Below are 72,089 nucleotides of genomic sequence, written 5' to 3' on the forward strand. Positions count from 1 at the left end.
GAAAGTTACATTTCAACTTCAGAACTAACTTCAGAGGTTGTGCAAAATCCTAGTGGTAAGTTTCCTCACTTGCAACGGGATGTCTAAAGATAATAAAACTAGAATTCACAATAGTGAGGTGCGAGTTAGTAATAAATTAGTGGTGGTGATCTTTGCGCTATTGAGTACATTGAGGGTATGACTTCTCCACAGCTGAGTGAAGTACCAACACTCATAACTGTACAGTATATAATAAGACTGTGACTTGGTTCTCTGCTACATTGTCTGCCCTGTGCAGGTGTTATAAGTGAGAAAATGGGCCTCCGTTGATCAGAATAAAGTATGTAATACTTGGCTTTCAGTGCTTTTCATGTTTCCAACACTGTCACTCACATTTTGACCCTTGTATCAGTTTTGTCATACACAGTCAACATTGCCAACATAGCCAAAGAGATCAGTTTTGCATCACAACAGTTAGAAAAGTCAACAAACAAACACATCACCATCTAACCAATCAACCAACCCTCTGGACTACGCAATTTACAGGAGTCGCTACTCAACGAGATCGCCAAAATCTTTTTGTCCAAAGCATACATTTAATTCTGGTGTATTATAATTTATCAATACATTTCAAATATATTCTTTACCGTTTTTTTTTCTCCACAAAACTTTATATTATTTGCTAAGTAGACACAACTCAAATATACATTACATATAAAATATTATACTCTCATGATTTATGTATATTGTGAGTATTGATATGAGGTGATTAGCCCTGTGTCACCCAGTCTGTTATAGGGTTCTTATTCCATTGTGCAATAGTTTGGTGTATCTTTATATTTCCATACAAGATCCACAAGGCTACCTCAGGGCCTGTAAACATGGGATGGAACAGTTGCATTGCAGTTTTTACTGAGGATGAGTCATTGCACATTTTGTAAAAATTGTAAACAATAAATAAATAATGGATTTAGATAGAGCGGCCATCCACCTTTTGAACGGTTGTGATTACTTTCCTGCCCGATTTATTCTTACTGGGCAGGCAGAGTTTTGATGGGTCGAGTGAGTGAACTCATGTTATTGGTGTTGGAGGAAACTTGAGGACTCACTGTCTTTGTCGGCAAGCTGCTTGAGTGTCCCATTGACTCCTCTGCTGCACGCAAAAGCAAAGTGTAGTTAATAGCCACTTCCTCTACTTTTCTCAGCAGCTGCAACCTTTGGGCTTCTGACCGCACCCCTCGGACCAGTTTGATGAAGGTCTGGGTCAGTTCACATAATACTTGAAAGCTCGCTGATACAACAGCAAGCATGCGTGTTGGACTTTTTTCAACACTTGCCACTCTCCGACATGATGCTCTGAATTCTTTAAAGCGCACTGCCAGCTCCTGCTTGTACTCTGCAATCCGTGAAGGCTGAAGACGGGCCTCGCCCTCCGCTTGTGGGCTGTTAGCACACTGACGCAGGATAACCAGCAACTCGTTAGCGTCCAACTGTGCATTTAGGAAACCATCAGGCAAGCTGAAAGTTTTCCCTTGTAGAGCCTGTACCCGCGCTAGACTTCCCTCCAGTGTACCGCAGGCTCTTAGGTCAATCTCCTGTGTCTGTGGCTCCTCCTCCTCTTCCTCCTCCTCTTCCTCCCCACTGCAATCCTCTGCATTGAGAACCTGGAGGGTTTTGCTCATGACTGGAAAGGAACGCGAGTCCAACTCCATGCCTGGAAGGACCTGAAGTGGTATGGAGTATGAAAGTTCATCTTTCTCACTGCTTTCATCTGCAGCCTCACATTTCCTGTAGCAGAAACAGAACGAGCAGCATTTATCCTTGTCGTCGCTGTCTTCACTCGGCAGGGTTAGTAACACCTCCCCCGTCCCCTCTTTGCTTTCTCGCAGTAGTTCCTCTCCCTGAATGAAGAAGACTCCCTTCTTCCCTTTTCCTTCCACCTGGTGAGACTGGGTATGAACTGGCTCTACTGGGGTAGGGAGCCTCAATCCAGTGGCCCTCACTCTCTCCATCTCCTTCTCTAGACTTTTGGCCTTGGGCTTCACCTCAGCATACACAGGCATGCTAGTGCTGTTATCCAGCTCACCGATACTGTATCGTCGCTGGAGCTTTTTATATTGTGGAGCTCCCATGCAATCCGTTTGAGAAGATGTGCAAGTGGGCAGGCAGGAGCCATGTTCTCCCCTTGGCTCTCTCGACTCAAGGCTCGTAGATCGTATTCGTGTGGTCTTGATCTCTAATGTCTGGGGTCTCCGTGTGGCACCTTGGGTGTGAGGGGTTTTTGTGACTGCTGGAGGAGTCTTTGCGACAGTTCTCTCTCTGCCTCTGTTTTGTGTCTCCGTTGTGGAGCCAACTGGAGTGTCAGGTAGTCGCATTCCCCTGCACATCCTTTTACAGTCACAGCTACGTCGTTGCTCCCTGGAGATCCCCGGGGCTTTTAGGACAGGACTGGTACGGAGCTGGCATGCACAAGGAGCGCCTGAGGGCACAGGTGAAGATCCTTGGGGCAAAAATTCACCCTGTGATGACTTGGGTTTCAGCAGCTCCTCTAAAAACTCTAATTCGTACTGGCGGACTTTCTGCAACTGAGCTCGTCGCTCATCTGTTTCTCTTCTCATCCTTGCTGGAAATGTAGCTGAAAGAAGGTTTCTAAAACTCAAGAATGGAGCACTGCGCTGAGATTTGCCCTTGACACTGCCTTGCTTCTTTGACTCTCTGGCAGGTAGAGTAGAAACCTTATCTACAGGGTGACTAGGAGTTGTTGGGTCATCTAAAATGGGTAATGCTTTCACGCATTTCTGTGATTCAGTATGAGGTTTGCCCTGGACACCCTCACTCTTGCTTTCAGCTGCTTCTTTTCTCTCAGCTTTCACAGGTAAATGAGGGGAGTACTTGGTTTGTAATTGTGGGCCGGGTTTCACTAAGTTAGAATCAGTTGCTATCCTGACTGCATTTTCTTTGCTGTTCGCCAGCTGAAGGCCTTTTGCCCGAAGGCGCTCATCGTCTGTGGGAGAAGAGGATTGAAACACCACTATCTTTTGAACCTGTGGGTCTTTTAGTCGGAGTTGAGGTGCAGGCTCCAGTTGCACTGGACATGTGCAGAAAAGATCATCAACTGGCAAAAGTTCTGTAGAGCTGGAAGGCTTCATGGTCTCGCTGGAGGCAGTCTCGGCATCATGGCACATATTAGCGGGGGATGTCTTGGAAGAGGCAGTTCTGTCCACAGGTGAAAGAACAGGTAAGGCTTTGCTTGTTGTGTCTGTTTTAAGAGGTGCTGTTTTTTTCCCCTTTAAACCATCAGAGAAAGTCTGGTTCACTGCCTCCCCAGAAGGATTTGATAACTTCTGATCTTTACTAACTTGAGCTGTTACTAAAGGATCAGACACTTGAAATCCTTCAAGTGTCTTAGAGGGCGTATCAGGGGTGTTTACTTTGGTGGGCTCAGAATTTGCTTTTAATTCAGTTTTGTGATCAGCCTGAGCTGTGCCTTGATTTCCCCCATGCTCGGTCACAACACTGAGTATTGCTGATTCGTGGCTGGGGTTGACTTTAAAGGGAACCGTCTTGCTTAGAATTACTTGCTTGGGTGGACAGCCAGCTCGGATTTGACCCACGGAAAAGGCTCCAGTCCCTATGGTCTTAGCAGTACAACCTGGGATGGCCAGGGGAAAGTCACGGCGACAGATGATACGGTCTTTGTTGATGTGGTGAGCTAGCAGGTAGGCTTGGTTCTGGTTCTGCTTCATGGCTGACACCATCTCAGAAACATCTGTCAATTCAGAAGAATTGGTCTCATGACCCGAGTCAAGAGACGACTCAGGTGTAATGGCAGCCAAGACAATCAGCCCTGAGAAGGAAAAATGACACAGATGACAAACATTAGCAAAGACATTGACTGGACAAAACCTGACAGGTTTGAATGGGATTCAAAAATAAAATATATATTCTTTGACAATTTGGAAATACTTTTCAAAAATCAGTTCATTTGGATCAAATTTCTCATAATCCTCTAGGCTTATTTACTGTATGCTCCACTGGGCTTTCCTCACCTGATTTAAAAAAAAAAGATGCACACATTTCCTACTACCATTACTGTGTAAAATGAACCTATATACTTAGGTCAACCCTTTTTATGCTTGTTTTAAAGTTAGCTGACATAGCAACATCAACTGATGCTCATATAATTCTGTCAAAACATGTCACAGCTTATATGTGACATTTTTAAACTTGAGCAATATTTTAATTGGGGACTTTAATCATTTCAGTTCTTAATGAAAATTAATACTGGTATAATGTATTTTGAAAATCTAGACTTTTTTTTTTACAGTGCTTCATCAGTACTGTGGCAGAGATAGTTCAATACACTTGTAACCGTTTTTACAGGAAAACTTCTGTGTTTCTGTGAGTGAGATGTGAGCTGTAGCATGACTAAGGTTGTTGACCTGCAGTCTGTGTTGGCTGTTGGGGGTGATGGGGGTAGTCCTCGGAGGCTGCCAAAGCCTCAAGTGCCTGTAAGGTGGACACCAACGCATCATCAAGCTCCTGGGCATGATCCCGGACTGTCCTTGTGGATACATTGTCAATCAGTGTCACCGGCACATCTTCCTTGGTTTGAGCCAGTTTTCCAGCAGGGAGCCCAGTGTTGGCACTTGTTCGAGCCTTTCTTGCTCTTTTTGAGTCGTCTTCATCAGAGCTGTTGTCCCTAAACCCAGGTGGTGGGGCAGCAATAGCAGTTGGTGGTGGCTGCAACTTCTCTCCCCCACTTCCTATTTCCTCTTCTTCCTCTTCGTTCCCGGGGGGTGGTAGGGCCATGAGGTCGACAGCACCCCCATCCCGGGAAGCACAAGCACTGGAACAATGTTTCCCCGAGCTCCCACTCGAGTTTGCCACTGATGAGAATCCCTCTGCCCTAAGTCTGGCTTTGCAGGAATCACAAAAGAATCGTGAAGATTTTTGGGACTGACCAGTTGTTTGAGCTCGGATTCTAAATGCCGTATTCTCTATTGGTGGGGTCTCTAAGACTCCAGCTATTTCCTCTGTACTCTGCTGTGTTGGATCTGACTTGGTGCGGGGCCGTCCAGGGGGGTCCTGAGCAATAAAGTTCTCGTTGATGTCAAGTTCAGCTTCAGCATGTGTTTGGAAATCCTGAAATTGTTGTTGTTCTCGTAGGTGGACATGACATAAGCCTAGATGCTGAGGTTCTGCGGGAACCAGAGCTCTTGAAGACCCCGACTCTCTGTGCGAGTTTTCCCTCTCCTCCCCTCGCCGCCCTCCACTTGGCAGGCTGGTAGCCCCAGAACGTGGATGAGCATGATGGGAGCTTCTGTAATCTGAGGACAGAATTGTCAAAGCAGTGAAGATTTTGAGGTGTTAGGAACTCGCTGCAATAGAGAAGGTCCAGACGGAAATGCAGAGGTGACAGCTGGTGGTCACGTGTGAGTTATTGATTTCAAAAATTGATGTTGAAAGTTGAGGTTTGCTCTGGGTCAGATGGTTTGATTCTGGTGGAATGTAATGATGTGATGATGCTATTCTTCTTTCATGCAGAAGACACGTTGGCACAGCAGATGGCAAAAGAGCTGCTCATGTTCAGAATGTGGATGTTAATGATCACAGCAAAAAGTACAAATCCATAGAGTTGTTCAGTCTTGCAAAAAGGATTATGAAGTATTACATTCCGATGACCCAAGATGAGAGATGAGACAGCAGAGGGCGCCATGGGATGGAGGCTCCAGGATAACCTGGTTGGTGATGACTTCAGTCAATGAAGAAGCAGTGTCCATAAATGTCCATGTTGATTGAGCACAATGAAATTTTTGGCAATAGTTTACTGACATGCACTGTTCAAAGCAACGCTGACAGAATGTCACTCTTGTAAAACTTGACATGTGTGATATGTGTTTTGTTTTGTTTTGTTACGCAACTTCAGTTTTCATTCATTCCTATTTGTGATATCTCCAACAGAATTCCTTTCAACGATACCTCAAACTATAAAATTCAGTAATCCATGACTTACCTGCCTTGGTCAGCTGAGACTGACCAGCGGTTCGAAAGTAAATGGTCCGTTTAGGGTCAACAAACAGCTTGTAGTAGCCAGAGATGAGGCACGCAAAGTTACTGGCATCAGGCCATTCCATGAGCAGGACCAGAGGCTGTAGTGGGTGGTAGGGAGGGGAATTAGGAGACTATTTAGGGGACAGGCAATGAGCATTGCCTGCTCATTTTGTCATGACCTGATGAAATAAAACTTGTAAAAGACTTTTCAGAAGGTGCATTTGAAACATTTCTTGACATAAGAAATGTTTGATCGTCAACATCTTGTAGTACCTTGGCCTCATGAATTGACACCTCCACACGTGCCACCCCCTGGCTTTCTCTGTAGAGCTGGATCTTGGAAACTCTGCTGAACTCAGCCAGAACTGTTGTGAGGTTGTTTTTTAGGTCAATCACGTGACTAATGCCATGGCGAGGGCCTACCAGTAGTGTTGTAGCAGACTGTTTCTCCTCCTGTTTAAAAAAAAAAAGAAAAAAAAAAGGAATTTTCAGGCAAATGCAACATATAGATTTCACATTTTAAATGTAAAAGTCTCTTTAAACAGCCAGTGTGTGAAACCGGGCAAACACATGTGCAGCCTAAAAATAGCAGAACATATGAATAATACATTGATGGTGCAAGGGTGTGCAAAGATTCCAAAATACATTACCAGTCCGACAGTGTGGAACAAAATTCCACCAAAAGGTGGGAGGTCATTGAGAACACGCATGTACTGCAGCTTTCCTTGGAGTGGAGGGACCTGCCATCAGAATGAGAGAGAGGAAGTGAGAGAGAAAATCCCACCCTCTGCTCATGCCTCCTCTTGGGGGCACTGTTGAGCCACAGATCTGCCGACTGAAGTCTTATGCAACAGCTAAATGTACATGGATGAAAGGCTTGTCTAAGGGACTGACTCTGCAGCTGATGTAACCATACATTACAGTAAAGTAAAATCTCCTCTAAGGTAGCAACAAAGCTTGGAGATTTAAATGTAAATTGTAATCAAGACTGCAGCAGGTTGGAGCTATCGATATTTGCAATTCCTCTGAAGGAAAGCTGTAAAATCAAAAGCAGTGAAATCACTCAGAGGCTTAATGCATCGATGGAAATTATCATAGTTTTGTTTTGAGAAACCTTGTTGCCTGATGGCGGTGGATGCTGGTAAGTCTTCAGCAACTGAGACAGGGTTTTGCACACATTCTTCTCCTTCACTGTTGGTAGTAGAGTGAGTGGAAGGAAAGGCTCTAGTCCCCACTCTTTCCTATGACAGAGAGCAAAGAGGAATATTGCAGAAGGGAACACAATATAAGAAAGATAAACAGTGGAGTGATTTATCGATTTCGAGGCAATCATCCAAAGGCCAACACTAAAGTAAGTCTTGTTTCCGTCCTCCTATACTTGACATGACCATCTTAAGTCTATTACAAGCACATTGACTCTGTTCTGGCTCCGTAGTTGTGATAGCTGCAGCTAATTACTTGCTCGGAAAGCGACAAAGGGAAAATGGTCTTAAGTTTATATTCCTTTTGGAATCATTTAGATTTTATGTAATGAACAAACTTCACCACAGGACTTGCTGGTACGCAGCACGTCTATTTTCATCTTTAGATTATTTCAGGGTCATTTGCAAATCATTTTGTTTGTCAACTTACTCGACGTGCTTAAGAGAGATCTTCTGATTGGGCCTTGCAGAGGACACAGTGATATAAATATGGAGTGCGGCCAGTCGCAACGTGATGTCAGATTTCCAGTCCATGCTAAAACGCTCTTTAATGACGTCATTGCGATTCTGTGGGGACGCAATGAAACATTGTTTTAAACACATTCCTGGAGAATAAATGTGATTATTACTGCCCGTGACATCATTTGAATTAATGAGGCCCTAAATCCATTACACTTGAAGCCAGACTCTGGGAAAGCATTGATTTTTTTTTTTACCCTTAAAATCGATCATAGGAAGCAAAGTTGAATATAATATGATAGAAACTATAAAACTGTCTATAAGAACTCAAATGCTTCGACACCTTTCCCCTCCCTCGTCATGAAGCCAGCTCTCTATAAGTACCACAAAACTGAACGACATTTGTTTAAATCCCCCCCCCCCCCGCTTTAATCCAGCACGTCACCTGTATATAGAGGTACTCAAATGCGGCAGGGTCCCTTCTTAGCAGGTCTGCGGGGTCCTTGGGGAAGAAGCAGATGCGGAACAGACACTTCATCCCTTGGAAATAGGTTCTGTGCACCACCTAGGAGAATACGACTGTGTCAGCAAGATAACAACTAAAGTCTTTGGATGTCATCACATATCACAGTGTCGTTCTCAACAAGTGAACAAAAAATGACTGAATTCGCAATCCCACAGTGACTGTTTATGAAATATCCACTCTCCCAATTGATAAAACAGTAAAAACAATCTCCCACTATTGGTGCTATATCATATAAAAGAATGAGATTCAGCTATCTTTTTTCCTGTGTGTGATTTTGATCTGTAGTGGTGTGACCGGGCCACCAACAAAATTGCTTACATTCTTTTTCTGACAGAGTATGATTGCCACTCAGAAGCTATGCTTTTTAACATCTGGAGAAAGAGGATCAAATCTGTCGCAATACACAGATGAAATCCTGAAATACAAGCAAAAGTGGCAATGATAAAACTGTGTCATATCTCAGCTTGTTTTATGTCGCCATTGGCAGCGGGGCATCTCTGTCATCACTTTCGTAGCGCTAATAACACATTTGAAACTAATTTGCCAGGTGCGAGCTTCTTACATGTGTCAGTGGCTGGTTGTCCTGTAAAAAATGCAACTTCTGATTCTGGTCCAGGCCGCCTGCCTCCAGCACCAGGGCAAAGTGTTCAATGTAGCGCAGTGAGAGGCGGTCCTGCAGGGAGGAGATCACATCCTGCACGGAGAAAGATGAAAGCAAGTGAGAGAGCGGAGTCTTCTACAGTGAGAATACATTACAAGTCCACAAATGGTTTCTTAAAGCGTGGAGCCCATTTCAGTTCGGATTCCGCTCTTGTGTTTTATCAGGACGATTGTCAAATAAATTTTGAACAATATAGGGCTTTTATAGTCGTTCTGCATCCAGCACAGTGTTTGCATCTAATTTAAGTGAGACAACAGCAGCGCGTTGAGGTAAGCGGGGCAACTTGCGCTTGTGCAGATGTTTATGAATGATGCAGAGCTTTTCTCATCCTCTTTCTGAAATGCACAGACAATGCTGTCTAAGTGGAACTTATGGCTTGTCAAATTTTACCATGGGCTATGCCTCAGGATAAAGTTTCATAATTTGTTTGCCTGCTGAGAATGTCAAAGAAGTGGACATCAAAACAATTATCTTATGTTTATATGTTACGCTGTCAAACAGTATTCTGCTTCTAAATATGAACGTCTTTGCTCATCAAAAGTTGTAAAATGAAGCTTTGGGTGACAAACAACATAAAGATATCAGCAGCCTCTCGCTTGATATATTCTGGGCGGCAGTTGTCCCTGAAAAACAAGGATGAGCAGTTTTAACAGCATCGACCTCTGTGGTTTACTTTAAATGACACCCTGGGAAGCCACACAATTGAGTGAAGGACCTACACAATGCCGTAGATTGTAGCCTGAAACACTGCAGGGAAGCTTCTTTAGTTGACAGACAGTCTAATCGGCATACAACTGGGTATCCCATTGTGCCATTGATTTAATCTGGGACATTGTATTATTGATCTGAGCGTTCTTATTATGCTGAAATTCCATTTAATTAGGCTGACAGGAGAGTGCTTCCTTCATCTCTCCTTTTAAGTGCTCGCGTGTTTCTCTTTTCCTGTCTCACCCTCCATGAGTCGAGGAGAGATTTGTGAAATCTAATGGAGTTTATTTAATGAGTCTGTTCAGAGATGTTGGACTCATCTTACAAGCTGACACGGTGACAGAACTGACCCCAGTCTAACTTGATTCATTTGTTGCCTTAAATAACCTTAATCACACTAATGTGATTTCACATTTTAGAAACTCACAGGATGATGCATCACAAGATGTAAGGATCTTTTTTTTTTTTTAGGTATTTTCTTAAACCAATTATGCGGTCGATATAAATTTAGAATTGACTCTTGGCCAAGTGGTGTAGATAGCACTCTCACTTGATAGCAAGAAGGGTCAGCTTCAACTTTGGGAGATATCCTCTCTTTGTGGAGTTTGCATGTTCTTACTGAGCAAGTGTGATGCTACCTGGAGAGCCGGGTACTACCACAGCCCACAGCCATATGTATGTCAGCTCAATGGGTGACTGTGTGTGTGGAAGTGTGCAATTTCTTGTCTCTCTGTGGTAAACAAGTGGAGGACAGGTAGTATGTGCAGGGTGTACACAGCCACAGTCCATTAAAGGAGATTTAAAAGGAAGATGAGTAGACCGATCAATTGATTGATGGAAGGACGGATTTGTGGTCGGAGGTTGATAGTGTGTGAGGGATTGTATTTGAGGAGGAGGGCATGGATAGACTGTATTCATAATCACTACACATGCAGCTCGAAAATATATTGTGATAAATTCTATTCTAGGATTCCATTGATGTGTTCATTTGAAAGCTGAATCTAGTCTGGCGCCCAGTCTATTTGGGTATAGCAGACACTCAGTCAATATAACTAGAAGGCTGACTTGATTAAAAAAAATAAAATATAAAATCCAGTGACAACATAACCTTTAGACAGGAAAAACAAATGGAAATTTCAATTTGAATAGAAATATAAAACCATAACAAACAAAACAATACAACAAACCGAGTGCACATGCCTCATCTACCCATGTTAAACACCTCACCTGACTTTCTAATCAAAGTTTTATTTGTATTTGAAGTGTTTTCAGCTGAATTATGTGGTTTCGGCCTTTGTGTTTAACTCTTTAGAAACTTGATGCTGAGCTGTGTTTGTTCACTCGATGTTAACTTTAAAGATACTATACCTCTGTGAGAGTAAAAAACCCTAAAACCTTTTTCTCGTAAGTCAAAAGTCAATCAATAGGCTCTTTTGTGTCCCATGTTAAGTATACCCGTATACTTGTGGTCCAATCAATCATTATACAGTCAATTCTGAGGAACGTAATGCAATCATGGCACCCAACAAAGCAAGAATATACCTACTGAACAAGTTAAAAACAAACAGTGGATATTAGGATTCAGGTTTGTGTCATAGAGTCATTCTTTACAAACTGGAGAGGTGAATTAGTTTCATGCATGATCTTTAAGCATTTATTAAAAATAACAAAAAAAAAAAACCAGCATAGATGCTGCACTGCTGGAAAACCTCTAACAACGTCAAATGAGATTCCTTGCCTGCATAAAGTTTTCTGAGGATTGTTAATTCAATTTAGTGGAGTCATTTATTCACTACACAGCTGCAAAGTCCCTCTGTACAAGCCACTGGGCTAGAAATAAAGGAAAGTGGACTCACATTTGTGTGAAATAATGATGAACTACAGATGAGGGTTTTTAATTATTTCGAGTTTTGCCATCCAAACAGGCTACAAAACTACACGTTGACGCGCTGCCGTGATGTCTCATAAAACAGGCAGCCATAAGAGAGGGCAAGTCAAGGAAAAATGAACAAGAAAGTACAACAGATCATATATCAGTAATACATCTGAGGACAGCGGCAGGTGGCTTCAAGACTGACTCTAAAGGAGTTATATGGTCTACTAGTGGTGCTTTCTCCTTGAAGCCCACAGAGAGATCGTATTGTGACTACGTCAGTAGTGAAACTGGAAGTAAAATAATTTCTTTTAAAAGTGTGAATAACAGTGAAGGGGGACCATCTCCTCAGATACACTGTGTAAAAATCAATGTTTTGAATGTAGTAATTATAATTATGTACAGCAGTGCAAAATTTTAAGCTTTATTATCATGTACAGTAAATAATCACTTCTTCCAATTTGTACTCAATTGAATAGATATTGACACTGAGATTATTATTTAATCATGCATGACTAAAACGTTGATACAATTGATGTATAATTAGGAAGTTATACTCTCTTAGTGCTGCATGTGTGATTGCTCGCAGACTTTTCCTTTGTGTTCATATTCTTCCTTCTGTAGACACTGCTGCTCCATGCCTTGCTGACTCCACCCACCCACCCATCCATCTTCTAAACAAGCTTTATATTGAATGAGCCCACCGAGGAATTAGTTTTTATAGTAATCTGATCATAAAAATCTATCCTTTTACGTTTACGTATTAGGATCTTTTTTTTTTCGGAGCATTTGCTGAGTGTTTTGTACAAGACGGGGTAAAATATACCCATCAAGTATGATATGAAGTGAATAATGCTAGTCCACTGTTAATGGGTAAAAATGTGTGGCAAATCAAACATGATGACAACACCGTGGCAACACCCGAACAGCCCCCTAATACCCATTTATGACAGGAGGCTTTTAATTATGAAGAATTTAATGGCATTTGTATCAGAATTGTCAAACTTTTAAAGAGCCATTTAGTTTGAATATTAAGTGTCAGGGTTGCTTTTTGGTTGGTTCCACACAGAAGAAGTCATTTAAGTAATAGAACAGGAATTATTATATCAACCATCAACTGAATGTCACAAAGCTGTTGAAATTTGGCGGCCTTCCAAATGTGCGTGTTCGATTGTGAATACGTACCCTAACAGTGGTACGGCTGTCAAACGTGAAGGACTTAATCTGTCCATTCTCCAGGAACACCTTCAACACATTTGGTATGAGTAGCAAGGAGTCGTCCTTGAGCATTGTCTGGAAGAGATTGAAAGACGAAACAAAAGTGAATACATTCGTGTCAAGAGGAATTACGGAATCTACTGTGATGGTGGCTGAGCTTTCCATTTTGAAATTAAAAGGAGAAACAAACTGAAAAAGAGGGATGATGAACGAAGATGCATCATGCAAACAATGGATGTTGCAAGTGAACTCTGCGCAGTTTGAAAAGAAGCAGGAGTCTGTCTCAAGATGCCCGCCCCTTGTATTGAATCATGATCAAAGGGGAGCTTATTCAATTTTTCTGGTCTATCCATTCAATATGCATGCCAAGAAAATTGGATGGCGGGATTGAAAGCATTCACCACAGAGTTGCGTGAGGAAAGGAAAGGGGGGTGGGGCTGATTCAAGGTTACTGCTTTTACTCAAAGCACTCGTTAGAAGAAAAGTTATGATATGCAGTGCAGTTCTCTCTAGCTTGAATATGATTTGACGGGCGATCTCCTCTCACGCTCTCCCTGTTTTCATCTTGCCGAGGGCTTTTTAAGAAAATGACTGAGTTCTCATTATGCAGTTTCAAAGAGCCACGCTTGTGATCACAGGGGAAAATAGGTGTCCTAATGTAACACGATAGGGCCTGTAGTTTCAATGTGACAAGCACCAGTGAAGCAGCAGGAAGCGCCGCTGCCGCCAAAATTGAAACTTTCCATAAATCAGAAACCAAAACAAACTAAGTTATCATTGTTTTCCTCCTGAGAGAATGCTGGCACACTTTGCACATTATGGCGACCGGATGTGAGTTTAGTGCAACAATATACTGTATCTCCCAAATTGCATGTAGTTGAAATGTTGAGCCGTATCCACAGCAGATGCTCGGCAGTCTGTTTTTTGGAGAACTTAAGTATGCAGAAGGCTCAACAAGCTGTCCTTCTGTGCAAATTGGAAACAACAAAAGTCTGAGTTACGAGTTAACAGATCTTCTTCCATACTGCGGTACTGAAGTGAGGTTGCACTGGTGAACAAACGGCACAAACAGGCCTATCGTTCTATGTTAAAAGCTGCTACTGCCGCTCTTTTTGTTAGGGATGGGTGAGTTTGCAACCCGTTCGTCTAATGCAGGCCAAGAGGGAAGTCATACCTTTTTTTGATCATTAAGAATCCGACTGCTTATAGTAGCCCTCAAACAATCAATACCAGCCTTCAGCTGCTGTACAGTGTAAACAAAAAGTAGCAAAAGGTCTTTTCTAATTTGTGCACCTTCATTTGACCTTGACGTTGATTCACTGCATTTGTTTTTCTCTACTGCTGCAAAGCAGGCTCGTGCCATAAAATCCTCTCACTTTCATATAACTTCTTAAAGACCACCTATTTTGAGTTGATTTTCGGTCTTTATACACACACATTTCAGAGTCATGGAGTACTAGATGGACAATATGTTGTGATTTTCTTATTTGGTCGATTGTAACGAACGGAATGAGCACAAGAAGCTCTACGTTGGAGTTGTACTGGACCTACAGAAATGGACAACAGGTAGGAAATGCGAGATTATCATTGCTGATTATTTCAGGGGTTATCAACATAATGTTAGTTTTGTAGAGGATGAAAGTTTTCAAACAAGGTATAATATAAGTGAAAACTATGAAAACCGCAAAATTGCTGGGTTAGCAAAAATAAAATACAAACCCTCCACGATCGGAGTGGACGGCCCTCAAGGAGTTAAAGATTTGTGACTTGATAGTTGACGTAGTAAGCAGAGCTGCCTTATGTTTTTCATTATGTTCAAATAAACAGTAAATCTTAAAATACTTATGATTAAATACTTATGTTCGATTGCCATGTTCATGGCTCTTATTCACAGTGTGAATTCTTCATGATCGTTTAATGGCGAGTGGTAAAACATTCTGGAGTTAATATTATATAGCTCGATTTGCTGCAGTTACAAATGACGGTGGTTGGCGTCATCGAGCAGAAACTCCTCTCCGTTGGCAGCTGTGTTTGTGGTGTTATGGTGACATGGACACTTGAGATTCGACTTGGCTCAGACGAGGCGAGAGTGCGGACGGATCAGGCAAATATGACTGCAGTTGACATCTGCCTCTGATGCCCCTTTCCACTGTTAGAAAAGCTGCACGCTTTATTCACAGCCCGTAGGTGACGATTATGGCCATTATTTGCCCCGTGTAACTAAGTAACACAGTGGTCTAAAAATCCAAGCATATATAAGACTTGATGTGAGGACTTTGAAATTGTTTAAATGGCCCTGGGTGCTCCTGTGAGACTCCAAATTAGTCGGAAAAGCAGTTTATTCAAGGTCAAACTATTTGAACAAAAACTGTGTCCTGTTTCGCCCTTAACCACACACACACACACACACATGCAATACTCAGAAGGGAGAAACACACTGACTGACATAAAAGGATGAAAGTATATGAAGGTTAAAGGATCACTAATCAAATCAACAAATGAAACAAATGCATAACGTGAAGGTCATGAGAGGATAACACGTGTCACATGCATGCGCATGTCACAGGGTGTCAACTTACTGAGTCTGGGTCGCTGATGGACACTTGCTCTGAAAAGCGCACTTTAGGCGGGTTAGTTCGCAGGCGGGCCTTTTTGGCTGCACTTATGAAGGCAGATTTAGGTGACTGAGAGTAAGGAGAGAGATAGGGGACGTTGAGTAGGAACTCGGCTTCAAAGATGAGACAGAAATGAAAGAAAAGCCCCTGTGACTGCCAGTGCTAAACAGACATGTGTTGCGGAGCTTGCCAATGCTGCTGCAATGCGACTGCAGCAAAACTGCAATCTTTGCAGTGAAGTTCACCCGTTGAAATGTTACTCTCTTGAAAAGTGTTAAACATGGTCGCGCCGAACAGTTGTTGATGCACAGTGCCTTGCCTTTTAATCTGCTGTCTAGTCCGCATGAATGAAATATTTCTTGTACTTCAGTTCTTTTGTCTTGTCAACAAGTGAGTCAGCCGAATAAGTAGTACATTTCTTTTTATGGCTTGATGCATGCATACACATGCTATAACGCTCACTATTCTATGGGGTTTATGTGCCTACTTGTTACTGAAAAAAAAAGAAATTAGTTCAATGGGTGAGGCATAGTCGTGAATACTAATTTATGCTTGCACTGTGTGAGTGTGTGCCGCCGAAAGTCAAATTTGGTTTCTATACAATTCAGGGTGAAAATAAAGGTGTCAGAACTGACGTGAACATGAAAGTGAGCGCTCCATTATACTACCTGATGGGGCTGCAGCACAGTGAGAACTATAGTGTCTTTGCAGCGTCTGTGTAGAAATAACAGAGAGTGGAGTAGGTTAGATAATGCAACGGACTGCAAGGTATTTGGAGAACATCTCCATTTTTTACTTTTTTTTTTTATTTGCCATGTTCTTGTCATTCTTCGGCTGCAAAAGAACCAGTTCATCCACAGGTTCATGTTGAGGCATGAGCAGAACCACTGTGTTCTTTTTGATCCACCCTCTTTACCCGTATCGTCTTTGCTTCCCTTAGCCTGTGCTGCTGGCCACTTGGTGTGGGAACCCCTCCTCCCCCCACCCTCCCTCCTGGGACAGTAAAGGATGTTACCTTACAAGGTCTATGACTCTCTCTCGGGGCGCGTCGCTCACCGTCTCCTCGTTAATGGCCAAGATCTGGTCTCCAGGGAGAAGCTTGCCAAAGGATGGGCCGTCTGCAGATGAAATACGAATTCACGCAGATGCAATAAAAGGGAAATTTTAATTTGACACTTCAAAGACACTATTTAAAGTGCCATCACTGTCCCTGTGTTCATTAAATCCCTTTCTCACATACATGCTCACTAACCGGCAGAGACGGAGCGTACGATAACAGGCCTCTGGCTGCCTGCAACGAAGCCAAAGCCTTGAGTCGGGTGGCGCTGGATGGTGACCTGTCGAGCTGAGGCAGGACTTAGGGTACCACTGTCCATACCATCCTGGCTCTCCTCTAACATTGCAATGCTGCACACGTGCGCACAACAAAAGGACAAATACAACCCTTGTTTTTAAAAGCAGAGCGTGAAGAATGTGCTGTTAGGCTGAGAAAAACCCGTGTTTAAGAAGCCCTTTGTACCTGTCACATGCGTTCGTGTGTCCATCCTGGACCTTGGCCATCCCCTGAGAGGAGGGAGCAGCATGGGACGGGGTTGCACTGCAAAGGCTGGTCTCTTTTTTGCAATCATTCACCTGCACAAGGGGAGGGAAGAGAGAGGGAATGCGGGAATAGAGATGAGACGCACAGCTTTATCAACAATCCTGTTTTAGAGGGTTGAGTTTATCTGAGGACACGTTGCCACGAGGATGAGGCTGAAAACACTTAAGATTACGATGGCGCACATCTTTTCGTATGACATTTGGCTTTCTATAAAGTACAAACTTCTTTTATGTTTAAAGAAATGCACAAGAAGAAAGCAAAGGAAAGTGTTTTGTGTTAAATGTGTAGGCCAAAAGTAAATGGCATGCCTTTAGAGAGGCTGAAACTATCAAGGACATATAACATAATGCACACAAAAGATGTAACACATTAATGTCTCTGTATATGCCAGTGTTTGCCGGTGTGGACTAAAACTATTGCTTTGAACCACACATGCTCTTTTACAGATGCCTGTGTGGGAGGCAGTGAAAGGAAGATTACGGAAAGACAAGAATGTGAGTGTGTACGTGGGTTTCTGTGTTTGTGGCAGGAAAAGAAAAAATGGAAATAGAAATTATTGTGTGAGGAAAAGTGAGACAGATATTTCTGCTCATATCTGTGATCTGGGACACTGGTGATTGCTGACTAAAGATAAGACACTGATTGTGATGGTAATGTTGCAGATGGGCTTGAAACTGAGAGAGACGATGAACGACAATAGCAGGAGTGCTCAGGTTTTTGTTATGCAGTGATACACTGTTGAGAATAAATACCTTTCAGAGTGCCAGAGGCAGAGAGCAAACTGTCAGCAACACGAAGCTGAGTCACATCAGTCAACAGTTCAGATTCATATTCTCGTCACTTGTTTCTGATAACACTGGCTTACAGAGGAGCATGGCTCATTTACAATTCCACTGATGCATTACTGAGCTCTACCTTGTGTCGCGGTATCAGATAACGACAGATGTATCATAGATAGTCTTCACATTGAGCTCAGTTCATGAGTAAAAATCCATTACGTGACACACGCTTTGAATTTCAATTACTCTCATAAATTAAAATGATTAGATGTGAATTCTCGTTTCTGTCTTCTGTATTCAGCCGACTCACAAAAGATCATCTGTTTGTATCAAAGGTGCAACGCAGAGACAAATGGTGCTGCAGCAGCTGGTTCTGCCTCTAAAAAAGGATTACATGTTTTTGATTGAGTATGATTATTTACTTCTGTGATTTTGCCAAGAGATCGTGACAGTGCACTTCTGTCCCCATTCATCTTGATTTTCTATGACCCTCTAATGTCTTATTTTTCCCACCATTTGTCTCCTTTTTCCAGTTGCTGGAAACGACACCCATTCAATTGCTTCTTATGGCAGTATGTATTGTTAATGTCAGAAACACTGAGGCGCCTCAGCACTTCTTCTCCTGTGTAGAGAAGGGAGGATTTCTGACAGCAGTGAGGAGACAGTTTGGGCATCCTGATAGTGAAGGAGCTGTGCTATCCTCTGGCTGTTTTTGTCCTTTGACTTTGTGGACACCAAACTGAATATATAGCAATAAAATCCTCTGAGGAATTAGAGATTTGTTTTGGATTATAAAATTAGTGTTGAGGAAGACCCAAGCAGAAGCTTTCATGTCTGCAAAGATAAACAGCTATTCAGCAGAGGGTCCAACCTTTAACTCAGAGAGGACATGGAGCAATTCTGTCAAGAAATGATCCCCAAGGGCATCGGCAAGCCTGCCGGTTACTATGACTACCACACTCTGTAGCTTGTTGAAGCCCGGGCGAATTGAGGGATAGTGGGTGGAAAAGAATAGTGATGTGGCCGCTACGAGGGAGAGCGGGGTGGTTCGAGGCTGTCTGAATGCCCTGCAGCCGAGACGGCCACATGCCAGCATTTCCTCAGGCACTAGAGGTCAGGGCAACACATACCTGCTTCGCCTCAGTGCTCCAGTCTGCTGCCACTCGTAAGGACTTAGGATGTGGAAAGACTGACCTTTTATATCTTATCCATGAAGTCTTGCATATAAAGCGTGAGAGAATCCAGTTTATAATGATATTGATTGTTCCTGCCACCCTCCTCTTCGACCTTCGATAACTGCTATTAAATTGGAGACTGAGACCCACACATTTAAACGGACAAAAACACATGCAAGCACGAGAAGAAGATGCAACTCCTCACAGAAAAAGCCCACTGAATGAACCCCTAGTCTGAGGGGAGTGCTGACCAGCACTGCACTGAATGACCACTTTTCATCTTCTGTCAGCTCTTATAAATAATCTGTACAGATGTCTACATCTGGTCCTGGTGAGGTAGATTCTGAGCACACTGAAGTGATAAACCATGGATGTATGTGGTGAGGCAAAATAAATACTATTATTAGAGGACATTTGTACTTTCTAATAGATGCACATCAAACGAAGCAGTAGACTCTTATGTATTGTTGTTCATTTATAAGGACTACTACTGCTGATATGGAAATTCCCTTATAGGGGAATCACAATCTATTGTGTTGTAAGTTTTGGGACTGAACAGCAGAACGGAGAGAAGAATGAGGGTGAAGCTACTTCAGACAGTACAAGGCAAATAATGCGTTCCAGAAGAAAGTTTATTCTTAGCCACTGTGAGAAGTAAAAGGCAGAGAGCAGCAGTCCTGCTTGGAATAATGAGACACGAAAGTCCTTGAGAAGGTAATGAGTTGCCTCTCCTGTAGTTAGTTCATACACTTCTGTATAAACTGTGTGAACTTACACTACAGGTGTCCAAATCATGGCCTGCAGGCCAGGTGAACCATTTTTTAATTGGCCTGCAGCAATTATCAAGCATAATTTGCCTCCAGAGAGATACAGCTTACTATAAAACACTAGAGGTAAAGTGAGACACCTCACTTCCAGCAAGGGGTCTTTAGGATTTTGTTCTTTGTGAGTCCCTCAGTGAATAATCTTTGCTCTTGCATTGATCAGTCATAAGATTCTGACCATTCACAAGCGTGTGATGAGACTTGTCACTGGGTGGGATATACTATAAGGTGGGCAGCACATCGCTCAGTGTTACTGCACCACTCTCATCTCAAAGCCCCAATATTTCCAGTCCAAGTTGGGGCTTGAGGGCCGTTCTGCGTGCTGTTCTCACTGTGCGAGCAGGACCTTTCCCCCCCCTGATGATCTGATTTCCAAAACAAGAGTTCTTGTGGGGTTTTTCTTGTCTGCAGTGGTCCTAGAGAGAGTAATCGGTCAAACCAGCAACAAAGCCGTTGGTGCCCGACACTTTCTGGTGCATATCAGGAGCAAAGACTGACCTGTGTTGTCCAAACCAACAAGAAATGTACTGGAGCTCACATTACCGCAGACGTTAATGCTGCTTCTGATGCAATTAGTCAAGTTTGGGAATTATAAGAATCAGCTGTGGCTGATCGGTGTGCACCTCCCTGCTGCTGGCCAGTGTTTACTTTACTGTGTTGTTTATTGCTTTTTTGTTTTTCTCCTTCATATTTCTTTTCTGAACTGCGCTGAAATCATTCAGAGGAGGTAGTCTGCTCTTGTTCAAACACTCTCAGTTACCCTGAGCAAATAGAGAGAGAGATGCAAGTGCTCCATAGCTTAATTAATTGCGTCTCAGATCTAATCAGCGTCGCAAAAACTAAATTCTGCTCGGCTATAAAAAAAAAATCACTGAAAGCAAAAAAATAAAACAAACTTAAAAAAAAAAACAATCCTCCCACAACTTGCTTAGACCTGAAAGTTAAAAACTCAAAGATGGTTGAGTTGCTTGATTGTTAATGTTGTGTCATATTTTGCGAACGCAAAACATTTAATCAGTGACTTTTTGAGTTGGATGTTGAAATGATCGCTTATACGTCATTAACTTGTTTACCACTAATAATGTGTTTTATGCTTGAGAAAAAATGTGTTTTCTGCTGGCTGCTTGATGAGATAGCCAACTTGTTAACAAATTCCATGGTGCTTGATAACACTGATTAATGTATTTACAATAAATCAATGCAGCATTATTCATGCTTATGCAACATTATTTAGACTTAATTAGTTTAGGCTATTCCCATGTGCAGCAACTGAGGCTTAGTCTTCGGAATGCCGCACCCCAAATGTTGATTCATAATCACAGTTTGATTATTGTGTTTAATCTGGAATTAAAGAGACCATTTTATTAACTGTGAGCATGAGCTTTCCCATTCAGTTGTGAATTATCTGGATGCTTACTGTTGATGCTTGAGGAATTTTACTGTTACACTAATTGTGAGTCTCTCTGATTAACTAGGGCTTGTAAATGTCTGAATCATAAATCATAATTTGAATCAGAGATGAACTTCAGGAACTTCGGCTCCAGTAGGAAAGTGAGCGGAGTCAAAAGTGGCCGTATGTTATCGGATCACTATCTTGGAAGTGAGACAATAGGTGAGCGTTTTCAGAGTAATTATTTATGACTGACGGAGTGGCCAAGCTCATATCCTTGGGGTGAGTCAATAATTTATGAACGGAAGAGTGCTGAGTCTCAGCGCTGGTGTTTTGTGAATTTTGTCCAATATTGGTTTGGTACTTCAACAAAGTCAAGGGTTTAGAAATGAAATACCCAGACTGCAGTGACTCTTGCAATCCAAGTGCTGCGGCAGGTAAATGTGTACATGTCTCATTCGCTCATGAACCCTCACTGCTTTTCTCATACATCAACATTTCATTGTGGATGAGTAAAAGTGCAGTCAACACAGTCTTTCTCTAGTGCCGTACGAACATTTCATTCACAAAGCTTAAACGTGACCATTTCTCTCTTCCAGTTATTCTCCAACTCTAGAAAGCCACGGCCTACTTACTATAAAAATTATGGAAATCCATCCAGTCGTAAAATGTCAGACATGATTGAATTACAAGGGTAAGACACATTTCTGTGAAACATTCCTTAAACAGAATAGTTCAAGGTGAATGTGGACTCATGGCAATGAATAGTGTATTCATTCTGCATCCAGATAAACAAAAAAAGAACTCGGATATCTTTCAACAAAATCATGCTGCTGTACAATCATTACATTTGCTTTGTTGATGTGAACTTAAAAATAAAAAAGAAATAATCTAACAGCATAGAAGAAAGCAGAAGTCTACAAACATCCACAATATCGCCTCAACATTAATGCAACACATGCAAGATAGTATGTGCAAAACCGTGTCCTGTTCAACACTGAATAAAAGAAAAAAAACGAATTAATAAAATCAATGAAAGCTTCATGTTTCTCCCTGTGCCTATCTCCGCCAATGGATACGATTAGCAACCCCGCTTTAGCTTTACCAGCTACTTTATGCTTCCATGGGTTCAAGTCTGCTTTACGATCAATGCAAGATTTAGTTTAATGTCAGAGGTTTTCCACATCGACCAACTGAAAACCTGCTTCATGACAGAACTGGGTGACGATAGAGCACATAAATAAAGAATGACAGAATTTGATCACCATATACTATCCATTTTTGTGTTTTGATTTAAGGCTGTATCTGTACAAATTTTTGTTTCACCATTTTTTCTGTTCCAAAATTGAATATCGAAAAAAGTTGTGGCTATAGAGGCAAAGTTGTTAATTTTTTTCCCCCGTGGAAAGTGACTGGAAACAAATAATGTGCCAACATTAATTTTTTTTTTAGACACGCTATATCTCAAACACAGTGATCAAATTGAAATGATTATTGTATCTGATTTTACATACGCATGCAAGTTGCATGTTGATACTTCACATTCAATCACAGTGAAATCCTCCGTCAGCCTAAAGTGCAAGCTGCCAACATTTTGGATCAAATGTAGCAAATCCCTGATTCTGGTGAAATCCTTTTAGGATTATGAAAGAGGCGACACAATAATCTCCCGAGCGTACAGTGAAATGAGCCTTCCCAGACAAAGATACCCTGCGTGTCGTATGTTTGGCCTCTATAGGAAGTTATGAACATGATTGTCACTGTGGCAGTGTGGCAGCCACGATCTGTTTACTGTCTCTGGCTTGTGAGGGAAAAAAACAAAAAAAAACTAAACTCCTGCTAAATACTTTTGCTAAAAGGATTTGCGTCCTGTGACTTGTGATGATAGACGGGCCTCTGCACTGAGAGAGCCAATCAAATGAAGCCATCGGCACTGGGCCTAATCCTCTCTGTCAATGCAACATGGCCAATTCAGTCTGTGGGGAAAGTGAATGCTGATATGTGAAAGTCAGTCTTGGGCATCCTTTCTGATAAACTTTTCATTGTGTATTTTATCTGCAGGATTGGATCATTTTAAACCTCAGGCAGTCCACTGACTGAAACTGGAAACAGCTCACATTGCTTTCCCCGCCTTTATCTTGCGAGTCCCTCTACCACACATCTTCACTGTTGCTATGCAGTTTGACTCACTCTGTCAAAAAAAAAAAGAGACGACAACAACAACGTGCTTTTGAACTGTATTTCATGACGCCCATAAAGCACATTGTTTTGATTCAGATGTCTTTCTTCAATATATCCCACATCTAACCTGCGACCTCACTCCCGCAGGTAGACGTTCAAGTCAACTCTGCCAGGTAAACAATACCAAATCACTCTCTGTAGGCCTCACTCGACACACCGTTCACACAACCAGAATTGCTGTCCAGTGCCATGAGAATACAGGCAATAGGTTTGTTCAGATAAATTCTCTCTTTCTATCTGTGGTTGTCTTTACCTGACTGCCTTAATTGCACCTCATTTTCCACAAATGGCATTTGAAGTTGGTGCAGATGGTATCAATTTATCAAATCATGCTGTCAGTTTATCACTTTCACTCCCTGGAGTTGTTGCTTTGTCATCAGTCATTCAGGGATGAAATATTTATGTGGGAAAATGTCCACTGCTTCTTATTTGCTCTGTCAAAAAAAAAGGCTGTGGTTTAATTGCACACATTTGTAGCTTTGTACACATTTCTAAAAACATTTAAAAAAAAAAAAGAGAAAAGAAAATACTCATTTGTACGTAGCTGTGAAGTTTGCTCAGTTCTGTGTTGCTTAGCAAGGTCTGAACCGCGGCTATTAGGGCTTTAAGAGGTACTTTGAAGTGAAGAAAGACAGCTAATTTTATGCTTGAATAAACCACAAGCATGTGCTTGCTCTGTGTGAGCTTTTCCTCGCCTCGTCTTGCCCTTGCGATGTCTGTCTCTGGTTCTACTTGTACTGTATTTTTTATTTTTTTTAAATTGCCTTGCTGCGGTTTCACCTCATCTTTCCTTGCTCACTTTGTCTTCTCTCGCCTGGTGTTGCATTGTCGTCGCTTCACCTCTGTCTGCTTCATCCGGCTGTATTCTGCCTGAACTCACCTTGGCTCATCTTGCTGTAGCTTCTCTTCTCTTCGCCTTGCTGTACTTTGACTTGCGTTGCCTCGCCTCACTTGCAATGCTTCGCCTCACCTTGTTCTATTTTACTTTGCCTAGAGTTGGAAGTACTTTGTTGTTATATCTAACTTTTTTTTTCCCCTCCAAAATTCCGATTAACAAGGAAAAATGAGTCAAGTGCTGACGACTCACCCATCTGGAGCAAAACCTAAATCTGCCGAAAACAAGGAATCTAAATGTTATCACTTCCTTTGGACTTTTTTATGAACATATTTGGTATATTCTCTACCCACATTTAATTTATCACACTTCAAGGTGGTATTGTTTTGGTGATAGGAAGAGGTAGAGAACAATCCGTGAAAGTGTCAAGCCTTTATGTTCAACTCATGTAGCGTTTTAATTGTTTTGTTGTTTGTTTGTTTTGTTTTTTTCTCAAATGACCTGAAGCAATATTTCAATACAGGGGGAACAGATCAGTCCAGCTGACATGTCCTTGTTAGTTGGACGGATCCCCCTCTACATCTCCCCTCACCCTCCACTCTGAGTCACTCTGTTTTCATTAGCGGCTCGATCAAGACAAATGAAGATGAATGATGGAGGACAGGCGTGATCCTACCATGTTCAACTGTGTTATCAGTACCTAACAGTAACTAACAGTTTGAACAGAAATAAAAGCTGCTCGTGAAAGGTTAGACCTTATTCTTACAATCTTCACTCGCTCTGGTATACTTAGCAATGTCTCCATGTTGAATTATCTTTTGAGCTGTTGGTATTAGATAGGCTTAAAAACAAAGACTTAACCTTACAGGCATTGGGGAACCTTTCATTGATAATTTCAGGGCCAAAATAAATCTGCATCTGACACATCCCCATTGCAGAAGCAACGGAATGGAAAAGCACCGTCCGCATGATTGAAGGGTTCTTGTTCCAGGTGACCAGACCTGGATGACCTGTTGGTCTTGGGCTTAGCTGTTGCTCCGAGCTCCGACTCACTCGTACATTATTAATGTCATCATCTCGACAAATGACCTTCAGCACAACATGGAAATTAATACCCCACCTTCGCAGACTTTGTAGTCTTCAGCCCAGCTTAACCCCTCAACCTCCCTGTTGAAGAGCAGCGATACAGCGGCGCCAGCCGAGACTGTTTGTCTGACAGGACCGGAGTTAAAAGCAGCACCAGTCTGCTCTCTGTGGAGATGACTAGATATTTATTCGTCTTGAGGGAAAATTGATTTATTAAAGTATGCCTTCTCTGTGTAGCTTGCATTGGTCTTTTTACCGGCTGCAGACAAATCTGTCTTTGTGGGGTTGCTCTGTATCCCTACTGCTCTTTTTGGGAAGCTGCATTTCATTTCTTCTTGTTTTATTGCAATCACAGAATAACTACTTTATAATTCTGACACACCAGATGTCATCAACATCATTCATATATTTAGTTTTTTTGACTTAAAATAAATCAGGTACTTCAACCTTTTTCCCCCACTGAAATGTCAGCTTTTACACCTCTAATAACTCCAAATATATTCAAACATATAACCTTTATGGCTATAAATACTACTGATTGCATTAATGGTATGTTTTTAAACATTACCATTATAATTGTGATTAATACTGTGATGGACAATTGGGACCAATATCTTCATCTTACTTCTACTAAAACATTTTTTTTACTCCGAGCAAAGAGACACGTGTCAATTAATGTGAAACCTGTCTGAAATTGAGTTGAGTGGTTTTTACTTCAACCATTCACCTTATCTTTCTCAATTAAAAAAAGTATATAAGCGCACAATTTCATTTGCCAAATCAAAGATAAAAAAACTCTCCTCTTATTACAGCCTGTGTTTCCACCGAAGCATAATTGAAGCAAAATAAGAAAAAAGGGTTATTTGGAAATTCCATTTCTAGGGGATGATTAATAACATACAATTCACTAAGAGATGAATAAGCACATTAGTTGCCCCAAGAGCGTTTTCAGTGACAATTCATAGTGATAATTTGTGATGAGGGGGTGGTAATGCAAATTATTCCTATGTATTTCTAATCGACTATTTGCGGCTTCAAGTAAAAGTGTTTGTGGTATGCATAGAGCTCAACCAAAAAGTTCCTTGATTGGTCAATTAATTTGTTATAAAAGATGATTACCTTTAACAGTTTTTATTCTTTTAATTGGTGTGACAGTGTGGTTGTCTGTTTCTGTGTTTGCCCTGTGATGGACTGGCTCCAGCGCCCTGCACAGGTTGAAGTGGTATAGAAGATGAATGGAACGAATGGGACGGTCCGTCGGTGCAGAGACCTCCAAGATAAATCAGTGAGAGAATCAAATTTTTTTTATGTGCAGCCTTGAATTGATTTAGTTCATCGTGTGACACCTTGCCAAAAGTCTGCTTTAGTCTCCGAGGGGTTATTGACAGTACAGTTCATCACAAAATTGTGTTTCACTGAGGACAAAGCAGACTTTGTCCCGCAACCACAGTTTAAATAAAACACATCTTTTCTGTTAAAAACTTTCCTTTTCACTCGAGCTTTTTCGGGCACTCAGATCAACGGACATGCAGAAGAGGGAACGTGAGCTTTTGATGGACCCGCAGGGTAGAAAGAGCCGGTCTGTCATGGAGGAGACGTGGGCGTTAGAGGTTAACCAAACAGATGTTCTGCTCCAACAGTCTCTTCAGGTCACTGAGCAAGATCTTCCTTGATAAAAGGTGGACCAGGATAAGAAATGCACCTCATCCATGTAATAGCTTGTTAAGACTTCCCTTCACCACCACGGCCATAAAAGAAGAGTTTATAGGGGACAAGGGGCAGACTTTTAATGTCTAGACAGCAGCACGCTGGCAGAAGTACTGGACATTGAGGCAAGCATGATGTTTCTGTTCCGCTGTGAATCAAAAACAATCAAGGTGAATTTTGTGCATTTGTTTTGCTGTATTGCACTCGTCGCTGTAGCATATTTGGCCGCCTTTCCACTTCTTGATTGTCGCATTTGTCGCCTTTCAGTTGTTTTGAAAAGTTGTGTTTTTAATCGATATCCCAAATTAAACATTAAACGGATCATTTTAGTTGTCCTAATAATTTTTGGGGTCTACGTGTTAATCCCTGTGTAGTATGAGCTGCCTCCAATTTCAGGCATCAAGAAAAAAGGCTTTTAAGCCAGCTAAGTGCAGAGCTGCATCTCTGTAACGTTGGGCTTTGGTGAACGTGGAAGCGATCTCTCCACTTTACCCGTCTATAAAACAGTACAACACCCACCGGTTTGCTGAAGGAAGGTCATGCCATAATTTTATATCTACACACACACGAGAGGGAGCGAGAGAGAGAGAGAGACCAAAATTACGCTGCTTGATGTGCTGAGTCAGCTGTTTGCTTCTTACTGCAATGAATCAGACTTGAAAGGATTGACTGAATGCAAACGGTGCAAAATATGCAGAATTATTGAAATCAAATTTGTGTGTATGTGCCACGTAATTGAATGTGCTTCCCTTCTCATAATATACAGTGTGGTGGTGCGAAGAGCAGCTATGGAGAATTGGTTTGGAAACCCAGTGAAACTACAGGGCGGTAAAACAGAAAACAACATGTCAAATGAAATATGGGCGCACAACGGCAAGAGAGGAGGAATAGTAGTGAAAAGCAATCCGGGAAAGAAATTAGCTGTCATAATCCAATGAGCCTCTTTAGATAGGAGAAGATGTTTTCAGGCTGCGGAGACTCCACTTGACTACATTTGATTCATCAATCAGGAGGCTGAAAGGTAAAAAAAACAACTAAAAAAACAAATGGACTGAGTATTATTCTGTCTAAACCTTACCAGCCAGCCTGAGCTCTTCGATTGTGCTTCACAAAACTGTGTGCCAGCTTTAACTCCCGCTCTGCTTCTTGTCATTTCTTCAATCTTATTCTTCGAGATGTATAAATAAGACAGAGGTTTTACAGTAAATGTTGCGAGTGAGGCCAACGAACAACCAAAGGCTAATACGCCTGACCTCGACAAAATCCATTCCGGACTCCGCCACACTTTTGGATCAAAGGAGCAGTAAATGAGACCAGCTGTCAACACTGCTTAAGGCCAACTACAGATTTATTTAGAGCGCACCTTTCTTCAAGTTCAAAGTGCTTTAAAGGAAGAAACAAGGACATAGTCACAAAAGCAAAATGAGAGCAAATGTAACAATACCTGTGATTAAAAGCAAAACAAATTGAATAAATTGGCATAGGAGATGGATGAATGAATGGATAGGAGCATTCAAATGGAATAAAAATAGAGGCTAAAAGCAGACGGAAGGCAACACGGTTGAGCATTCAGTGTAGCAGAATGATTGCTCAAACAGGAGGCAGCCGCAAACAGAAAGATTTTCAGTCCCATTTTAATAGAAGTCGGAGTAGTCCAGCAGCCGGCAGCCAGTTGCAACCATCCGGCTGCCCACAGCTGAAAACAGAGAGGCACTGTGGCTATGACAGCAGCAGAGCGGCTCTGTCTTTCTGCTGTCACCCTTCAGTGGAGCACACAGTTCTCAGCCGCTCGTCTGACAGCGGAACGACACAGGGTGACACTCATTCTCTACAAAATACAGCATGGCTGCTTCCCCCTCCTCTTTCAATGGCTGCCACCCGTGGGATATCACCCACACGCCCCCTCTAACTCCACCCTTTTGTGACGACCAGCAAAGTGTCCCTTGCTCAGCGTCTGCCTCATGCAGCCTGGTTTCCTCTGCACTCTGCTTTTTCTGTATTTGTGTCTCTGCTTTTATTCATCTCGTACAATGCGAGTAAATACTTCGACTCAGAGACTCTCAGCAACAGATCTTTCTAGCTCTTTGTTCATTGAAAAGCAACAACAACAAAAAAAAAAGCCCAAAATAGAATTTCAACAAGTAGCTGGTGCAACAGTTGTGTTGTCCATTACCTTGAAATATTGACAATGCTTATAGGGCCACATAGTAACCACAGTATCTTGTTTGACGTCCCTGATCTGCTCCACAGTCACATCACTCACTGAGGTGCATCTATGTTGTTTGGTGAGGGCTTGTGTTTATTGACATAATGAGGTGATGAGGATGATTATACATCCTGTGGTAATGTGATGCTCCTTCGGCGTACAGTGCTGTTTTTTTTCTGTTCTAAGGCCGTGCACGGCGAGTTCAGACCACAGCGAGGGGTTGATTCGAGACCCTGCTGTCTGGTTCTGGCTGATCTGGAGGCTTCTATATAACAACGCTCCTTCCCTCTGACGACTGACTTATCTACTGCTGGTATGTTTTAGTGGGTGTGCGGAGAATACCAAGTGGCCACACCATCAGGGTGTGTAATTATCCAGCCTGCTGAGCTGCTGCTGCCTGTACACTTCAGTCCAGATAGACCCCCGTCTCCTCTTGCCCCAGCCTGGAATGGCAGATACCAAGCATTTGCCCTTGTTGATTTTATTAATAATTGCATGTATGGTTGTTGTTGTTAATGCCATACCTTTTCATATATCTAACCACAACTTTCTATATGCACTTCGAGCAATCATGGCAGACAACTAGCATTGTTAATTAAACACCTTCCTATGGAGTGAAAATTAATTTTTTTTACTCACTACAGGGCTTTTTTTGTTTGTTTGTTTGTTTGTTTGTTTGTTTGTTGAGAGAACGGTGCATCATCTCTAATGCAGCATTATTAGCAGCATTGTACCGTACTCCCACCACCCAGCAGTGGAACGAATTGCTATTTTGTATTCTAAGTAAAAGGTTTTGTCTGCAGACACACTACCGACAAAATGCAAATGTTTTCATTAAAGGATCCCAGCAACCTGTTGATGTTCCGTACTGCTTCATTCCGTCATACACTCCGCAGAGTTTTCTTTGATTACCTCTAATCAGTTTCTTTTGAGGCAATATTTTAGTGAGTGCTTTTTTACGGACAAACTTCCCAAAGTGCTTTCCACGCTATCTAAAACAAAACAAAATAGGTGAATTTAGATAAGACACAACACGCCGCTCTGTGGTACAGTGGTTAGCGCTCTAGCGCCTCACAGTGAGAAGGTCTGCGTTAAGGTGCCATTATTCCTCATCAATAATATACTGGGTGTCCAATGGGATTGTGATCGAGAGGACTTCAATTTAATTTAATTCATGCTCCTTTTTAGTATCCACTTGCTCGTTTCTAAATAATGACATCAGTGGAGACAAAAGGAAAACTGAAACTCTAGGACCTTGCCTGAAATGTACTCATTCACAAGAAAAGTCCCTGTTTTTAAATGTACTTGAGAGTGAAAATGGAATGTATAACCCTTAAAACTGCAGTACACCTTTTTTAAAAAAAAAAAAAACTGTATTAGATGCACATTTCTTAAGCAAACAATCAGATAATAATAAATAAAAAAATAAAAAATTGCTACTACTATGACTACCACTACTACTAATATATTATGGCAAATTATTTTGGCAACAATTGTTGTTTTAAAATGTTTTAAATGTGTCCAAAGAATAAACCTTTTAGCTTCAGAAACCTGTGGCCTGTCATGATTTATAAAGCAGAAAATTGCATTTAAGGGATGGGTAAAATTACTTACTTCATGTACCGGTTTCCCAAAATACAATTTAATTACAGAAATGTGACTTTATTTATTTATTTATTTATTTATTTTTACTTCCACCACTCCCAATCAGTGGTGCAGGAAAATACCCTCAAAAGTACAAACTTTTTCTTTGTGTATTGTTTAGGATTAGCTTCAGCTGTTCTCTTGAAACCAACAACAAAGCGTCTCTGGAGGAATATAATCTTTCCTCCCTCGGCACAGTTTCTGGGTGATTCCGTTTGTTTTTATTCGTACTGATAAATTTTCACATGTGAGCATGCGGGCTGATGTGAAGAGACGTTATCTCCTCAAGAAGATTTTAATCTCCCATCTTTGATTTGGAATGATGGTTCAGGGAGTTTGTGACACTCTATAATATAAGTCTTCTGCTCCCGTCCTCAGTGTGAAGGAAATGAATATATGGTTGGCTGCGCTCGGTGCTTTAATCCATTTAATGCACCCTGGGCACACGAGAAGAGCGAGGAAAACTGTATGTAGCCTTCTGTGGTGAACACTTCTAAAGGAGTCTGACTGTTGCATTGAAGCAGAACCACCGACTGCCTGCGTTTCTTGTTACTGTTGTCATCATCGTGTGTAATTTGCTTGCAAGGATCAGTCAGGGTGTTCAATATTTTTTAAAACCAGTTCTGCACTAACTTACAGAGAGTAAAAAAGTACACTCAGTGAATACTCTTCTTTAAATCAGCTTGACATTGTTCTGTGATATACTGAGAATGTTTGTTTAGTTTGTTGCTTCGGTGCTAAAGGACCTGTATTTATGTACTTGATCTTAAATCTAATGATAGTTCACTGATCCATCTTCTTTACTACTTTATTCATTTCAGGGTCGGCCAAACAGAGCTGACTATGTGCAAACACACCAGCCTGCCACACCTCAAATGCATGTTTTTACATTGTAAGAAAAAAACAAAATAACAGAAAAAACACAAACAAATCTACTCCTGCCCATCCAAACTTGACCTGAACACATTCATCAGTTGAGAGTACTAACCACCACGCCACCAATTGGCCGTTTCAGTATTCGGTCAGCACGTATAGAGTATCTCCAAATAATCCTTTTGACTTTTCGGAACTGTAAATCCTGCTCACGCTGTTTATTCCTATAACTTCAATTTTAGGATGCCTGGCGTGACGAATACCTGTGAAAGTATGTCTGCTTCAAAGTGCGAGTGTATGTGGCCCACTGAGGGAAGACTCCTCTATGGTTTGTGACGAATCATGATGCAACTGAGCACTTCTATGCTTGTTAATGGGCTGCGATCGATAAGGCAGCTCCATATCAACAGCCGCAGAGTGATATGAGGATGAGATGTGTGTGTGTGTGTGTGTGTGGGGGGGGGGGGGGGGGGGGGGGGGGGGGTTGGGGGGAGCGGTGGGGTGGGGGGGGCACATGACAATCAATGAGAATGTGGAGATAATCAACATGATTGCGGCTAATGCTCTGGGTGGTCCGTCATATTGAGCTTTTTGCAAAACAATTTGAAAGGATCAATCCGTACTGCGTAACGAGTGGTCCACTGCACCTACAGTACATTTGGGAACATTTGTGTCATGATGGTAAAGATAAGAATGGGATAAAGACGAGCCTATTTGTGCCACGGATAACAAGCTCTTCTGTGTAAGCCCATCACTGTGTCGTAACTTGAGAATATTATTTTATCCTTCTTCTGCCTTTACAGGCATTGAAAATGTATCATTTCTAGTAATATGTTGATATGAGAGAACCTCCTCCTGTAATCTACACATCTTTGTGTATGTGTTTGAAAGGAAACCTTGTGAGTGGCCCTTGGTTGTTGAGGTATTCACTCTCTGCTCATTGCCTGTTTCCCCGAGGCCCCTGGCCCTGGTCTGGGCTAATAGTCACTGCTCGTCTTTTCTCCTCTCTTCCCCAGCACCACGATAGCCTGTGCTCAGCCGTGTGTGTGAAGTTTGAGAAAGCAATGTTGATTGCAAAGTGGCGGTGTTATGACAGCGGCGCTGAGAGGTTTGTGCATTGCGGGGATTGCTCACACGTGAGTGCAAGGGACAGCAGGGGCGGCTGGCGAGCAGTCACGTAGGAAGTATAGATCGCAGTTCACAGTTAATTACACGCTGCGCTTAGTTTTAGCGGTGGCATCGGAGGCAGCCATGTTTGTAGGCATGCTCAGTGTATGTTCGAGTCTTTCACCATAAACCCGAGGACAAACAAATGGTTGATTGCATTGATATAATTGCCAGCTCTGCTTTATGGTGTCTTAAACTACACTTTCATCACTGCTCTGTTGCAGTTGTGGTCCAATTGTAACATAAAACATAGCTACAGAGTGTATTTTCTTTACAAAGCATAAAATTAATGTTGTGAGATGTTGAGAGAATCTGTTATTTGTGGCCTTAGAGCTTCAGGATAATATTATTAATCAAAGAAGTCCTATGCGATGAATTAAACCTTTTAAATAAGCTCCACTGCAAAACCATAACTGAACAGTCACAGACTATATATAAATACTTATGTTATATTTGAAATTGAAACCATATACTAGCGCAAAAAGATTATATATGAAAAAATATATGAAAAATATAGTATATCCAAATGGAACGATAATATATTATAATGTAAAAACCATCAGGTGGTTTTCTCACCATTATTTTCACAGTGGTTTGAGACAAATGACTGTGAGAGATACGTTAGGAAGGGACACGCGTTTCAGGATTCATGAGAAGCCTTGTCCTCGCCACACTTTGAAAGCCGCTGAAATAAAGTCGAGGTAAAACAAGCTTAGAGGTGTGCGACCGCACCGGCACTCGTGAACCCGTCAGCAGGCTTTTATGCTTCGCACCGACAAATTCACCGCGGCTTGTGGGATTCAGACAAAATTGTTTGTTTTCAGCCTTGGAGCCACTTCGTCTTCAAAGGTTTAACTCTCCCGGTTACTGGTTGAAATAAAAACAACAAATAATCAAAATTCTGCGTGAAGTTAAGTTTCAGATATTTGTGCCGTGGATTTCATTGATCTCTTTTCTTGTGTCGAAGAGAGGGAATCCACATGTGGCCAGTCAGTCAGTCAGTCAGTCAGTCAGTCAGTCAGTCAGTCAGTCAGTCAGTCAGGAAGCAGGCAAACAGGCAAACAGGTGCAGGGTGCTGATATGTTTCTTATCGACGAGCTTCCTCCTCTTGGCTCATTACAGTCTGGAGCACATCGTGCACATGCACACACCTATGCACACATACACATCGCATATCCCTCACAGCAGCATCACACACCCTTCAGTGTGATTTGAAGGCAGAGGAGCAAAAGGGAGGAGAGGGGAGTCTCCTTTTTTTCCTCCAAAATAAACCTCATCCATTTCTTGGCAGTTGATGCAATGCATCCAATTTTTTATTTTATTTTTTTTAAAGCTTTTACTCAAAGAAACCCCCCCCCCCCCCACACACAATATTTTGGTCTTCCATAATAATGAATGACCCTTTACAGGAGCTACAGAGTCCTTGACTCACTATATCTTGCTAAGAATATGGCCAAGTGCTGTATTACTCTGATTACATCTCAGTGTTTTACTGAAGAGCCATAACCAAGAGGAAGGACTAGAACGGTAGCCAGGAGCTCCGAGGTGACATTTATGATTTCAAGATGAGAGCTGTGCGTACTTAATTAAGAAAAAGCCAAGGACAGCAGTCGCTCTGTTTTTCACCGTTCTGAAGGAAAGCTTATTTCATGCTCCAGAAAGCTTTTACATCGCACACATGCACAAATATGCGTGGGAGTGTGTCTGTGTGAGAGAAGTACACAGAAAAACAGAATAATGAATCCCAGACAGAAAGTCTTTGAGCACAGAGATATATGCCAGTATTGATTTAATTTCTGCGCTCTATGCAAACAGTGCTCTGCACAGATACATTAGGGTTCATTATGTAAGGGGCCACTCTCAGGATATTACAGCGAAATGGTAAATTGCTTCATTACTTTTACCACAAGCGAGGCTCTTGTAGATACAGTACATGCCTGCAAATGTTTTTACTTTTGTATTTCGGAGGAGGACACGCGTTGGCTCATTTATAATGATAATGAATCACTTAACCTTTAACACGGGTCACATGTAGTGGTTAGCGCTCTCGACGTGGTTAGGCCCCGTTTACACGAATACGTTGAGACCCAGAACTGGATAAAGTTTTTGAGAAAATTGATGGATGCATTTTTTTCTGAGCTGTCCTGAAAAAGAGAGACGAGTCTATAAAATATTACTAAAAAGCTTTAAGGAAAAAAAAAAAACAGTTCAACTGCAGGGTAGAACATTTTTAGTTTTGTATATTTTTTGACATTTGAATTATCTGTCAGTGAAATTCAGACATCCCTCATAAACATTTGTTACAAGCTGCTGCCGTGATGCAACAATACCTGCCTATAAATGTTCTGTTTTATCCTGAAACACCCATGGCGTTGTTATGTTGTGATTTATGTCATCTTTAGGTCTGTGATCACTATAGCAACCTGTGTTTCAAGGATACATGTGTTGTTTTCACCGCGCTGCAGCTGGAAGCCTCGGGGACGAGGAATGAAGAGAGGTTATGACTAACATGATCCACTGTACAAACTCCAGAGACTACATCGTCATCCTCTTACCCCCGTCTTTAATGCGCGCTCTCTTTCTCCATCCTGAGCCATCGCCTGCTTTTCTTTCAGAATTGCACTCTATTAATATTAGTGTCTAACCAAAGCACACCGAGAGCCATAGATGAATCAATAAATGCATTAAATTGATTTTAACAAGTCACCATAACCTTTTCACTCGAGTTTATTTGTTGTGCTTTAAATCAGAATCACTCATCTCCGGGCAGTCGACATGAACTGCACGTGTGCATGTATTTACCTCCAAACCTGTCTAAGATTAATTTTTTGGTTTTCCTGTCTTCACCTCACTTCTCTCTCTCCGGCGCTTTGTTGTGGTTACGTGTATGCACATGCATACGAATGTCTCCATGTTGCGCTTACCTGCCATCGAGCAGCTGCTCTCAGTCCGAACTAAATAAGAAAGCCACCAGTAGCGTCTCTGACAGGTCTGAGGCTTTTATGAAATGTGGCTTGCTGGCCCCAATAACCTGTCCACTCTTTTTTTGTCCGCTCTTTTCTCCATGCTGCTCCGTTCCGTCTTCGCTCTGCCATCACCTCAGCGATCTGAAGTGATGGTGCCCGCTCACCTCTGAGTCCGGTAGTGTCAGAGGTTTCATCCTGTTTGGGAGGTAGTTTTTTTATTTTATTTTTTTTCTGTTGCTCTTGTGGGAAATGTTGGACTTGCCTCTGTTTTTCTGTGGAAGAGCTTGACCTCACTGTGTTGGCCTGTTGTGAACTGGTGTTTTACTAAGCATAACCGCATCGCGCTGGTTAAATACTGTAGTTGTTTTGTTTTTTTTCTCTCCCAAAGATAAAAATGACCATCTTGACATATGATTAAAAAATATCCTCTCTCTTTTCCCACCATCCCATATAACAAATCAAGGGTTTTTTTTTGTTGGTTGATAGCAGCTTAAAGGATTAAAAATGCAAAAAAAGCTTTCAAGAAATTTCAATCAAGGGCTTCCAAAGAAGCTGAAAGCCAAATTCAATTGCCGGATCATTAGTGATAGAGAAATATGCCAGAGTCATTTTATTCCATAGTGGTCATGCCATTACCCTTCATGTGTTAATGTGTAATTAAGATACAGGGACGTTTGTGCCTACAATAAAACATTTTTGATGTGACAAGATTCAAGTTTAAGACAAGGAATCCCTGATCAGGCTGCTATTACATGTCAGCTTCTTTTTGTAGAAATTACATTTTTACCTCTTAATCCTCTGAAAAAATTAAAACACGTGTAGATAGATAAAAAAAAAAAAAAATTGGTCTTATTATGTTAATTTTATGCATAATAGTTTCAGTTTCTCATATATTCTATAGGAAGCCCCTTCAAAAATGACAAAAATCCAGCGTAATCATTTCACACATCAAGGCTCAAATGGACAATCCGGTGATTTCTTGTATAATTCTCAACTGCTGTGTAAAACCTTTTGTGGCTCCGGTCGAAACAAATGAGTTAGATCACTTGAGTCAGCATTACATAAGGCCAAAATCTAAGATAATAAAACACAATGGGGTGTGATGTCAGAATTTTCTTTTTTGTGCTAAATCAGTTGTGGGAAGTGTTTCCCTTGAGTCTAATTCCCATGAAATATTAAATGGTGGTACTTGGGCAGTGCATATGGTACATCTCTCCCTTTTCGTTGATTGGAGTAGCATTTAGTGGCAAACTGCTTTATCAAAATGCAAGTTAATGTGGCCTGGATGGCAGCTTTCATGGGCTGAGGGAAATTAATTTGCTGTCGACTGCCACTCACATATGTTACTCCTTCCCTCAAAGTGACCTTATAATGGAGATTTGGGTATGGCTGCCTTGAAGGGCGTGACAAGCCCCATGCAGAATTACAATGTAATGCCGCCTCTCATTGTCTGATGCTGATATTGCCTCAGTAATTATACAAAGGAATGTGCACAAGCGAATACTGCACATGCTGCAATGCAGCCTGAGCTTCATGCAAATCACAGACTTCATCACTTTGGCCATCAGTGCCGTGTTGTTTACGAGCGAGATTCTGCTCCACAACCGAACACGACTAAAACGAGCGTCAGCCACACAAGATTGGTTTGCATTTGTTCGTCCTATAGCTGTAAAATGCAGATTTTACAGTGTTGCGTCACGTGTTCCTCTTGCTGTTGTAAAAAGGCTACAGGCCAAAAACAAACATCCGCAATGAAATAATAGTGAGAACAGTGGAAAAGTGGGCAAAATGATATAATATATCAATATATAATGGGTAGCCAGACTGAATCTACATCTCTACATCTCTACATCTTGTAAAGGGTGAAGAAGTTTCACTTGTCAAACTCAATTTTTGCTAATTCATTCCCCACTGTGCCTTTTATGTGTATTTCTGTATCAGCCATTCCTTTACTAGGAAAAGTGGATGTCAAGATGAAACTCTCAGAAAACATAATGGCTTCATTAGTGGTCCTTATCTATGATTAATAGGAGAGCTGTGTCACCCAGCGCGACTGAGTCGCTCACTGCCAGACAGTGTTGTGACAGGAGACGAGTATCGTGTTGATGAGTCTGGAGATGATCACACCCACTGCAGTACACTTGTAACACACACACACACACACACACACACACACACACACACACACACACACACACACACACACACTGTCTCATGGAACAGCCTGGCCAAAATTCTGCCAATTTTGCACAAAGCAAAGACTCCCTACCTGCGAGTTGTTGATTACAAATAAGTAGATCTGCAAGCGTGGTGGACCAAACCCCCCACCCAAAAAACCAGTCCATGTTTGAATCTCTAGGACAGGACTCATTCCTCATAATGTTGGAAACCTATGAAGCACCTTTCAACCTAAAGAGGAAGACGAGGGTTCAGAGCTCTCAACACAAGAGGAAAATCAGTTTGATGGCTACAAGGAGCAAGAGAAAATTCAGGTACTATGTTCTGTATATACAAACGTGACAGCGGGATAAGCGGAGAGGGAGTGGTTGAAAAGCAAGAATAGATTGCACACTAGAAGAGGGCAGTGATGAAGGAAGACCAGGGTCAAGGTGTCTAGATCACAATGAGTTACCAAAGGCTGACTTGAGTCTGTTTGCTGGTTTTGAGCTGGTAAATGCTCCCGAGGAGAACATCCCGGCTGGTCTTTGATGAGATTATCTGACTGATGTTGGCTCTAAAGACTTTGAACAGGGTGTCTGGAGTGAGCACAGCGAGGAAGGCATCCTGATCCCGCAGCAGAGATTTAGCTTGTCAAAGAGAGAAATCACTGAGTTACAAAATCAAAATGACGGTCTCTTATTCGATCAATTTTATTACTACAACCACTGAAGCATGTCGGCTTCTATTTCAGGAATGTAGGTAAAGAGTAGTAAGTAACTGGAAGGACTTCCTCTGTGACCAGGCCACGTTAAAAAAAATCAGCTTCACTATATTAAAGTCAAATTAACTTTGATGGAAACCTATGGAAAAGGTTTGAGACAGCCTAAAGCCTCAATGCAAGTCTATAACCCGCCCGCAGGCAGCGCTAATGCTTCTTTTGGGGTCCCTAACTAGTGTCTATTACTTACTAATGCTGCTATATCTTCCAAGGGCTTTGTGGATATGCATCTTATATGTGACCCATCAGACTCTGAAGCGTTTAGTATAAAATTAATAGCTTTAAGGATAGGGTGAGACTCTTAAACATAACGACTAGGCTGCACCGACACATAATGAGATGCCTATGAAACATTTATATTGTGAAAGTGTCTCAAACTATATTTAATCTATTGGTCCAAGATATTTTTTTTTCCGACCAGCATGGAATCATTTTCTCATGGATTATTAAAGACCGAGGAACAGACGCAAAAGGAATCTCTGAGGAAAAGCATCACGGTGCATGAAGCGCTGGAACAGCAAACGTCTTTGATCACAGCTCCTTCTATATGCTCGAGTAGTGGATTGTATTTCTCCAGTATATCACAGAGTGCTTTTATTTTTCCATCCCCAGCTCGCCGGGTCTTCTGAGGCCGCTGATCACAGTTTTCTGAAATGTCTGTGAAGTGGTGAAGGACACTGGCTTCTCTTCTCCAACAGTAACACTGGTGTATTTATGAGTGGCTTTTTGGTTGTGTGTGTGTTTTTATTTATTTTTTAATGTAGCTGTGAAAGTTAAGGACATTGTTTAACAACATGTTGGTCTTTCTTGGATAAAACTTTTTGATAACTGCAGTCTGTCTTTCAATTGCCCATTTTGGTGCATATGAAGTTATGTTGGTAATAATACCTCAGTGATATTGACATTTCCATCCGGCCATAATCAGCTTAAAACTTTAATTTGTCTCATTTCACGTTTCGACTAGTTACAATCTCACAAACCAAACATGCTCCATACAGATATTGTCACTGTCAAGTGAAAGTACTAACCACTTCTCCCTGTGCAGCTTGTTTAAAGTTTTTATTTTTCTTTGCATATCGTCAACAGATGTGTTTCATTTTGACTTTCATAGGCACATAACAACAATACCTTGGGGTCCCATGATTATCCGTAGCGTGTGGATTGTAGCTTGGACGACATTTTCCTGGCAGAGCACTTGCAAGTCTACCCCCCCCCCCCCCCCCCCCCGAGTCTTTAATCTTAACATGCACTAGTTTGATGTCAAACAAACTTGCGGTACCGTACAAAAACTACACTTGCACACTACAGAAAAAAAATAAAAAATACCCATCATACATAAAGAATTTTTGTAACTACAGGTTATATGAGAAATAACCATATTTTAGCAGCAGGAATCCAACATTTTGAATTCTGATACATTGCAATGTGTTTTGTTAGAAGGCGAACAACCTTAGTGTAAATGACTCCTCCTGGCTGTTGATAATTTATTCAACTTTGCAAACGTTTGGTTTCCCTTAGTGTTGAAATAAATGCTTTCATTTTGAAGAGGTTATTTTCATTTATTTTTTATTTAAATGTTGTAGGCTTTTATTTTGGTACTGGTATTGAGAGCCAAAATAAAGAAAAGGACAGGAAAATTAAGTGTAAAGAATAAACGCCCTGGGAAACATCAGTACGCTTCACCATTGCCACGCTTCACCAGTTTGTATGCTGAGCGTCTCTCAGAGCTCCTGTGAATATCGGCTCACAAATGCTTCCTGCCATCAGCTGACTCGCCACACATACTGAAAACTTTTTCATTCCACTACTTTCAGCTGGTGACCCATATGAAGAATGGATGTGTTGAAATGTCTGTGATTTCATTGTAGACGGGGGCCCAAACGAAGCACCAAGACAATAAGCGGGCCGATGAGTTGATTATGATCCTGAAGTGCTGTGGGGGTAAACAACATATTTTGGAGGTTTGTGAACACTGTGTTTCATATGCTAGTATTTTAATACAGTGAAGAAAGAATGCTTATGAGTTATTTTTTTTACATAATTGGAGGCAGTGTTATTGTAATATTCCATAAACTAAAAAAAAAAAGAAAAAAAAAAGGTTATCCTGATGGTGTTGGAACTGTACAGTAAACTTCCATAAAATCATTTATGACTGCAGCGAATATGATCACTGTATGGACTGCAGTCTTTTTTTTCCTGCAGCATTATCATACTCCCTCACACACACTGTACCGTGGCGGTAGCCACTGGCTGATGTACCTGGCTATAACGGAGAACCCCTCCTCTCTCGCGCTGCATCGGCTCTCTGCTCACTGGCACGAAAATCAATGCAGAATTGCAGTTGTGAGCAAAAGCTGCAGAGGACACACGTACATACGCGCGCGGTCGTTGCTGAGAGACTGTTTGCATCTGATCATAGCTTTTCCTGCCACGTCGAAACAACAGAGGGTTTAAACTCATGCGGAGCTTTGTACCCTGTGCTGAGGTGCTTATTGTTCCCAAAGAATGGCAGAAAAACCATGAAGGTTAGAGGAATCATCATTATTCATGACTCATTTTAAGTGGCTTATTATAGGTTCAGTGAGAAAGAGGTATGTGTTTAGGAAAAGTACAGCAATATTGCTTTTGCCTGAAGCTTATTGATAAAGGATCCAATATGTTATCCTTGTAGGATTAGTTTTCACAAGCTGTTGTCAGGTCAGACCGCAAGAGAAAGACTTTAAAATATCTTTTTGCATGTTTCGTGTTCTGATAGTCCCTTTGCCTTTAGATTTGGTTGATCTTTCTTCCAATGTAAACAATCTCACACTCATAGAGATTTCTCAAGGATCATGCACAGGCTTTGGCACACTAAAACAAAGGGAAAAAAGCAGAATGAAGCTTTACTTACGATCTCTGAATACTGACGGGTGGAGAGGAGGTTCTTTTGTTAAGCAGGGCTCCGCCACAAAACACACAAGTGACAGGAGCACAGTGTGTGTATGTACCTGTGGAGGTGCAGAAAGCAGAGAAAGCCTTAACACTCGTCATATTCAACGCCGAGTTTGACCCGCCAACGCTCAGTATTTTGTCACATAAAATGGCTGTGACAGCGTTCTAACAAAGCAGCATAAAGCGAGTCATACTGTAAATACAGTAGTGAGATGTACTGATGTATAGAGGTGAGTGAAAGAGAAAATGTCGGGTTTAATGCCTTGCTTTGATAATGTTTGCTTCCAAAGATAGATTCGCATTCATCTCTCTGCAGTATGCGTGTCATGCTGATGCAGCCAGTAAATGACCATGAAGATACAGTTTACAGACGACAGCTGCATAACGATGTCCTGCAGAGGAGCGGACCAGTGTGTCGCACACATTGTTTTGTGTCTTGAACTGGTGGCAGTGACAGGTACGATGTTTTGCCTTATGAATCTGAACACTGGAATGTGAAATCACTGACGGAAATGAGAAGTGAAAAACACCAAAAGTGATATTTCATTTCACTCGCACGCGGCACAATTGGACATGATTGAAACTGTCGTGGTTGTACAGCAGCACCAGCTTCTACTGCGGAGGATAAATGAGTCTGTAAATTTGATCCAAAACGTGATATTAAAATGCTCATCAAAAGAATCTAATTACTTAGCTGTTTTTCGATGAAATTTCACGTTAATCGATTACCATTTGTGCTGCATCTTCTTCATAATTTGATATTTTCATTTTGGCAATTAAAATATCACATTGTTTTACAGGCTATTGAGTTGATTACTGACGACACAAAAAGCAACTTCTGAGGCTTGAAGTGTGATTAAAACAAGAGTGAGTCGTGGTGGCTGACTACGCTGTGAGGATTCTCGCATTAAACGATAATAAACTCATTATATAACTGTTTTTATGAGGCGGAATGTTGAATTTTCTGTCTGCTGTTGCAGTCTAATACTTTTTTTTTTCTACCTCTTTTGCCAAATTCTTTGAAGTTTTCCTTCACCCATGTCTGATATAATTAGAAATAGGTTCATACGAACCCTTTAGACTACTGCCGCTCTATCGAATAACTCATTTTCCACACTTCATGGTTCAAAGTAATATCTATCAAACACTCTTCAACGTCAATATGGGACAGAAAAACAAAATCCTTATTTGTGCTTGACCCTTTTTTTCATTCTAGGGGCAGATTGGTGTCAGAGGCCCAGTGCTTCATGTTATTTGTTTCTCAAGTGTTCTGACACCGATAAGCTGCTAATGCAACCGATCATTGCCTTTTGGACACGCAGTAGTCACGTGAGGTTTTGCCTTGCAGGTCTTGTTTCTGGCCTTGACTGAAATGAGTGTTTTAAAGCGTTAAAAAAGAGAATTGCATAATGCATGAGCCCTGCCATTAAACAGTCCGCCTAAGAAAAATGTCATCAGTTTGATAGTAATGCATACATTTCTTGCATTACCAAGGAATTAACATATTTGAGTTGACCTCAGGAAAAAATTCAGCATTTTGCTGTACATGTTGCATAATGAGAGAAAATGATGAGCAAAACAAGAATGTTTGCCCAAATGGTGCTTCTTTTCATAATACTAAAACCTAATGTTGTCCAGATATTTTTTTAATGACGGTCATTACAGTCACACAAAGCATCTTTTGTTTGTTTTTTTAGCATAAACATGCGAAATGTCTGCCACTCACAGCGGGTGTGATGACTGCACATTTCCATGTCTTGGTATTCTGGTCTTACAATATCTGATCACTTAACTCAATAGTGACGCTCAACTTGAGTGGTTAGCGTTATTTCACAGGTTGAAGTTCCTGATTTGGAGGTACATTTCTATATTGTGTTTTTTCTGGATCTGTGTGACCCTATTCAGGGTAATGATAATGCGTTAGCCTGCAGTGATTTATCATGATTTAAAGTCTAAATGGAATATATTTCTCATTGGATTTAAAAGAAATTAAAAAAAGTTGTAAATTCTTTTTGGAAAAATTCTGCCCTACAATCTAAAATGCTATTTACAACAAATGTCTTTTGTGTCTATTGTCACTTGTTTTGTGGACTATTGTTGAAGTATTGTGTTTTGTGATAATTGATATATATTGTAATGTGTTCAGTTCTGTGACTTTCCTTAAATCGCCAATGTTTATAAAAACAAGAAAAAAAAATGGGCAACTTAACCAAACATCGTCTCTCGCCAGATAAAGGGTGAAGGACATAAACTAAAAGTCAATGATAACCAGCAGCTTGTTCTCGACACAACTTCTGATCAGAATGTTTTTCTGTGTTGTGATTGGTCAGAAATGTAAAAAGGGCATAAACCCTCCATCCATCTATGTTATCTTGTTTTCTCCTTCTTGGGAATACATATAGATCTTAACATTCTCCATCAGGCTCCTCACAAAGCCACAGTCCTGCATGTTTTCTTCGTCTTTCCTTCTGCAACACGCCTGAACGTAATAAGTGTGTCCTCATGAAGCTCTGCAGAAATGCTGCTAATGAGCCACTCGTCGGGTGAAGCAGGGACACGTCAAAAGCCATCAAGGCCCGTGGCCCCCGGGATCCAGGTCTGCCCGCCTCAGCTCTGAATCCAGGTCCAAGCATCCATCATGATGCACCTGCTCTAGAAGTTTCCCAGCCGACTGGAGCCTGTTCGGGCCAACATTCTGGGCGAGGGAGAATGACATGAGCAACGAGGCGAGGGGCTGCTGGGGTTTCATGAAAGGTGCCAAACTCCTCAGTAATGAAACACCTGGTCTGCATCCTTGAAGCCTCGCCGTGGCAAAACAACTCCTGCTCGCTGTAGTTCGCTTCCGTTGCTCAGGCAACTCCTCCTCCCCCCCCCTGTCAGGACTCACCGCAAAGCATAGCTGGCATCGTTTCAGGCATTCTGGGAATTCCCAAAAGGTTTATCAATTGACAGGCTGAATCTGGAAGTTGTGGCATTATCACCTCTATTTATTCAGCATTAGCATAATTTTCAGTGACAAACTGCGACTGTTACTTCTGGCCAATAACATAAAGAGACATTGTTTTATTTTCCACTATTTGAACCTGGACCTTCTCGCTGTGAGGCGAGAGCGCTGACCACTGCACCACACCTCGAACTTTTGACATTATCTCTTCCCACGTAGATGAACTATTTGCTGCTCTGTCTTCCAGAATGTGCTCGCAGCGCACACGAGAGATATGACAATATGACTAACTAATCACCAACACATGCTCCAATTTAATATTTCAACGCACTTGTCAAAAGACAGACAGAAACACGTTGCTCTTGTTGAGTCTCGGTGTTCTAGTTTTAATGGAGTCAAGAACATTCACTTCTATTTCATAATTCATTTCATAAATTATGTCTTTCAAACCCAAGTTGCCTGTGGCTTTGATCGCATCGCGGCATGCGAAAATAGACGGAGACCCGTTGAAACTTCAACAACTCACACTAACAGTCTCATGTTATTTCTTCGCCTGACACAGTGGTCCCTGTATTAGCAGAGTTAACATTTCGTAAATCTGTCCGTAACAGGGGGCCAGCTCCAATGATCATGTTCTTAAAGTACTACAGACACGAACGCGCTGTGTGTCAAAAGAACCACCGATCCACTATTTACCTGAATCCCCGGAGTCGCATTAATTTACAGATTATGGTCTAATTCAGAAAAAAAACCCCTGGGAAATCATTTCAGATTAAAGAATTCCTGAAGTCCATTCAAATGCAATAAGAATATATTTTAAAAAAATGATATTTTCTTAATGTTGCAAACCCTTATATGTGCAGTAAAACATCACTTGTCTGTCTGAATTGGGCAAGCTTTCCACTCATTCCTTGGGTATCATCGCCGTCACGGTCACTGTTGTCAATGTGTTGGCAAAACAGTTGCTTGTTCACACAAGCAGGCGACACGGAACAACATGAACATTCATTTAGGAGCTGTGTCTCTGGCCACAACACAAATGTTAGTGAAATGGTCACACTTCAGGTTCTTGACCAGCTCCGTGGGGAAATATGTGTTGCTGCAGCTCCTGCATGCTCCACTGTGTTTACCATCACTGTCTCTGTCTGCTGTCTGTTGCAGAGGAAGTAGTGTATAGTTGTTGTTTTTTTTGTTTTTTTTTAAGGGTTTGATTGCTAAAAATAGCTGCCTGCTTGACACCACAAGGCGGACGAGAGTGAATCAAAGCCGTAATGTTGGCAACTTTACAGCTAAACAACGAGCTTGCTATAAAACCTCATTTCACAATGTCTCAGTGCTTTCACTCCGTCATATAAAACTATTGATTACACCCAAAAGGAAAATAAAAGGTCCTTAATTATGTTCTGTTACTTTATGTCTCCCCCCCAAAAAAAGTTAATTCTGACATCTAAACACGCAAATAGTAAACTTAAAGCCTTGGAACGGAAATATTTTCTCACATACTTTCTTTTTTTTTTTTTTTTTTTAATAAAATCCTCTAACTCCAGCATTCACACTTGTGTTAATGTGATAATCTCAATAATTTTATTTCACAAAGGAAATACTGATGTGACTGTAAAATAAGCTTCTGTCCCCGTAAATTAATCTATTTATTTATAGTTTAGTATAATTTAGTATAGTTTATTTATAATTGCTAGGAGTCCACTATATTCGGAGTGATGTTGATGCCACTTTCTTTGACACTCAAGCATGCAGCCTTTGACGTTTATTAAAGGATTACACTAAATCTCTATTTGAGAGTGGCAGTATTTTATCACACACAGATCCTGAAGGTCACATTTAGGTATAACCATAAAAGCTTAATCTGTTAGGATAACAAATATGTTTGACTATAGGATTAGGATCAGGAAATTGTGTGTCACTTTAACTCATGGCGACATATCGCTCAGCAAATTTAGTCAGATCAGTACGGAGAGTTTATGAATCCAATGAAGCACTTAGTAAAAAGCTCTTCTAAGAGGGCTCAGAAAAGATTAGAGGGTGGATTTTCTGCACAGTCGAAGTCAGCTTTATCATCTTATACATTTGATTGTTTTGGGATCAAATGACTATGTACAATAAAAAACAAGTGAAGATCGCAAAGGTAGAAATTACTTTTATTTGTTGTTTTAGCGTTTGAGCAGAAGTCAATTAGTTTTTGGGGGGGTGGGGGAAGTTGATGAAACCCTTGTTATAATTTAGTACACTGAGAAATAGAATATATCATTAAAGCTTGCAACCGCATGTTAGAATATAATATCAATAAACAGAAGAGTAGTTTACAGCAATACAAACGTTATTCAGTATCAGATGATGCAAAATGGTGTTGAAACTCTTGTTCATGAATATTCCAGTCTGGGATGTTTTTCTGTGGCTTTGTGGATTGTTTTGCCTCGTGTATTTCAGCTTTGTACAAACCCCGTCGCCTCATTCATGAAGGCATTTTTCATTACTTGTAAAGTGAGACCTCAAATTAAACTACAAGCAGAGCGCAGAGACTAACAAAATTCAGGTGACGCAGTTTGCCTTGAAGAAGTAAATGACCTCTCCACTACGTCGACTTGATGTGATTCTCTGTAATTTCCTGTTTTTCTGCAATATCTCAACAGTCACAGATGTCTGAGCGTCGTCGTCATTTGTTCATTTCCTTCAAAAGCCCTGACAGGTTTCTTTGTCGCTGCAGCATTTATACCTTCTGAAAGACATTTGCTTAAAATCAAGGAAGGTGTAATTTGTTTCAGGTTCAGTCGACTGACTGTTCAAAGTTCTTTTTTTTTACACGTCCTCTGGATCTCTGCTGCACTGAAATCTGAACATACCAGACAGTAAGACCCTCTCTCGCTCTGTGGTGAGAATTTGTTTAGATGCTACTGACCTTCCTATACTTCCTCATTTTGGTCCAAATCTCCCCGTCTTCACTCGGCTCCCCTTTGTTTTAGTCTCGTCTCCTTTTGTCTTCCGTCTCATCTGATTTCTTTATTCAACAAACAGCAACCACACCTTCTGTCCAATTCGAATAAGCTATTGCTTTCGGTGCATCCTTCTCACTCTCAGCTCCTGCCCCCCACCCCCACGTCCCCCGGACTCGCCGTATCGCTTATTATTTGCCCTGTGCAAACATTGTCAGTCTGCACCTCCTCTTCCCAGCCACCTGATTCTCGCCTCTCCACTGGGATTATTTCTGTGACCAGAGCAAACACATCCTGGATTCTGTGCTCTCTTAGAAGGTTGATCGTATCAGACACACCCGATACTGTATCTGCAAAAACACGCACGAGTTGCACTGGAGCGTGAACGGTTATCAACCTGGAGGGGGAAAATAATCTGAAGACACCTCTCCCAAGTCCACGCAGTTATCTCTGAACATTTGTGGCTTTGTCATAATTAATTAATGGTGAGCATATTGTACATAGCATCCATATCTTAACACTACACCCACTAAGATGGCACCTGCTGTGTTACTATGGTAACATCATGAAATGTCTCATAGCAGTTACAATTAGTCATCATCAGTAATTAGAAGTCATTAGCCTGTAGGCCTAAGCCTTGATATTCCCCAAAGGGGGAAAGTAGAGAAGAAAATATATATTCCTGAGAAGAAGAATCAGAATCAGAAGAAACGTTACTTATCATCAAGGGGCAATTAGGTGGCAAAAGCTCACATTACAGTAGGCACACTAAAAAGAGTAAGAATAATAAATGAGATCATAATCAGATTTTATACAGTGGCATTGTCTTTTACTGTAGACTCTGCAACGTGGGCAAATCCAAAGTAAAATCTATAAGGTCTTTTGGTGTTGGTGGACTTCATAGTGAGGTGATGAAAAACAGATTCATCCTTTACACAACTGATAGTGGGAAGCGAGTTGTCTTACATCAGTGTCATTTCTTTGTAATAAATTAATCATATTAGGTTTACAAATCCTGCCAACTGGAGACGTGTCAGCACCATGGATGGCAGCTAACCATCTGCAGCCAAAATAATCCTCACAGCTTCCTCATATGAAAGAAGCTTGTACTCATTTTACATTGATCCCAATAAATCAATGTATGACTTTTTTTTTTCAAACGGCACGAAACAATAAGTAGCTTAATTGAACTGGAGTCTCTTGTTGAATCTGAATTATCCCTTTTTAGAAGTTAACGCATCACTTATTTCTTCTCTCAGTGTGTGTGTTTTTTTTTTCTTCAATTGTCACTCACTGCATTCACTAATGATGGCCTTAAAAGGACTATTAAGGATGGAAATTATGGTCAAACAATCCAGATATATTCAACAAACCTCTTAGCTGTTTCATTTTCTACATTAGCAGTGGTGATTCAATGGAAAGGCTGAGGTAAGGTGTCAGCTAAAAGCCCATAATGAAGAGGACTGTTTGTCAGACAGGGAGATAAGACCTGTAATTGCTCAAGGTCCTGTGGTGTCAATATGCATCCTAATGCCTTCGAAGGCCCTGCATAAGAGCAGGTGCTTGTTTTTTTTTTTTTAACTTATTTTCTTGCTTTATAGCAAGCTGTGGGAGCTGTGGGAGATAAAACTGTAGGATGCATGTGGACATAGATAAAATGGAAAAGTTTTTGAATTTGGATAGCCAAGGTAAGCCTGTTAAAGTGTCCACACTCAGTGATCTCTCAGAGGCTCAGCGGTTTTTCAAGCATAAATGGTTTCAATTCAGCGAGAGCAGTCGAGTTTTCTTTGTATGTGTGTGTGTGTGTGTGTGTGTGTGTGTGTGTGTGTGTGTGTGTGTGTGTGTGTGTGTGTGTGTGTGTGTGTGTGTGTGCGTGTGTACACACATGTACATGTACAGTACTCATTGATTGTGTTCTATCTTTGATCACCCTGCTGTTAGATGTTCTTACGAGCCTCTAACCCAGTTAAGCTCCTAATGGAACCCGCAGGTTGGCCTTTTCTCAGTTTGCCCTCTGTTGGGGCATGCTTTGCTTTAGAGAAAGGAGTACTCGCTAATTAAGACAGCCCCCCCCCCCCCCCCCCCCCCCCCCCCCCCCCCCCCCCCCCCAGGGGGGTTTCTATGCAGCCTGCTTCTGCTCGCCGTGGCAGTCAGAGGTTGACAGGTCTGCAGTCTGCACACAGCACAAGTGTATTGTATATAAATCAGGAGGTCGACAACTGTATGCCTTATATTGACACGACTACATTACCCAGGATTCCCTGGGACACGTCACACACATAGGCAGGTCGCTGTGGTATGCAATAAAGTGTCCGAGGAAATTAGAGAACAAAAGATTGGATTTCATTTGTGCATTTGCATGCAGGGTAGAATCCCTGCCAAAGTCTACATATAATGTCACCATGATGTAAATTATGGAATATAAACCAACTTGTCTCGCTGGAACTGGAATAATAAAACAGAGTCAATTTACCTGCTTTATCAAGTTAGGCAGCGAGGGGGAGTTTAATGTTTCCTGGGATAGAAAGCGGTCCCAACAGGTTACCAGTTCATAACAGGGCAATCACTATCGAGCACTTCCTAATAAGACATGTACCTAATAAGAAAAGGATGGATAAGATTGAGTTCTGTAGCATAATGGAAAACTATTTTGCCTCACTGTGAAAAGACTCCAGATATCTGGACAAGGCGGGAGATCATGACAGTTGGGAGACACCAGGACACTTACTTAGAATAAGTTCATAAAACAGACACTACATTCCATGACCCCGATAGGAAAAGGGACGTAAATGCGATATACTGTAAATAAACAAGATTAGAGGGAAGGGAGAAAAATGAGTTAATGTAAAGTGGAGAAGATGTCGGAGTTGTTGCTTTAATAAAAGAGGGAAGTCCCTCTTGATCAGAGTGTTGTAGGTACTGTGGGACCGTCTCATTATTACTGTAGAAATATGTTTGTTTTTTTCCTTGTTGGTTAGTGGTGTTATTACATCTTTCAGGTGTTTGGCTGTTTTGTCTTGCGTTTGTGCTGCTGAGTAAAGCAACCATGAGGCACCGGGGAATGTTCGGCCTCGATGATATCACTCTGATTTTACTCCAAGGCATAAAAATATCAGCTTTAAAATATCTATTTGCGTCATATAGTCAAAGTAATGATAATGTACCTGTATTTTTATTCATTTTTCTCAAGAGTTAAATGAAGGAAACTGTTACCGTTTTTTCTAGAGACTGTCACATAAGGAAAATGCATATTATGTATGGGTATGGGGCGGACAATAAAGTTGGCATGTATGTAAAAATTTCCATTTCCGTCATGTATAATCTTTTCAGGTGTTGAATTTGCATCTGAATATAGATTTTCATCATGATTCTTGTGACAATAAGGCTGAAACGCTGTTAGTGGAAAAAAAAACACATTTTATTTTGAAGATACACAGTTCTCTCTGGTAGCTGCTTTTGTGTTATTGCAAACTGAAACTGAAAAGCTTCACAAATGAATATTGAGGGTTCTTTTTCCGTCTCAAACTATTGGGAACCTATGAAGAACAATTTGCAGTTGCACAAAAAAAAACAAAAAACAAGTATTTTTATTGTCCAGTGAAATTCTCTTTATAGACAAGCCACATAAAACCTGAAGCCCTCCCAATCTCAGAAGAAAAAAGACATGAAGATTAATAAAGACTATTCATCCCGCTGGCAGACAAAGAACAATTCAATCATTTAAGGATGCTGTACAAAAAAGACAAAATCTAATTAAAGCAACTCGTATAATGCTCCCTATTCAGATTCGTTCTTCTTGCTCCACATGTCAGAAAAATGTCCCAGATACAACCTGAAAGGTTTTATTGGATTATTCAAGCAAACCTAAAAACTGAGAATTTCTGTGGATTTGAAAACTTTCCTCCGAGTGTTGTTCATGGTGAAATCAAGACATTATGTACATGAAGAAACAAGAGGGGTCAACTAAGAAATAGACAAGTTCAGAAGAGTGTGAAGGCAATAGTTTATTTCTTTTGCAGTACAGCCAACGGAAATGTTCCTTTCAGCCTCGCGGAGCATTTTGAATCTGAAAGCTCATTTACTGTTATACTTCACTGTCACAGGTGTCACTGACCCCTTTTTTATTTTTGCAGCAGCAGACATGTGTTCAGATGTATGACAAACTCACCGTCCACTCCCTGCCACCCACTAAACCACAGACAGTTTGCTGCTGAAGACCGAGACACGAGAATTATGTCTGTAATGAGACCGGCTGCGTCACGACCTGCTAATTTTTCTGTGACGTTCACCTGTGAAACTGTTTTGCTTCTTCTTCAGGGTCTTTATATGTCCCGCCCCCCCGATCGATCCAATTCCCATCTGCGCTAAGATAAAAAAGATAACAGCACCACCTTCATCTCCACACCCACTCACTCACTTTACCCACAGGCCCTGACATATGTCCTATCTGGTTGGAGTAGATCCCACTTATATTAAACGTACTCACAGATAAAATGCTGTAACGAAACACAACTGCCACAGTTGATGACTTAAAATCATCAAAGTCCCGTCGCCGTCACTCTGTCTATGATATATGGCGAGTCACATCAGCTATATTACAAGCATTACCAACAGCGGAAGAAAAAATAAAAAAGATTGGCAAAACATAGCAAGTCTGTAGAGAGACACTTAATACTGAGATTACTTTGACTCCACACTTTAGTTTTTATATTCATTGGCAGGTGGCCTATATTTTTTTTGCCAGAGTCAGTGAAATGTGTTAAGGAGGTAGCATTTAGTGATCCTGCCAATTAATATACGGACGTTAAAGCTTTAGTAATCCAATGTCCTTGGTATCCCCTTCATACAGTTGCAAAAGTACTGCAAAATATTCATTTGGGGGAGCACAAGTACTCTCCAAAAGCTTCCCACCATGCAAAACTCTATGGACCCCATCTCTTTTGAATTGAATGGGATTACCAAGTGGAACGAAATGATCAGATACTACCTCGACGGGTGTAGTTGGGTTGACAGTGCTTTATGTACGTTGCCCTTTGTTTAATAGTCGCGGCAGAGACGATGATAAAGCAGCAGCCAATCTGATAACTAAAACCACTGTCATATCTCCTTCTTGCCATGTACTTCATTAGTCCTTTAAGTACCTCGCTCTTAAGGATAACTTAAGTAATGCTCCGTCTACAGAGACTGTTACTGTTACTGTTCGCACTGTAGGGAATCTTTCACACATGTTACTCCGCTCATTACGATGATATACTTTACAACTCAATATTTACACCCCAGGACAACCGCACATGGTTACCTAATGCTTACAGAGGGAAAACGAAGGCCTGGAGGAGATCAGAGAAGAGAAAGGTGGGCAACTAATTAATGTGGCCTTCGTGCATGTATGACAGAGAGAGATTGAGATAGAGAGGGGGGGCAGAGAGAGAGAAAGACTGTTGGATGATTGCAGATTTCTAATTCCCTGCACATCCGAGAGATAAGGTGAAATTGGCTGCAGTCCTGGGACACCTGATACTCGCTCGTCATTGGAATTATCCAAATTACCAAGATAATTTCTAACTTAGGTCGAGCCAGCAACCTGAGTTCATGAGGACGTCATTTGAGTGGTCCTTGCCTTGTGGCCGTCTTATTGTCAGGGTTGGTTTTGCGCGGACGATGACATAAACATGACTGTAAAATGCATTCACAGTTAAGTTATTATCCAGCAAGCGACAAAGAGCCAAATCAACAATTCCTAAAGGCGTTCAGCGTTTACTGGCTGATCAGCAGAATGTGTTATAATAAGTTTATGAGCATATAAAAGAGAGGAGGCTCACTACAGAGTAAAGGTTTAAAAAGAAATGGGAGTGAGCGAGTATGGGATGGATTAATAATAGATGTGGTGTTGCCTTTTGAGTTGAGAATTTATGATGCTTGTTTCCGTCTAAATGTATGGACGCCGGACCGCTCAACAGTGAAAACTCGATTTCAAACAGATCTGCAACGAAAAACATCAAATTCACTCCTCGTATCTTCCGTGATGTTTTTGTGTTCAAGCGCTTCCCCCTAAATCAGGAGCATTTCTGTTGGTGTTTGTTTTCCCTCCTGTGAATGTCACACTTCATTGACCACGTTTGTGTCTCAGCTTTTGTTGTTTGGCTTTTGTGAAAATGTACACAAGGAAATGAAGATCAAAGGAGCGTACCAAATAAATGAAACCTCCTTTTTGAAATCAAATCTTTGAACAAAAACAAAACCCGGTTATTTGGGTAATAAGGAGGAATCTAGTGAAAGACACGATCCACTTCTATCCTTCCCTTCATTCGTATTCCACATCTGCTTCCAGCCTGCTGAAGGTTGTGGGTGACGTGACCCAGTTGACACTTGGCAAATGGTTGGGTGCATCTTGGACAGGCCGTCCGTCCATTGCCCCACCAACAAAAAAAAACACACACACACACAATCAACTACACACATTTATACCTGCGGCCAATTTAGACTCACCAATTCATCCAACATGCATGTGTTTGGAAGGCAGAATATCTGCAGGGAAACTACACAGACATCTAATGCTCCTCACTGAAAGGCTCCACTTGACCAACCCAAACTCTCAAGTGCTTTCGAGAGAGCTGAGCACTTCTCCAGTGTGCTACGCCACGGCGGAGCTGCACTATTGGCAGTTGCCGGTTCTAATTTAAGAAATCGGCAACAGACAAAAAGTCCTTACTGATAATCGTCTATACCTGCTTCAGCTGGATTGGAGGACGACAGTCAGGCCTGAAGCCGGTTCCAGTCTACACAGGATGAAGCGGGCCAGCGGGAACCCTGATGGATTCTTTATATTTACATTATTGGAGAATAATTAAAAAGAAAGAAAAAAAGTGTAATGAGACAAGTTCAGAATATACTAACTCCTCATTTATTATTATTTATATCATTTTATTCTTATTCATGTTCCACTGCCACCTCAAGCTGCTAGACATGTTCTCACAGGTTCAATTCTGATTCCAGTCGCACACAGGGAGAACATGTAAACTCCACACAGGAAGGCGCCGTCAGCCTCAGTTGAAGTGTTTTTGCTGTGAGGAAACCAAACTAATGATTGTCATATTGTGTCGCTTCATTTGTGAGTTCCTAATCTCAATTGAAGTGGAATATTGATCTGCTTTAGTTTTACTTAAATATGTCTCATTGTACTTGTGTCATCAGATATGTGAAAAGTGGATTATCAATCACTGTTGAATCAAATTAATTGTGGGAGTATCTCATTTATTTATTTCATCATCAGGTCAGGGAATGTGTTCTGCTTCGCTCTAAAAAGTAGTTTTCATCCAGCTGGCACAGTTTTGTCATCTCCGTCTTTGACGTTTTATGCAGAGCAATCACTTTAATGGCTATATATTGAGGAAAGTATGAGGCTGTCATTCATTATTTGTATATCCAGCATGATTGTAAGTGAAATGTAAAAAAAAAAAGAAGCACTAAACATAACTGCCAATGCTCTGTACGATTTGTATTTGTTTTTACCGTCACTTTTCAATCCACTGTTACCTCACTGTGTCTTTTTTACAGCCCACTCATCCCGGCTCTGGAATTCGTCCTTCATTACATGAACGTACATGAGGAGTTTACGTCAGCAAGCCAGCACACCTGTGACTAATCATGTCTTTCACTGCACTCTCCCCTTTTCTCTTATAATGTCAACCAGTGCCCAAAATACACCCACGCACCACCACCACTTAGATACTCTGCACTGAGAAAATTATTATTCATGCTGTACTTTGCTGTGCTGTTCAAAAAGCCCGTGCAATATAGAAGGCAGTAACAGTCGCCTGCTGGCGTTTTGCAATTATAATCAGAAAAAGAAAAAAAAAAAAAAAAAAGTGTTTTTGATTACAAGCATCCTGTTTTTCCAAATAGTTATGCATTTGATTATCCTGAGTGTTACTGACAACGAGGCTGCGTTTGATTTGATTGATTTTAAGCAGCATGGATTTTTTCACAGTTCATACATTTGTCATGTCAAAGTGTCGTTTCAATCCATAACATTCTGTTTCACAAACCACAATCTATAGCATAGCAGGCTGAAATGCAAATAACCTGTTAATACAGTGGGGACATACTGGGATCAGATCTCATCCAAATCCATACAGATGGCCAAACAGTATTTGAAATAATAATGATAATAATAATATAATCTAGAGCAGCGACTGTATGCTTTACTCAACCTCTAATGATGTGTAACCAACCACATTCCATCTAATTAGCTTAGCAGATCCCATGTAAAGCCTGATGAATATTTTTGACACTTCTGCATAATTCCCACAGTTTTTCAATGTATCTTGAATCTATCAGCTTGCTGTCAGTTATTCAGCTGTTTGTCAGAGCTGATTTATTACTTTGGTTTTCACAAACAGTTTGGAGACCTTTCCTTGTTTTTATTGTCTGGACATAATTTGGAGCTCTTTAGAGAACAATCCACTTCTGTTTTTCAGTATTTACTTGTATTTTAAAGGGTAAGAATCTTAATTGCAAAGAGTTCGGGTCTTGATTAGAGAACAACAATATTATTTATCAAATGGAGCCAGATGGGTTTTGAAGCATATGCTGTTGTTACTTGTGTACACTTTAATTGGTGCATCATATCAGACAGCAATGTTTAGTTATAAACTATTCATTTTGATGTCAGTATGCTTTGCTGCATCAAATTGATTGTCCGATCCCTGAAATACATACTAAACACCATGGAAAATAACCATGTTTACATATCCAGAGCTTGATTATTTGTTGGTACCACAATGGGCTGACATAAAGCCACACAATTTCAAATAAGTCAACGAGGCAGGACGAAGCAGGAAAACTGGACACTTTCATGTTCGGAAGTGCCAAAAACCATTTAACAGAATAGTGACAAAACCAGACACTTATTCACACGACGGTATGGTGGAGCACCAGGCGACACAGACTGAGTAGGATGAGCTAAACCTAACACGTCTTTTGTCAAATACCAACAATAACACTGTGCGTAAGTGGGAGGGCAGGATTATTTACACAGTGTCTTTTGTTGTGTCTGATCGTGTCTCCTGTCTGTTTGGATGAGCTGAAGCCTCTCCGTTGTCTCCATGAACTCAGCGCAAAGCTCATGTGAATCTGGTCATCACCTGAACGCACGACCAAATAATCTAAATTATTCTCCTGGAGTCTAGAAACCTTCAGATGGCCCCGTTCCTCGGGGGAACACGAGTCCACTGACATACTGTACAGTGTAATTTTGAGTTGTCAATTATAAATCTGTAACATAAACTAGAAGCTGAGACGTATTACTTCAAAGGCCACCGCCTTGAACTCTTTAAAAGTCAAGTCTCGGGCGAGAGCGGTAAAAGCATTGCATCATAACAGCTTTGGCTCAGTGGAGAGCTTGAGGCTATGTGGCCCACTACTTTGAAAAGAGCCTTTCCACAGAGGATTGCAGAAGCAGACATGCACAGTGGTGTAGTGGTTAGAACTCTTTCCTCAGAGTGAGAAACCTCCAGTCTGAGTCCAGGTTTGGGACCTGTTTGCCCTGAGATCCTGATCGACTTCATCAGGAATACATGAGACTTCTGTTGAATTATTTTATTATTTACATTAAAAAGTGGCCAGCCTAAAACTGATTTTAAAGATAATATATATGTTTTTAAAATTTTTGCTACCTCACATTTATTTTTACAATAATCAAAACTGGCATCAACATAATTAAACGCTACAAAGTAAAACATCCACATCAAACTGTAACTGAACACCATCTAATTGTAACACCGATTGATTCTTGCCCATCTGAACGTGTGAAGCCAAATTTGCATTTACAGCACAGTGGCTCGTCGTATAGTCAGATATGGAAATGAGACGCAAACGGCCACAGCAGTTAATGAGAAGCTTCTGCTTTCCATGTCAGGAAATTGTTCTCAATTCAACAAGATGATGTATCCCCTCTGATAACTCTGAAGAGATCTTCATGTGCTGACGCACCGAGAGGACTTAATGACTCAAAGAGCGCCGCTCTCCATCTTAAATGAAACGGTTTGTGCTGAGAGAGCTTGACATCAGGATGAGTGAAGAATAAAAGCTGCATTTAAAGATTTAGTATCACTTGTAAGTCCTGCTGAGCTGGAGCTGGATGTGTGGCGGCGTTGGCCACAGAGTCAGACAACAATAGCAGTCGCTGAGTGGCGTGATCCGTTTGTGTTTGTCTTTAATCAGTGGCTGTTACCATGCAGAAGTTTCTTTTTATTATCTGCTGGTACACAGTGTCCCCCAGTATAAATTATCAAGTGACAAATCATGTCCACACCTAATGTTGGTAAAACATAATCAGTGTTATATTCTGATCAGGTTGTAATATATCCATCCAACAATTTTCTATAGTGAAGGACAGATCATGGAGAGCTGGAGCATGTCCAAACTGACTTTGAGCAAAGAGCAGGGTGGGTAGTGGAAAGCAGAAACAAAAAAATGGATTGAAAATGGATTGAAAATCTAACAGAGAATGGTGAAGTTAACTTTTGGATGAATGCAGACGGAGACACACAGCTCACTATAAAGACTATTGTTGTATCGTTGTATGTCATCGGTAAACCAGAATTAGGCCAATTGCTGACAATCTAAAAGAGTAATGTTGTCACCTATCGACACAAAGGCAACATGATTTCAACTATAAATCGATTACACTCCCATTTATGTATGTAGACCGAGACAATGACGATAATCCACTTAAGTGGCTTTTCCTCCTCTAATACAGAGTCTTGGATTATAGGAGAAAACACAGAAACACATCGGAGAGAATGTGAGAACCTCCCAGAGAACCAAACCTGGAGTTGAACCTGAGATCCTCTCCTTGTTTTGCTGCCATTCAATACGTGTGATAATGAATTAACTTAGTATGTAAGCTTTTCAACAAAAACAGTTCTTATGCAAGCATTATGGGGACACTTTTTTTTATTTGGTTCCGAAAATCTCTCTGAGCTTTTGGCCTTCAGACAACCAAACAGAAACATTTGATGGCCACGAGGATTTGGTTAAACCAAAGCTAAATGTGTCTAAGTCATGAGCATGACTAAGCATGTGTGTAAAGCAATATCTTCAGTTCATATATGATCTCTTTCCTAAACCTCAGCAAATTTATGATGTTTGCACTTTGAGGTCCAGTAACATTCTTCCCCAGTTCACTCCAATCTTAAAGTATGTTTCTGGCGTACTCAGTAAGATCAGAGGTGAGGCCTACTTTCTATCATCTACGGGACTAATACAAACCAGATAATGGCTGTTTAGGTCAGCACCATTGAAAGCTGCTGGACGTAGACTCTTTTATGTAACGGCTGAAAGTGCTCTTTCTTTTCTCGTTCTGCGCAGTTCATGCAGTTACAAACCAGTGAACAGTTCTATGATCTATGATGCTGTCCAGGGGGCTTATGGGTAATGCATGCAAAACAGCTCTCCTTGCATTCAGTAGAAACCATAAATTCGCAGAGAGCAACTGGGAGGAGCACATGTGGACCTCGATTAGAAAGTGAGGTGGCGTTGGGCCGGAGCCGCGCACCACACAGCTTTGCCTCCTCAGCAGTCTTGTCATGCGTCTTTAACGTCACGCTTTGCGAAGCGCCATAAAACCCAGATCATTAAAAAGCACCTGCGCCGGACCGCTAAGGCCTTACCTCGAGACCGAACAGGCAAACGCGCGCGCACAAATTTGAGCTATCTTGGTCGTCTGGCGAGGCACAGTTGGAAAGGCGGCCGGATCGAAGCGGCACACACGGGACGGTGCTCGTCTTGAAATGCTGGAGGTGGAGGTGAACATTGATTAGTGGCGGCAGAGTGGACCGTGCCCCACACCCTGCATCAATATGTCAACGTTGCCCTTTTCTTCTGTGCAGTCCCAGTTTTGACTGCAAATCTCTCGCTGTCAGATCCGTGTGTATTTCCTGGTCTGAGACGCTTGACTTTATAATACGAGAAGACTGACTTTTATAGAGGTTCGTGAAGCCATTTGTTACAGTGAAGAAGAAAATGAACTCTGGTGTGGTGACACAACATGAGGACATAATGGCGTAATGATTACAACACATTCAGGAGTCTTCAAAGAGTCATCCTCCACAAATAGAATCGCTTAATTATTCAACGGCAAAAGCAAAACGTATAATGTCCATGCACAAAACAAATACCTGCAATAAAATATAGTGGCTCTTGATCCCACTTTTAATACTCATAAGTCAGTGTGTAAAGAGCTAAAACTGTTTCCCTGAGCTTGAGTAGTTCAGTAGTTCCCAACACAACGACCTAATCGAATTTGAGTCATGAGGCGATAAATTAAAAGAAGGAAAGACAAAACTGGACAGATTACATTTTCTATTTAGACGTTTATTTTGTTTGTCCCTGAAACATTCTGCACATTTTGTCATTAAAAGAGAATTAGAGAGCCTCATGAAATTGAACAACACAAAGGTCACGCCACACGCCATCTTCAGTGGGAAAGCATTTATTGTCGCGAGCAACACTAATTAGGAAAAACGCAGCAGTTCTTCTCAAAATGTAACTAAATAAGATCAGAAATAAGCAGAAAAATGAAATTATTATCACTTCTCCACTAGAAAAGCGATCTATTTTTTTGTGTGAATAAAGTACAGTACTATAGTTATGCCACACACATAAAATGAAACAAATATATGCTTATTTACTGGTTACCTCGTCTGATTTCAGTTGAATGGTTAAAGAAGAACAAAACAACACCGACGCTCCGTTTTAAATCAGTTTAATTTTAGTATGTAAGACATGCAGGGTGGAATTTGGAATATTTTGATGAAGGCAAACAGCGGATCAGACAAAAGATCAATGAGTAGATCATATTAATTCTATTAAAACAGATTCAAAAGCCACCAAACATCACTGTAATAAGTGTAATGATGCAACACAGACAAGGAAACATTACAGATGTGCCGATTGCAGAAATGTTCTGTAGTGAAAGCCTCAAGTTGTTTCTTTTGAAGAACTGTAATTTGTTGCTTGAAGGTTAAAAAAAAAAAAAAAGCTGTATAATAATAGAAGCTTTTGTGATAAAAAGACTGGCTATCCTGCGTTCAACCAAAATGTACTAAGCTGTGAGGGAAACTGAGCAATGTGGGTGTGACTTTAGAGACAATCACTCTGAATGAGAAGGAAGAGCTTTTCTACACTTAGATCCTCGAAGACATTTACTTGTGAAGATGCTTTAATCGCTATACAGGGGTTGTAAAACCTATCCCCTCCGATGGTAAAAGTAATCATTCACAAAAAACAGAGGCACATAAGAAAGCACCTGGAAACAAACTATTATTTCTTCACATCAGAGATTAATAAGGACAAAAATTTGTTGGTAAGTAATCTTTGCATTTTTCCTTGGGATTTAACGGTTGTAGTTTGTGTTTATTCTGAGAGTGATAGTTTTGTTTAGGTGTGTGTTGTGCCCTTTCAGATGAATGGATTTTCTCTGAGGTTTCCTGCTCTCACTGCATTTCCATCACGGTTCAGCCCTGCAGCCTCCTCCGAGAGTGAAAACCTGAGGCGGTTGGCGACATTAAGGCTGCCTCCTCCATGCATCACAGTGGGGCGGCCAACCTGTCAGCTGAGGCCTGGGTAGAGTTTTTGAAACCCTCACCTATTTCCCCCTCGGTTATCAGAAACGGAGTTCTCGTTCAAAGTGGCCCTGAAGCCGCCAGTCAAAGAGAGATTAATGCTAAACGCCGCCCGGGCATTCCTGCTCGTGTGTGTGAGTGAACGTGTTTACGACTTTCAAACTGGTGTCACTTTGCCTGCGATTCAGGGCGACCGGGCCTTGCTTCCTTTGAACGATTCAGCCTCATCCTTGCCCCGGCTATTGGTAATCACCTGCGCGGGACCTCCTCTCCCAGCTGCTGGGGCCGATTTAGGTATGAAGGTGGAGATTAAAGGTGGCTCTGAAGTTTCTCCCTTTTCAACAACAGCCTCCACTCTGCCAGCTGCCAGATTCCCCACTCTCTTATCTCGGCGGACTTTGAAAATCCGCAGCAAAAAAACAAGACAAATAAGTTGGTGAGTCTGCAAACCGTTCTTTTTTTCTCGTTTCGTGAGCTTCAAGCAGCGAGCGCGGTGGATATAAAAATAGAAACTGTCATAAATGCATTAATCATTTAACTCTGTGCGACTCCAATCAGATGGGTCTTGACGGTGCCTTGCTCAAAGTGTTCCCCAGGTCGGGTGTGCAGAGGGAGCGTAATCGCAGGAGACAGCTTTGTTCTCGCAGCCATGTTCTGTGCTGAGATCGTTATCTGAGGAGGAACATCTGTCTGTCTGAAGCCATAAGCTTTTTTGTCATACCAGGCTCCAGCATCCAGCTCGGTGGAGAAATCCACTTAGCGCATGCACACGCACACACCACTGTCGGCACAAACATAACAAATACACACCAGAATCCAATCCCGGGTATTGAAACACAAGGATCGTGTGACAGTTTCTCCCCGACGCTCTGACAAAAGACTGCCATAGGAGCTGCATTCAAAGCAATCATGCAGCTTTTTCAGAGGAGCTGAAAGCGTTCCCTCCGGATGGAATGTGTGCTTGTTATCTGTGCCCGCATCATAAATGATCAAAATGACGTTTTGGCACAGCGGAAAAAAAAAGGGAGGAGAACTGGGGAGAATATACCGGTTCGCTTTCATCCACACGCTCACGTTCATGGAGGAATGAGAGCTCCTGCAGAGGGGCAAGCCTGCAGAAGTGCATCAGGTATAAAAGGCTGCATGTTGAGGTGCAGCACAGCTTCAGGACTCCCGCAGGGGTCCGTACTGATTTACTGTCTGCCAGACTGATGAGCCTGAGAGGAACGCAGCCATTGGCCTCGTCGCACACCGAACCAGGTGTGGGAGAGATTAAAGCTTTTCGCCGGGAGCAGCACCTTTGCTCAGTGTGACGTGGGCCCAGCGAGATTGGCCACATGTGGCGCTGGCACCTTAAACCGCCAAAGAGATAAAGTCGCCAGCAAAGTACACACAGGTGAAGAGGAAGGTGTGTTGTCACCGCGATCTCAAGGCGCGATGTGGATAAAATGTGCTGGAACGTGGCGGTAACAGTTTGATAAATGAAATTCGGCAAACTGAACCCGGCGTGTTGTTGAAGTGGGTTTGTGAATCAATAAATTCAATCTTCCACCGTCTTCAGCTTGTTTCACATATTCACTTGTTACATAAACTGAGACGTGCAGTCAAACTCCTGCGATTCTCACCAACTCTCACAAGTGTCACAACGCCAGATGGATGGTCGGAGCTCCATTTAGATTTCAGAGGTTTGCAGGCGATACTCCCACCATTAGAAGATATAGTTACATGTTTCTTTTTAGGTCACTTTTCAGATTCACACGTTATTGTGCAATTATAAAGTGGTTTAACACGACTAATCAGACCCATCGTCTGAAGGATTAAAACAGTATAAGTTCAAGACTATGTATTAGGGTTGAACAAGCCTATGGATTCCTTAAACTACATTTTATTTCAACAGATAGTTTTTGAAATGAATCTCTGCCTGTATCACAGCGACGGTGCAGAGGAGTTGAATGGGCTTTGTCAGAAGAACCTGTTGAATATTTAGAACAGAACTCATGTGAACGCTTCAAATATCAACTTTAAACTTTCATGAAGCTTAAAACAGTGAATTTATTTTTTTTTTTTTCTCTCCCGACTACTATTCATTTTTCATCATTTGTTGAAGATCAAGTGTTTTGATCGAAACATCCAGAACAATAAAATGAGACTCGCATTAGTGGTCCTGAATAACTGATGGAAAACTGTAGCTGCAAAATCAAATACAAATTTTTGGAGTGTTTTGATCCTCTAAAATATATAATAAAACAAAATTTCATCCAACATAATTTAGTGTTGTCAACAATTTCGCGGTGGTTTTTATACTTTGATATTTTTGTGGGGAAAAGGAGGGATTTTGGGAGTGGATGTGTAAAATGACTCAATATGTGATCACAAGATGTTTTTGAATTGGAAAAAAAAAAAAATCGGTCAATTTTCTCATCGGAGAGGAAAAACTCCATAACAAACCAGGATGAAATTAACATATTCAGCAGCTATGATGCTTCACACAGACAAAACAAACATGAAAATAACATGATCACATGTTGATTGAAGTGAAGACATGCGACAGTGTCTCATGACAAATGAAAGCCGACACATTACATGTCTACAAGCAGCACATGATGCCAGGAATCTGCCACTCTTTCTCTTCTTTCATTTAGCTTATGAAAAAAAAACAACAACCCTCAAACACCTCCAGATCAGTAGCTTTGATTGTGCAATGCAGCCAGATCAAACTGGTTTAGTCCAAACTCGGTATTGCTGCTGCTGCAAAAATCGACTCATTCAAATCCACACTTGATTTGCACGCACGGTATCCCAACAGGCTTTTGCAGCAACATCGTCTCACATCAGCTGTTTCATCTCATTAATAAGTTCATTATTCACTCTCTGTATTTGTTATGATATGTGTTGTCATGCATATTTGCCAGGGTAACATGTGTTCTATTGTGGAGTAGATTCCCGAGACAAATAACATACTATTAGCTCAGGATTTATGTGAATCCAAGCTTTTCGCCTTGGAATAGCTCATTGAAAAACCACTCCGTCTATCGCTTCTCACCGAGCGGTACTTTATCATGTCTTCACTGACACTATGGGAAAACGTTGTCATCTTATGTATTTGTCCAGCATCTGAATTAAGATACAGGGGAACAAGGGGGGAAGCGATGGAAGGCTTTAAAACAACCTGTGAATTTACGGCTGCAGTGAGCATCGGTGAAACGCCTGAGAGGAATCGTGATGAATCTGTTTTGATCGGAGGAAAGTCCGAGTGACTTTTAATCACGGCTCTGGTCTCCTGGAAGGGGTAAGCGCCCTTCATTACCAGCCGATCCTTCTCCAGAGAATGTGCCATAGTGCCCTCTGAAGTCCGGTCCACCCCCATTACCTGCAGACCATTAATTAACCAGACGAAAGCTTCCGTCCCAGCAGTGGCCCTCAGCCGCGCAAACCACGATCAGTTAAAGACGATAGAATTCCTGCACAAGATAAACTGTGATTCTGCCTTTTTATAAATCAGACGAAAAGTCATCCAGCCAGACAGTAACCACCAGCTAAGGTCAGGAGGGAGAAGATATCAGAGGAGGATGACCCCGATTCCTGCCTAACTCACTCCCTGTCTTGGGGTGTGTGTGTGTATGTGTTCATGTGTGTCTGTGTGTGTATGTGTATGTGTGTGTCGCGGGTCCATGTACTGTGAACTATGTGATGCTGAAATTCCCCGTGACTGTAGAAAGATAAAAACAAAACTACAAAGTGTTGGCACTTTTCTTGAACTCTTCACTTTGACAAGTTCTTTGTGAATCATTTTGGGATTCGGGTTCCATTTGGGATTTGGACCATTCACTTTAAATTCAAATCACACATTACCATAAGTTAAGTCAAGTATTAGCATTAGGCATTGGGTTAAAGATGATGGAGACTGCCGGGCGTCTCTGTGGAGGAATATGTTAAGAAAAACTGCTGGCAGATCTAAATGTGGATTTCTTAAGAGTTTTTCCTCCAAACAAGTGAAGTGCCCATCTGAACAATTCCTCTTGTTTATGAAGGCATCCACTGGGGATGACTTCCACAGTCCCCGTCTTTGTGCAAAAAATACTCCACACGCTTTATTTAAACTTCGCATAAAGTTTGACAGTTTGTCAGATGAAGAGTTTATCTTAAAAACTCTTTTCAATACAGTGCTTCTTTGTCTTTCTTTGCCTTTGCTGCAAGCAAAGTTAGTCACAAAAAAGAAATTTTAATGCCAGTGAATATTTGACAGATACCCTCTCCATCTGAATAATTCAGATTGATTAAGCTCAATACAGCAGATGATTGTATTTATTTTTTTAACCCCTTGAAGGCATTACACTTTGTGCAAAATCACTTTTACTGAAAACACATTGGAATTCAATTTAGTTACCATGGAAATCTTCCCAGTTTTAACAAATAGATGCAGCCCTTCGTCGACTCGATGAATGGATAGCTTTGGTTCGGACATCCTAGTACAAACATGCTTTATGACATTGGGCTCAAACTTACATTTGGTGGAGGAAAGGAAGCCAGCTCTGAGGTTTGAAACCCAAATCACTCATTCATGCATGGCAGAGTGCTATTTACGTGAGGACATGTTCTGCATAATACCACATTTAGCATGTCCAATTACATTAAATGTTAATATTGGGCTGCGTCCTTCCCTCGGGGTTATAAAAATGTAGATGTGCTGAGAGCTGCAGGCTTAGAAGCGTTCAGTAAAGGCACTTCTCTATTTTCCTCAAAGAGTCTGAATCCATTAAAAATTTAAATTAGTCTTCTCTGAGGAGAATGAATGCATCGCCACACAATCGTGGTGTCGCTGAAGCCTTTGTGTGAGTGCGTGTGCGTGCGTGTGTGTGTGTGTGTGTGTGTGTGTGCGTGTGTGCGTGTGTGTGTGTGTGTGTGTGTGTGTGTGTGTGTATCTGTGTGCAGAGTCTCTCTTACAGTAATAACTCCTCGTGGGCTGCCCTTACTGTGAGTACTCAGTCACACACACACACACACACACACACACACACACACACACACACACACACACACACACACACACACACACACACACACACACACACACACACACACACACACACACACACACACACTGCAGTGAGCATGCTAACAGACCTGTGGGCTGAAATCTACAATCCCCCGAAACAGTCTGCGGATGAAAATAAACCCCGGCTGTGTGGTTTCCACAACTATTTGGTTTCACAAGCGATCAGTGCGTCCCCAACAAATATAACATACAAATCTGCTCCTTTTGTTGAAGTCGATGCTCATGTTTGTACATAGATACGCTGTGTTTACCAACAGAATGTAGCCGCGCTTTATGCGAGGACGCGCAGTAATCTGCGGGGAAATATCCCTGTCTGCCTGCTCACAGTTGAATCCACTTGCTCGTCTCCTCTACAGCCGTTTGTGTATTCTACAAAAGCATGTAAATGTAACAAGAGTACTGGGAGCGTTAACACTTTTAAACGCACACTAAAACCCTCTTTGGAGGTGACGCCCTCACAGCTGTATCACAGTTTTGTTAATATAATAGAGAAGACAATGATGTTGATAGTGCTAAGTCCGGACATTGTTGGCTGATGGCATCACTTGCAGTACATTACTGTCTTGTCCTGTCGTGTTGTCGGCAGCATGAGAACTTGGCAAAGTCAACAGATGATAAGGTGTAATTTAAAGAACAAATATTTGACTTCACACACAATGTGTTTATTAACAAACAGCTAACACCCTCTAAACTAAGGCTTGGTTTACGCGACAACGCTTCACGTGACAACACCTAATCTGTTGTAAAAGAGGAGTGTGTTTCCACTGCAGCAGTGTAGTATAGTGTATAGTGTAGTGAGTATGCCGGGCCACTGGAGGGCGCTGTCGCTTGATTTTGTAATGAAACTACACAGACGTGTGCAGAGAACAAAACACTATAAACATGAAGAAAATGGAGAGCACCCGACATCCGCATGGACTGAAGATGCAGCGGATGCTATCATGGGTGAGTCTCAACGATAAAACTACTGATCTGGACGATAAAACTAGAATAAGGACTGCCAGTCATACCACTACAGAGCCGCCATGTTTGTTTACAACTGGGTGAGCAGGAGGGAGGGGGAGAGATGCGCATGCGCAGTGACAGGCTCTGTAGCCTGCGTCAGGTCTGTGCAGGAGGGATTAGCGGCCGTGAAAGAATCTTTCCACCTTTTCCATCTGAGACATGTCGAGTTCATTTCAGACCGATAAACAACATTCAGCAAAAAGAAACAAAAAAAAACAGAAACTACCTTTGAATGACTGTAATCTGTACAGATTACAATATTACTACAAACATTGTAAGAAAGATATATTCGCAGTAATTTCATAGTTTCACAAATCTTGACCATCCAGAGGAAAGCAGTATTTGCTCCATTATGTATTTTGTACTAAAGATAATTGTTTTAAAACTGTATTGATATCTAGGCGAGGTGAGAAATGTGAAGGAACTGCAGTGATCGATGTTTCCAAAAGACTTTTCATGTCATATTTCCTGTAATTGGTGAAAAGAAACCTCCCCAAAAGTTTGAAACAATGATCAAATATTCAAATAAACTTTAAGAGTTTAATTGAGTACAAAAAACATAAACATACAGCAGTTGTAGCTTTTCCCAGGTAGCATGCCCCTAATAAAGCATCACAATGCCTCTGAATCCCAACAATTTTGAAAACTAAATGTTTTAATAGGTTTTTCATTAAGAGGTGCAAAATAAAGTGCTCTTACTGTGGATGACGGTTCGATTTGACCCCCTCCTGTGATAACTGTAGAAAAGTCCAATATGTAGATCCGAGGTGAGGTAAATCACACCTTTTGTGTACATGTTGGCTTTATTTGTGTATTCATTGTCTTTATTCTTATATCTGTCAAGATGCAGCAACACAATCTTAATGTTTCGCGGTTTGATCTTTGTGTATCGCTTATAAAGGAATGTTGTGTAATTTCTGTGTTAATTTCCACATCCAAACTCACTCGGACACACACACACACACACACACACACACACACACACACACACACACACACACACGCGCGCGTTCAGCCCTTCCTGGGAATCTGAAAGGTTTTTTTTTATCTTTGCTAGCGTTGATCCAGGGAGGTTGCAGAAAGCACATCAAAGAACCTCCCAAATCTCCTCTGAAAGACAATAACCGAACACCGAGATGAATCCTCAGACTTGTGTGCTCCAACAAATCATTCGTACCAGGAGATTTCCTGCCTGAGTTTTTCCTTCTCATTAGCTGCAGTCCTTTGAGACCACAGTGTTTCTACACTGCTCTGCACGGTTGGCACCGTTTTAATGATTCTGTCTCTGGTCTCCACGTGAGGCAATCTTTAAGTATGGTGGTAATTATAGAAAACGATCAAATTGTTTCATCAGTTTAGGAAATTAGGAAATTATACACTGAGCCAGGTATCGAACGGATTCAGTTTTAATTATTAGGTCCTGAGTTAACTACAGTAATTGCATATTAACTGTTAGAAGATGTTTTATTTTTGTGGCATTTGGTGAAAGTTTCAGTGTAAATATTCAGTAACTTTCTGCAGCGACGTCTAAACCAGAAGCAAACGATCGCCCACCTTCTTAAACCCAGGAGCGGTGTGGCTTTTATTTCATTTTATTTTTGTCGGTTCATTTTAAAACAACTACAATCCGAGCGCAAACACCCTGTCGGGTTCAAAAGCAGGTTTCAGTACAAAACAGTGTCAATCGCACACAATGGAAATGAGCACAATTAAGAAAATCAATCTCAAAGAAAAAAGAAAATGGCTGAAAGTCTGGCTGCATGTGACTCATGCAAGGAGTGGTAATACTGTACAGCGAGCCCTTGGCGGCCATTAATCAGTTCTGCAACCGAATGCGAAGCCCTTTAAGTCATTTAGGAAATTGATTCTTGTTCCTGTTTTTTTTTTTTTCCATCGTTTTTCTTGCTTGTTATCGTGACGAGAAATGTGCATCGCAGCATCTCGTCTCCGTATGACCGAGGGAAGATTGTCCTGTTTTCAAGCCTCCAGTTAGTTAAGTCAGCGTGTCGCACCAGACCACTGCCGTTCGGTGTATTTCTAGTTTCTGCACTGGGTCGTTGAGCCTCGCTGATTCGTTCTGCGGCACGTCGAAGAAATGCGATCGTCGTGCGGAGGGAATGCCGTCGTTTTAATTTTTCAGAACATAAATGCTTCGTTTTTGTCTGCAACACAATGAGTTTATATTATTAAAAATAGAACCATGCACTGCTCTCCGCTCATGCTTGTGGCTGTTTATATAACAGACTGTATCTGATCTCCTCAGTGCTGATTTCCATCTTATAAGAAGCCAAAGGCTTGAAAACTTCAACAACGTAACTAGTCCGAGATTTTTTTTTGTTTTGTTTTGTTTTTTCTGGTCTTCCAAAAACTTATTACAAGTGTGGATCTGGTTTAGGATCGATACAGTTCAGGTTCTGACACCTTGTTATCGTACTACATCCAGCGATGATCGTTATTAGCCACTGAACAGGCTTCTCAAGGCCAGAGCACAGCTTTAAGTGTGGCTGTGTTTGTTTGTGTGTTGATGCTGGGAAGCGATTCATTTAATTCCTATATACTCCTCTTAGAAAACACTTGAAATGCCCCTGTCAAAATCTACCTTCCACTACTTCTCGGGGATGTTTTCCTCTCCTCTGCTGGAAGAAACAGAGCTCATCAATCATCTTCACCGACACATCCGCGTGTGCATCTTGCTTTTCGTCTCTGTTTCTCAGACCTCCTGAATATATTGCTTTTTTTTTCTTTCTTTTTTTTTTATCTTGAGCAGACACTTTGTCATTTTCTGCACACAACCAAAGACAGTTGATTAGTTTGTAAAAGGAAAACAGTTTAAAAACTTAGAAACAGATCGACAGATAAAACAGATAAACTTTTTATTTATTTTTTTTTTTTTAAACAAATTTTCCAGTCTGAAATACCAGTGTTTGTTTTCACTCCAGCTTCTTGTAACCACCAGCTATTCTAGGAATCAAGAGTTGTGTTTCCTTTTATTGTTCATTCATCTTGGTCAAAATCCTTCCAAGATCACTTCAATGACTGTTTATGTATTTTTCTTTGTGAAACGGTGCAACTCCCAGTGGATAAAAACAGATAAGTATCCGCTTTTATTGAGACACTGAGATAAATGTCTTCATCATTTTCACTGTATTCGATACCGTACCACGTTTCCTGTTTTAGAGTAAATCGTGTGGCTTTCACTCGATACGTGAGCAGTGACGGCTCTCCATCACTTTGATTTTTGTAATATGGATATTACACGTATTTTATCTGGTCTGCTGCTGAAATTGATTAGATTACTATGAGGAGAAAATATCTTATCTGTTTGCTGCGGCAGGAAAAAAATAGAAGTGGGGACTAGTGGCTGGTACACCTTGCCACTAAATACAAAATAAGAAAAATGTTAGTAAAATTTGTCTCGCTCTTAAACATAAAACAGACAAGATGTTTGGGTTTTAGCTTGTGCTATATAGTGCGTACGTCAGATTGCGTGAAGAGGAAGACGCAACACAACAGAAGCAGGGAAAAAGAGGAGAGGTGGGAGATCACCGCGATGGAGAGTGAAACACAGAGTGAGTAAGAGAAGTCCATTAAATTCCTTTGAAATATTAAGTAAATATATCGGTTTTCAAACATGTCTGGCGTATCTTTGGTGAAAGACGAGCTGCACTGAAACATTTAGTTCATTTCATGTCCCCACACGTGCACATGGCAGTGTGGACTGTGATTAAAAAAAACTCCTGCCGGCGCTTCAGCGTCGTCGACTGTCGTCCGTTCTCAGTGGCACCTCCCTCTGCACACCGTGTTTCCCTCTGTGACGCTTCCTCGCTTCGCTATTTGTCTGAAACTGTCCTCGCCTGCAGAGCGCAGAGGTCGATTTTTCCAATTCTTTTTTCCCCCCACTCCTGTTTTACAACAAACAATACAACAACACCTTTAATGTCCTTTTTTTTTTTGTTGTCAACAAATGAAAGTTGTTGGAGCGCAAGCTAATGTAATAATAAGTGGAGTTGTGACTGAACCACTAGAAAACACTGCAGTCATTTGTTTTCTTTGTTGTGTGCACACACACACACCCACACACACACACACACACACACACACACACACACACACACACACACACACACACACACACACATACACACACACACACACACACAAAGGCCAAAAGTTATTTCTAATTCCCAAACAGGAACTCTTGCGATGGATGTTTTGCTGCAGCTTTTTGCACTATTGTGAAAGAAAAGGGGAAACATGAAAACACACTTAATAAAGTAATTAGCTTTGTAGCCTCTGGCTGTGTTTGTACCATGTGAAAAAAAAAAGAAAAGTGAACAACACCACAATGTTAGTGATAATGACAGTCCTTTTATTGTTCGTGTGTGTGTGTGTGTGTGTGTGTGTGTGTGTGTGTGTGTGTGTGTGTGTGTGTGTGTGTGTGTGTGTGTGTGTGTGTGTGTGTGTGTGTTGTGAGTAAAGCATGCAAGAGCCAAGATTGCACGTGAGAATGCAAATATTCTCTACAATGACTGCAGACATCTCATGACGCTGAGTTACTGTATGACTGATAGCCTCCGGTGTTTGGCTTGAGAGCTTTCACTCTCGGACTCAGATCTTGTTTTGACGAAATTTTCCGTTAATTCGTTCAGCCATTTTCCCCTCCATAAACTACAAGTAAAGAGTAGGAGGCGGCACACCATCAGGGAAAAGCATATGGCGAGCAACAAGGCTTCAGAACGACCCCAGAGTGCCTGAGGATGAGCGACACGAGTGTTTCACAAAATGACATATGATTATGTTCAAGCGATAAAGGCCCTGAAGCAGGCTGTCGAGGTAATTATGGCGGTGGCAAGG

The 72,089-nt window shown here is 41.4% G+C and overlaps 1 protein-coding gene across 1 annotated transcript; it reads right to left on the reverse strand.

The window, feature by feature from the left end:
- Positions 1-1,010: 1,010 nt before the first annotated feature.
- Positions 1,011-16,921, reverse strand: frmpd3 (FERM and PDZ domain containing 3; the record flags this gene model as incomplete). The annotated part of the gene is made up of 15 exons (XM_080465009.1): positions 16,815-16,921; positions 16,548-16,702; positions 16,311-16,413; positions 15,964-16,009; positions 15,260-15,364; positions 12,648-12,755; positions 8,783-8,914; positions 8,140-8,259; positions 7,666-7,802; positions 7,148-7,274; positions 6,684-6,773; positions 6,307-6,486; positions 5,996-6,131; positions 4,422-5,309; positions 1,011-3,826 (listed from the first exon to the last, which is right to left on the reverse strand). The coding sequence occupies exons 1-15, from the start codon at positions 16,853-16,855 to the stop codon at positions 1,011-1,013; spliced, it is 5,184 nt and encodes a 1,727-aa protein (XP_080321135.1). The 5' UTR covers positions 16,856-16,921.
- Between the last annotated feature and the right edge of the window lie 55,168 nt (positions 16,922-72,089).

The sequence above is a fragment of the Lipophrys pholis genome (assembly GCF_963383615.2).
Source record: "Lipophrys pholis genome assembly, chromosome: 6".
Classification (NCBI taxonomy): domain Eukaryota; kingdom Metazoa; phylum Chordata; class Actinopteri; order Blenniiformes; family Blenniidae; genus Lipophrys; species Lipophrys pholis.